The sequence below is a fragment of the Populus nigra genome, chromosome 1 (genome assembly GCF_951802175.1).
Source record: "Populus nigra chromosome 1, ddPopNigr1.1, whole genome shotgun sequence".
Taxonomy (NCBI): domain Eukaryota; kingdom Viridiplantae; phylum Streptophyta; class Magnoliopsida; order Malpighiales; family Salicaceae; genus Populus; species Populus nigra.
In genome coordinates this window covers 35,538,707-35,610,795 of record NC_084852.1, presented here as the reverse complement: position 1 = coordinate 35,610,795, position 72,089 = coordinate 35,538,707, and the positions used below count along the sequence as shown (strand labels likewise).

General features: G+C 30.9%; 6 protein-coding genes, 1 long non-coding RNA gene and 1 other non-coding gene across 8 annotated transcripts; 6 read left to right on the top strand and 2 right to left on the bottom strand.

Moving 5' to 3' along the window:
• Window positions 1-6,411: 6,411 nt before the first annotated feature.
• LOC133687982 (uncharacterized) lies at window positions 6,412-8,249 on the top strand. The gene is made up of 2 exons (XM_062107347.1): window positions 6,412-6,865; window positions 7,482-8,249. Exon 2 carries the CDS (start codon window positions 7,493-7,495, stop codon window positions 7,982-7,984), a length of 492 nt encoding a protein of 163 aa, XP_061963331.1. The 5' UTR covers window positions 6,412-6,865; window positions 7,482-7,492; the 3' UTR covers window positions 7,985-8,249.
• An 8,784-nt stretch (window positions 8,250-17,033) lies between these two features.
• LOC133697357 (uncharacterized) lies at window positions 17,034-17,972 on the top strand. The gene is made up of 3 exons (XR_009842853.1): window positions 17,034-17,114; window positions 17,440-17,631; window positions 17,716-17,972. It is a non-coding gene; the product is annotated as an uncharacterized LOC133697357 (long non-coding RNA).
• A 4,487-nt stretch (window positions 17,973-22,459) lies between these two features.
• On the bottom strand, window positions 22,460-28,671 carry LOC133677502 (aldehyde dehydrogenase family 7 member B4). Its single transcript, XM_062099588.1, has 15 exons — window positions 28,487-28,671; window positions 27,759-27,895; window positions 27,437-27,523; window positions 27,113-27,244; window positions 26,889-26,961; window positions 26,604-26,626; window positions 26,452-26,515; window positions 26,024-26,069; window positions 25,098-25,278; window positions 24,466-24,642; window positions 24,209-24,377; window positions 23,912-24,048; window positions 23,556-23,653; window positions 23,052-23,201; window positions 22,460-22,869 (listed from the first exon to the last, which is right to left on the bottom strand). The coding sequence occupies exons 2-15, from the start codon at window positions 27,891-27,893 to the stop codon at window positions 22,815-22,817; spliced, it is 1,527 nt and encodes a 508-aa protein (XP_061955572.1). The 5' UTR covers window positions 27,894-27,895; window positions 28,487-28,671; the 3' UTR covers window positions 22,460-22,814.
• A 2,738-nt stretch (window positions 28,672-31,409) lies between these two features.
• Window positions 31,410-33,990, top strand: LOC133676628 (cation/calcium exchanger 4). Its single transcript, XM_062098341.1, has one exon. The coding sequence runs from the start codon at window positions 31,843-31,845 to the stop codon at window positions 33,787-33,789; it is 1,947 nt and encodes a 648-aa protein (XP_061954325.1). The 5' UTR covers window positions 31,410-31,842; the 3' UTR covers window positions 33,790-33,990.
• Window positions 33,991-39,109: 5,119 nt separating this feature from the next.
• LOC133672749 (subtilisin-like protease SBT1.4) lies at window positions 39,110-41,758 on the top strand. The gene has a single exon (XM_062093269.1). The coding sequence runs from the start codon at window positions 39,247-39,249 to the stop codon at window positions 41,566-41,568; it is 2,322 nt and encodes a 773-aa protein (XP_061949253.1). The 5' UTR covers window positions 39,110-39,246; the 3' UTR covers window positions 41,569-41,758.
• Window positions 41,759-42,272: 514 nt separating this feature from the next.
• Window positions 42,273-42,354, top strand: TRNAS-GCU (transfer RNA serine (anticodon GCU)). Its single transcript has one exon. It is a non-coding gene; the product is annotated as a tRNA-Ser (tRNA).
• Window positions 42,355-42,822: 468 nt separating this feature from the next.
• On the bottom strand, window positions 42,823-45,246 carry LOC133672759 (RING-box protein 1a-like). Its single transcript, XM_062093279.1, has 5 exons — window positions 44,992-45,246; window positions 44,858-44,908; window positions 44,711-44,770; window positions 43,158-43,229; window positions 42,823-43,068 (listed from the first exon to the last, which is right to left on the bottom strand). Exons 1-5 carry the CDS (start codon window positions 45,101-45,103, stop codon window positions 43,031-43,033), a joined length of 333 nt encoding a protein of 110 aa, XP_061949263.1. The 5' UTR covers window positions 45,104-45,246; the 3' UTR covers window positions 42,823-43,030.
• Window positions 45,247-52,086: 6,840 nt separating this feature from the next.
• LOC133682930 (uncharacterized) lies at window positions 52,087-52,864 on the top strand. Its single transcript, XM_062106481.1, has one exon. It carries the CDS (start codon window positions 52,279-52,281, stop codon window positions 52,675-52,677), a length of 399 nt encoding a protein of 132 aa, XP_061962465.1. The 5' UTR covers window positions 52,087-52,278; the 3' UTR covers window positions 52,678-52,864.
• Window positions 52,865-72,089: the final 19,225 nt, after the last annotated feature.

The following is a 72,089-nucleotide window of genomic DNA, read 5'->3' as shown; positions in this document are numbered from 1 at the left end:
TATATGCCTGTCCACTATCATTCCAGGTCCATTTACAAGTTGTGGTGACTTTTATATATAGTTAGAATGTATAGTTTAATGTTTTAAAAATTATGAATTTAATTAATACTTTTTTAAAAAAATACGTTAATTCTCATTGTATTTAATTATGAATTGTGAAGCGTTAAATTTGATGAGTTATCATGTGTGTTGATTTTTTAATTATATTTATGAATTATGATGCATATGTTGGATTGATTTTTTATGGTAAGGAAATGAAAGTTAGAAAAAAAAAATTGTTCTGAGCAGTTTTCTCGGTGAGTCACAAGCCTTGCATGTGACTCCCAAGTCACAAATAAGGCTTGCAACTTCCTAATGTTTTTGCAAACATCAAATTCTATTATTTTTTAAAATATTTTTGGAAATATAACATTTTATCAATTCTATTTTAACTGCCTTAAATGTAAAAAAAAAAAAAAAACCTTTTCGTAGCAAAGCATCTTCAAAACATTCTGGAAGTCCAGCAAAAAAACCAATGTCATTAAAAGAAGGGGGAAACAGGTTGTAGGTCATCGTTCTCAATCCCTGCATAGTACTAGCCTTAAGCAAAGCTTCTTACAATTTTTGAAGCATGTCAGATCATATTTTTTAAAATTTTAATGTTTTGTTTTAAAGTAAAGTAATTAAAATTATTAAATAAATATTTGATACAAATTTTAATATTTTAATCGTTTAATTTTTAGAAGTAGAAAGTGAATCTACATAAAAACATATTAATTTTTATTTTTAAAAGCATGAAAATCGATGTATTTTGAGATATAATTAAGATTGTACATTTCATTTAAAATATAAAAATAATTTTAAAAATTCTTAATAAAAAATATTTATTGTAAATATATATATATATATATGTTTAATAAAATAATATATAATATATTAATTTTTTTTCTTTAATTTTATTCATATTATTTAATTTTTTTGGTGAATAAATAAAAGTATTTATTATGTAATATTCTTAGTTACATTTTACAGATTAACATTATTATTTTTTGTAATAAATAAAAGTATTTCTTATGTAATAAATCAACAAAAAATCTTATATATTTTAGAGATTAACGTCAATTTTTTTATAAAAAAATAGATAAAATATTTTATTTTTAAAGATTAATGTAAAGATTTTCATTAAGATTTCAAGATTGATGAAATTTCTTAAATAATTTTAGAGATTAACATCAAGTTTTTTTAAATAAAAAAATCTTTTATATTCTAGATTAATATGAAAATCTTATATTTTCGAGGATTAGCCTGAAAATTTTCTCTGAATTTTAAAATCGACAAAAGCTATTCCTCTACAAATCTAGATAATTAAACCGATGGATATATATATCAACCAAGGCATATGCCAAATCATGAGAGAATAAGTACTTTATGGCTAAATTAACAATGAACATGATTAGTGTTTGACACGTAAGTGCCACGTCACATTTTGTTTAAATAATCAGCAGGTCACTTGCATTTATGCAATAATGTCTCTATCGTTTTTAACATATTGCATACGTGGATGCGGTGCAAGTTGGCTTTGTTTGACCTTAAATAAATATTACGCCTAATTAATACATATTACGTGCCAAAAACTGCCAAAAAGATTGCATTCATTTCCTTTCTCGGACATTTTAGAATCACCCACTTTGCTTTTTTTTTAAAAAAAAAAAATATATGAGTAATTAAGAAAACTAGTTGGAAAGGCTAAATCACCATTGCATCCTCATTGGCTACGTGGATTCGCACAATTCTAATTTTATTTTATTTTTTTGCCTTTGAATTTTTTTTCTTCTTTTAATCTGATCTTACCAAATTAATTTGATTCACTAATGGCTTTTTAAGTTGATTGGTTTGTATGTTTGTTAATGCATGAATGACCAAATGTACTTATATTATTGATAAAGAATGAATAAATTGTGCTTATATTATATAGGCTAAGATGGGCTAAATTGATTGTTGAATAAATAAATGTGTGTGATTGGTTAAGTTGGGATTTGTAAGAGAAGCATATATGGTGTATGACCAAGATTAATAACTTAATTTATTAGGTAATGTTTTAAGATATAATTTATATTATTTTTTAATATTTTTTTTAAAAATAATTATATGAATATTACGTGGTCAAGGTAATTTATATGAATGTAATAATGGAAGGAGTTTGAATGTAATAATGAATCACATGTAATAGGATCAATAGCTTAACTTCTTAAGCGGGATTTAACAATTGAAAGGTTTGGATGTAATAATGAACCAAATGTAATGTAAAAAGCTAAGGAACGATTAAGAACATGAGATAGACATAAATAAAAGAAAACTCATTCCTTTATAGATCACAATTCCAACTTTTGAAAGAACCATGATATCTGCTAAAATCTCCTCTCTTTTGCTTCCAGTGCTGACCCTTGCAATCACCACCTATTCCATCCTCGCGACTTTGGACAAACATTGCTACGACAGGGCTTGGCTTGGCTTGGCTAGCTAGTAATGTAGAGACCAAGCGATCGTGGTTGTGGGATATATATACCTAAAGTAATTGGTATTAGTATTATAAGGATGAGATGGCCCTATAGTAGAGTAGTAATACGAAGATGGGCTTCGGTTTGTTGCTGAAAAGAATGGAGAATTTGGCAGATATTGGTGACAATAGTTTAGCAAAATTATGAGAAGGGTGCAAAAATAATATGCGGGTTAATTATGAGGAAACTGATATTGTTTTATTAGTGCATGCCTGCACCATTTCTTTTCACTTCATTTTATTTATCATTTATTTTGCATTTAGGTTTTACGAACGACAGGTTTTAGATTGCAAGGATTCAAATGAAGAAACTAATATTGTTGTTGACATCTCGAATCCATATCAACATAACTAGTAGTGAACTATTCTTCGATTGAGAAAGGACTTGACTAAATCAAATATTGGCCAACAGAAAGAAAGAAAGTAAAATCCAATCGTCTGTATATAGATGCGTTTCCCACCTTGTATGTTAAACCTTTTCCATAGATTGCCTTGTGATGCATGCTTCACATGCATGAACGTGATTTATTGGGTTTTTTGCAGTGTGGAAAGCACACATGCCCACAGTTCCAATTAAGGCACACAACCCTTATTTTTGTGATGGGAAAACTAACTTCGAATCATGGGAAAGATGGGAACAAGAAATTAATGGAGTGGGTTAATGTCGTTTATCTTCTTCTTTGCAAGACGTGCAAGTCTCTATCACAATTAATTGATACCAACGCTTATTTCATTTCATCACTCTTTTCTTTATTAGCTCTGCAGTGCTTGTATGGTAAACAAATACCAACTGACTATGACAATATGGTTGATATACAACTAGCTAGCTAGGATCGCTGAGCCTTGAGGAATCGCCAACAAGGTATATACCCGAGCTTGAAAAAACAATGGAGTGGGTGCCTCATCGGGTTGCTTGAGTCACACAGCTTCTTATTGAACTCAATAATTATAAGATTGCATGAGAATACCATTAGGCTTCCGCTCAACAAATTAGTCGCGGGTTATTTTATAATATTAGCTGCAGGTTTCCAAAAGGATATTAAAAACTAACTCGTGAGTCGTGCCTATCTAACTCTCTGCAGTTGGGTAGTTAGGGTATGAACTCATCAAAGCTTCTGATAGACTTCTAGATGTGAAAACAACACTAAATTAATTCAACGAGAAAGTTGTGCCTCGAAGTTTTATACGCAATGACATAGCCTTAGGGAAATCAATGGCAATTAATTAGTAAGTTGTGTGTATTTCAATTGTCCTGTATACGTACATAGGCAGTATAAAGTCATGCTTAATTTATTAAAATTTCTCTTTAATTTCTTTGAGGAATGCTGTCCTTACAAATTATACAAGATTTTCCTCCAAACTCGTGCAATAATTACTCTGTTCTTATTTATACTCTATACTCAGCTAATTATTTAAAATTTGTGAAATCCATAATACACCACTTATTATTTACCTCATACAATCAGTTTTAATTTGAATATCTGAAGAACTCAGAAGTCTAGTCTATACCGAAGACCACACATCTCACCAATCCAATCCTAAATTTTTCGCGAAATCAATTACCATATAATAGAATTTTACCAAGATTCCCGGACATCTCTATAATTACTCATAAATGCCCTAATAACACAACAAATAAATTGCATTCAATTCGCTCTTCAAGATCCCTGAAAGTTTGAAAAACTAGGGATCCCCACCCACTGGATTCGTCCACGGTGAGCAGAGTTACTGACACGACCAAAAGATTGATGTCTTCTTCCAAGTGCAGGAGTGTCGAAGTAATAAATAACCCGGCAAGACCGGGGTCGAACCACAGGGAGGTTAAATGTATAAATTATAGATAACAATAAAACAAAAGTAACAACAACAACAACAATAACAACAACAACAATAATAATAATGATGATGATAATAATAATAGTGAAGAAGAAGAGGAAGAAGTTGATGAGAACTTTTGAGATGGAAGATTAACGTAAGGATTAAACAATGATAACAACAAATGTCAAGGTTAGAGGATCCACTAATGGTACATCAAACAAGTATAGTATAAACTCTTATTATTCAATTGGAAACCACACACAAAGGAGGTTCCAATCGGATTATAAATTGTTAACATGATTACATTAGTTATCTTATTCGAATAATGCTAATACTTGTAAATGTTGTCAGGCATTCATGATTATAACTTATGTTAACAACAAATCAAGTTCCTTTCATAGCTCAGGTGTCGGTTATACCATACAGTATGGGCTATGAAAGTGCCAAGTATTTGTTGTACCAAATGTTATACAACATAAATCTAGATTAACCATTTAACAAGCAAAGTATTATAAGTGAACAAGATAGCAAATATAAAGCATGTTAGTATCCAACATTAAGGTCCATGTTAAGTTTATATTATACTTATTCTTACACCATTAGTGTACCCTTTTCACCTTGACATAATTAATTTAGCTAGACATAATGAAAGAAAGAAACATAAATAAACAAGGAAAGGAAATGAAAAGCATAAGCAAGAGATTAATATAAGCAAAACTTAAGCATTACAAAATATAAAGAGAGAAAGCAAGAGCATGATCTTGATCTCAACACCAAGATGCCTAAATACATGGCAAATGCCTCCTTTTATAGGCCAAAATTCGGAACTATTGATTTGTTGACTAATTGATGAGTGGGTGGCCACATCTTGACTTGGTGACAATTCTTATCTTCTTGTCTGCCAAAAACGTCATTGATGATGTCATAATTTGAACAAACTTGAATCATGAAAGTTCTAAGAAATTGTCTCATCTTTCCAGGGTAAAAATTTGAGATCATTTGGACTTCTAGAACTTGAGATATGAGCTGAACACTGAACAGTGTCTGGGCTGTAGGACAGATTCGGACTTCTTTGTTGTTGCTACAATTTGGACTTGAAAACGACCTTGTTAAATCTTGGGCTCCACATAAATGTTGTAGGCCTATGACTTATCTTTCCATCCATATAAAATGGACCTAAATCCAAGATCTACAGCTCCAGATATGACCCAATTACCGAACTGTGTTCCAGTTTGAACTGCACCAGCATCTCTTTGGCCATCTTTTTGTCCTTTCAATTTCAGTACTTCAACTCATCAATCAATTCTTTTATTTATATGATAGGCCTGCATTTAAGATTAACATTTACCATAAATTAAAGGTATCTTATGTAATTAGATATGTTATTATAAAACATGCTTTAGTTAAGGAGTTATTGATACTTCAAGTGCAAAATGATGATATAAAACCTTGATAAAAATGCACTTTTAAGTACTAATCAGTTACCATATACATGGGGTTGTCTGGTAAATGACACAAAAATGGTATAATATTGTGTTTCCTTTTATGATCCAATTTTCATATAGAAAATTGGTTTTGGAAACAAAAAAAAAAAAAGAAAAGGGCTGGTACGTACAGAACAGTCCAGCAAATGACACAATAATTGCTTGGGAATCACAAATGACAGAGAACACTAACCCTGCACTTCAAATTGATTAGTTGCAAACTCCCAAAATTAGCAATCTGAATGAATCAGCATCAACTCCAAGAACCCTATTATACACACACAAAATAACTACTTAAATGGCAACTTGGCTGTAAAGGAAATCTCCAAGGCAAGAACCGGTACCTTACACGTTTGTGTACTACACGTGGCATCTAATAATTGGATTGAGGGATGGCAGAATGAAGAGGCAAAATCCTCTAAAACAGCACACAATTGTCTAAGAATAGGCGTCTCTTCTAAAACATGATAAATGCTTAGCTGGCAATCAGCAAATCAACGGTCAGAATTCAATGACAGCATCTACTGTCGACGTGAGATTGTTACTCTTTTAAGGCTCCAATCATTGTTCTTTTTTCCTCACTTCTCCTTCTTGTTCTTCTCTCTCTTATAATATAAGTGCGACTTCTTCCTTCTTTTTGTTTCTGTGGAAGAGAAACAAAAAGCTGTCTCTTGGGTTTTTGTTCTTTTGAAGTTTTGGTTTGGGCTCTTTCTCGGCTAGTCATCAAGGAAAGGGAGGAAAAGAAAAGAAAAGGGGTTCTGCATCTTGATTCATACAAGTTTAAGATTTAGAGACAGGAAAAAATAGAAAAAGGAAGAAGATTTCCCTTTGAAATGAATTTGATTCATGAAATCTTCTTTGCTGGAGAAGAGAAGGTTGAAGGAGAGTGGGAAAAAGAGAGAGTGTTTACCAAAGCCAAGGTAGCCAGCAGAAGTAAAGAGACAGAGAGACATACATAACATTTATTAACAACACACCTACAAAAGAAAAAACCATTAAGGAGTTTTAGTTTGATCTGCTGCTTCTGGTAATAATTATTATTCTTCATCAGGATTTTGTTTTGATTTTACTCGCCTGTATATATTGCTTTTTCATGCAAAGCACTCAAGCATATGGTCTTGTTTTTGTTAGCCCTTTTGCTGTATGGTTTTGTTTTTTTATCTTTTTCTAGGAAAAATGTTTTTGTTTTAATTTTCTTTACTTGTTTTCATCTTTCTTGATCGTTTTAAATGTTTGTGTCTTTTCTTTCTCCTTGCTATGGATGTTTTAAGAGCTGTATTTGTATGATTGAAGGTGTTGCTGCTCTGTTTTCCTTGAACAGAGAATCGAAGGAAAACCAAACCTAAAGGCTTTCTTTTTTGTCTTTTTTATCCACAACTTTTCTAGACGCTGAGCTGTTTTCAAAACCCTTTTTTTGGATGTCCAGCTGGTTTCCTAATGCATTCTACGCGCAATAATCAAGCCTTTTTTCCCTCATGTTTTAGAAACAAAGAAATCAAATTTAGAAAACAGAGCATTTCACAACTCTATCTTTTATTACATCGATTAAGTTGCAAGTAGCTGGCATCCAAGTTGAAATGAAAACATAATATATATTGTGTAACCCTTTATTAATGGATTAACGTTGTTTGATGAATTTATAGGGTAATTGGCAATGTCTGCTACTATTATCAGTGACCCTATGGTGGTCTCGGCACCAGAAACACAAGCAACAGCAGCAGCAACGACAGTAACAAAACTCATCGCGCAGATTGAGGTCGAGTCTGCCAAATGTGAATGCTGTGGCCTAACCGAAGAGTGCACACCGGCATACATTGAAAGAGTTCGCGAAAGATATCATGGTAAATGGATTTGTGGGTTATGTGCAGAGGCTATAAAAGATGAAATTGTAAGGACTGAGAGGCTTATTAGTACTGAAGAAGCAATGGCAAAGCACATGAACTTCTGCAAGAAGTTTGTTTCCTCAGGGCCACCTCCTGATCCAACCATTCATTTGATAGCTGCCATGAGACAAATTCTTAGAAGAAGCTTGGATTCACCAAGAGGTTTAAGGTCAACTCCAAGTAGTCCTACCAAAACGAAGGGAGAAAGTCGTGCTGCTGCGCTTACTAGGTCCGAAAGCTGCTTCCCTACCTTGTCTGGTTGATGTATACTAATGAGGTTCTGTGGAATAAGCGGTGATCAATAAAATGACAGTGAAAATATTGGAAAAAAAGAAAATTACATTTCATTCTGATGCAAAACAAGAAAGATCAAAGGGGAAAAAAAATCGAAGATAGGTGCCTAATGTAGCGCTACTTGTTAGTTGTTACAGAACTTCTTGTCAGAAGCTTTTTCCTGAAACTTTTTGTTTCAGTTGTACCTGCATGTATAATCTATCTCTTATGAAACTCTGCTTCCTCTTTACCAAATTATATTTCTTAGTAATCTTGACATGTTTTTGGTGTGATTAGAATAACTCGTAGATTAGTTGTTTCCATGGTTTCAAACTCTCGATGACCATTCAGTATTGATGTCTAGCCGTTTTCACACCATAATTGAAACATAATAATTTGGTCCCCGCATGATATTTGTCATAATTCAACATTTGGTTGGAAGTTGGTGTGATATTATTAAAGAATCAAAGGAAATTGATCATAGAAATCGAGGATGCGAATAGATCCACAGAAGGCTTTGGTGAGCATGGAATTCTCTAATGGTGGGAGGCCTACTTTTCGGTTCTCTCGGTGCTCTAGGTTCCATTAATGGCATTTCTTTATTTGATTCTTCTAAAAAAAGGGAGATAGTGTCATGGGTGAAGTATTCCTGTGTTGTATATGACAAGAATGATTGCCCATGGCTAATGGCTTTGCATGAATCTATTGATCATATCTTCCCAACCTTCAAGATCATCGCTCTTTTGACAATGAACAGCTAGTAAGGTTGTACCAAAGACAAGACGCTTTTTTGGTTTTACTAATAATGAATTCAATGTACTCTTTACAAGTCCAAACGAAGATAGATAACATGCTTTACTGCTTCCTGTTTATTTGATTCTTCATTTGACTGTGGGTTAAATAATTTTTTGTAATATAACAACATTTTTTACATGTTTTTTAATATAAAAAAATCTTAATTATAAATTAAAAAATTTATATATGCATTTAATTAAATAAATTTAAAATTAGCAATGCAATCCAAAAAAAATAATGAAATGAGAGAACCAATCAAATATCAAGATAATTAGATAAAAATACTAAATCAAAACAAATTACATTGAATAAATAACAAGATATTAAACAGTTAAAATAAAAAAAATAAGCAAGAAAAAAGGTCAAATTATGATGGGTTAAATTTTGAAGAATAAAAGGGAAGGAAAAAGACCCAGGCACTTGGATCTGGTTGACCTAGAGCACATGAGTCTCGAGAAAAGACTCAGACGCGTGCAATCCAAATATCTAGGTCTTATTTATTTTTAATTTTTTTAATTGGCATTAAAATTTTAAAAAATAATAACGTAAATGATGTGTTGTTTGTTCTGTTCATATTCTAATAATTCCCGATCATTAGAAAATCAATCAAGGTGTCAAGTTTTAGATAAAAAAATTTATTTTTAATTATATTTTAATAAAAAAAAATATTTTAGATGCCTTGTAAAATATATTTATGATAACAAAGATAAAAAAAGATGTTTGAAAAATCAAAATCATGTGAACCCAAAATTATTTGCGGGCTTATATCTACTATATAAGGCTATTTCAAGAAAATAAAACACTAGTATTTTGTTTTGTCAGAGATCTTGTATGTGCTAATATATATGAATACGGTCTGTCCTTATTCATTATTGAATAGGGATTCATCAGTCTGATTTGATCTGCCTACTTAATGGTTTTTTCCCATCTTCCAAGGTGTATTATGTTACATGTGTTTTTTTATTATTTATGAATGTATACTTTATTAAATATGATACAGTACTGTGGTGTACATTAATATATTGTAGAGTTATATAAAATAAATTAATGGCTTGCTATAGAGAGGGAGTATTGTTGGTTTTTTTTCTTTTGTTAATGAAGGTATCAAGACTTGCTTGTGTGTACTTTGACTAATTCCACAAACCCTGAAATTAACAAATATGTAAGCCTCCAGCAGCTATTATATTAGCAACCACATGACTCGAACCTAAAATCATAGGAAAAACAAACATTTTAGTCACAAATTTTTACTACAAAACCATCTATTAGATGATTAGTATTGTTGGTTTTTAAAATTATGGATTCGAGTAGGCAATTAACATGAAAATTTAGGGTATTTACCCTTGACAAGGTAGGGAGAAGTGTGGACATCAATTAGGGAAGTGTCAATAGGGCTTTATTTTGCTTTATTTTCCTGATTAAAACCAAGTGGGCTGAACAATAATTATTAGACGAAACTCACTAAGCAAAAAATAGTCAGATGTAACATCTCCAACTCAGAGCAACATGGCAGCTTAATATTTGGAACTCTGGTCAAGAAGCTAGTGAAAAAAAAAGCTGCTAATATTCCTTTTCCATGAAAACAGATTATATTCCTTTTCCATGAAAACATATTGAGAAGGTTTATTAGGAGCTAACACCTATATATCAGATAATATTTAGGTATTTAATTTACAACGAACAAAATGTGGGCTGCATAATTGGAGTCTGTTGTCGTGCAATCTCTTGCTCACTTATTGGAGTTAGACTTCCAGGGTGCACCATTTTTTGACCATAGAAATTAATTAATCATGGTCATATCGCACATGTTTTTATGTTTCTTTCTCAATATTCTTGTATAAAGCAAGGATTTAACCAACAGTATCTTAATTACTACAACGCCAAGAGAGGGTAGAAGACAGACAAATGTGAAAAAATGCTAAAAGACAATTAAACAGATCTCCCGTGATCACTTCTAATCAAGAGTATAATTAATAGTATTCACAAAGTAAATAGTTGGAAGCCAGTATAATAATGGAAAAACAAATGTTATGTCTCACATCTTACATTGATGGTGTCGTCCTCATAACAGTACTACTACTAGTCTACTAGAGCAGGAGAGTCCTCTACATATGTAAGTATAAAAATCACTAATGTTCGTCGCTCAGTTTTCATGATTTTTTTATAGAACAAGTTACTCGTTTGAACATGTAACCTCTAATATTTGAATTAACAAATATAGAAGGAGTGTGAATGTAAAGAGAGAATGTGTGAGAAGAGAATGTGTGTATCAAGAGACATTTTTTTAATGTGTATGGAGTGCAAAACAACTCAGGACACGTCTACTTTTTGCTTGTGGCTGAATGTATTTTACACACTTAATCACTTAAACTTATTCCATGAAAAAGAAAAAAAATTTAAAAAGTTGAGTCACTAATTATTATATCTTCTTTATTATTGATGAAAATGTTGGTGATTTTTATCAGTGCTGGTGTTATTGATAGATGGTTGACATCTTAGCGATTCATCGATAGAAAAAAAGTAGGCATTGTAGTAAATGATTCAAGAGAGAAGATTAACGCATTGTATTTTAACTCGTCACTTTGCATTGTGAATCATGCCCTAACTAGGAATTCTTTAATGTTACCGGGTCGAGGGCCAAGTTATTTTTCAGGTTAAAATAGGAGAGAATGAAAGGGAGTTTGTTTAGGCTAGTGCAAATCAACTAAAAGCAACCCATTTAGGCCATGTCTCAAACAAGCTATTTAAAAATAAATTATGATTGACACATATTATACACATGCCAATATATGAGCATATCATTGCTTTAAGGTAGTGCATGTGACTCATCACCGATTTCAAAGATAGTATTTATAGATTCATCTTATTGAGATATATTTCAAATGATCCTAAAGATATTGTTATTGGAGTTTCGATGAGTCTTTAGTGTCTTATCATTCTTTTTTATTTTATTTTCTCTCTCTGTTTTATTTTGTGTAGTCCATTCTCTTCTCTTATTGGCTTATAAATCTAATATGATCTGATATGATTCTTCTTACCTTTATGAGTTGTTACTTACAGATTCTTAAGCTTTATATTAGGAGAAATATCAGTGACATAGCTAGAATTACTCTTATAATAAATGCAATCTGTGTATATATATATGTGATAGAATGTAATACAGTGCGATATGAAATAAACAACAATATTTCTCTTTTATTCCTTCTGATTGTTCTTTTCTTCATGATATCAGAGCAGGTTCATATTTACATGTCTCATATATTATTTGTTTAGATGGCTTCTCGTGGATTGGAGGATATGGAAAGTTCTATTGCTCCTTCATCATTAAACCAACATCTGTGTTCTGAATTGAATCTTCCTAATTTGAATTCAAATCAACATCTGTGTTCTGTTTAATTGAATAAGTTCAATTATCTCCCTTGATTAAGGGTTGTGTCATTAGCGTTTGATGGAAGGTTAAGAATTGAATTTATTAATAAAAGTAATGCTTCTCCTGATGTCAAATCTCCCCAATACAAATCATGGTTTGCTAACGATCAGATGGTTCGCTCATGGCTACTCAACATTATGGAACCACAGATTGTCGAAATCTTCAGCTATTCTGAATCTGATGTAGATTTATGGGATACAGTCAAAGAGATGTATGGAAATCAGAATAATGTTGCCCGTGTGTTTTAGCTCAAGAAAGATATTTCATGGTTGCACCAGGAAGGAAAAAGCATTTGTCCAATACCTTAGGAATATGAAAAACATGTGGAATGAATTGGCAATTTATCGACCTCACACCATAGATGCTGCAACCTTACTAAAACGAGCTGAAAAAGATAAAATCTTTCAACTTTTGGCCAATTCATCTCTTGATTATGAAGATTTTCGTAGCCGTATACTCATGAACTCTGACTTACCATCTTTTGCAAATGTTTGTGCGATTATTCAACGGGAGGAAACTCAAAAAAATGTTATGAACTAGAACATCAAATCTGATTTATCTGAAGCTCGAGCATTTATATCCTATCAGAGACGTTATGAAAAGAAAATGGTATAAAAGTAGAATACCCGATTTGAAATGTAACCATTGCAACAATCTTGGACACTCAATTGATCGATGTTGGGATCTTCATCCTGAACTAAAACCAAAGTTTTCAAAAGACAGCAAGGGAGGATATAAGCTTTTTCAACCATCAAGGTATAAATCCAATTCTGTGACCAACTAGTCTGCAAATGGATTATTAACATTTACTTCTAGTCCAGTCGACCTCATCAATGAATTTGCATCCTATCTTTACACAAAGCAGAGTGCAAAACAAAGTGCAAGTGATTTAAAGGAGAACAAAGATTCATCAGCATTGATTGGTCAGTTTGCAGGATTTCTAGCTGAAAATAAAAATATCTTGGCTCCGGATGGACTAGGTATTTTGAATGCCTTTTCTTCTGCTCTTATTGTAAGTAATATGCATGATTTTTGGATCATAGATTCAGGTGCCACTGATCACATAACCAACAAATATAATCAATTGCTTGACTTTAAAAAAATTTCTCAAACATCTCAAATATTTGTTGCCAATGGTAAATATGCACCAGTTTTTGGGGAAGGAAAGATTAAATTACTCTCTCAAACAATTGCATCTCCATTCTTGTATGTTTCTTCTTTTCTTTTTAAACTACTCTCTGTTGGAAGAATTTCAACATCACTAAATTGTCGTGTTGTTTTCTCTCCTTACAATGTTGTGTTTTAGGATCTAATCACCAAGAATACGATTGGTGAATGATTCCTCTTTTAAGGTCTTTATTACCTTTCTAAAGATTTTTGCATACCTAAGAGTTTTCAAGTCATTAGTTGTCTAGCTTCAGAGCAACAGTTATAGCATCAGCATTTGGCACATCCTTTAGAGTCTATTTTGGCAAAACTGTTTCCAAATTTGAAAAGCAAGTTAATAAATTGTGATTTTTGTCCTTTGTCAAAATCTACTCGCTTACCATTTCCTTCTTCCTCATCTTATTCAGTTAAACCTTTTGATTTAGTCCATTCCAATGTTTGGGGACCAGTCGTTGAGTCTTTTGATGGCTATAAATACTTTGTTACATGTGTTGATGATTTCTCTCGTTTTACTTGGCTATATTTGTTAAAAGCAAAAGGTGAAGTTGCCACTGTATTTCAAGATTTCCATAATTTGGTCCATACTCAATTCTCATCCAAAATCAAAATTCTACGATCAGATAATGGCTTTGAATATTTATCCAATATTATGATACAATACTTGAGCATGCATGACATTATTCACCAAACTAGTTGTGTCCATACTCCATAATAAAACAGAATAGTAGAGTGAAAGAACTGCAACTTACTAGAGAAAACGAGATCACTAATGTTTCAAATACATGTTCCTAAAATATTTTGGTCTCAAGGGGTACTCACATCTGCCTACCTTGTAAATCTATTGCCTAGTAAAAGTCTAACGCTTATTTCTCCAGCTGAGTTATTGATAAGGAATAAACCATTTTTATCACATCTTAAAGTCTTTGGTTGTTCTTGTTATGTGCACATTCCATCCTCTCAGCGTGACAAATTGGATCATAGAGCAGTCAAGTGCATTTTCTTGGGCTATTCTCCAACACAAAAGGGATATAAGTGTTATGATCACACCACTCATAAGCTTGTTATTACAAGGGAGTTTTGGTTTGATGAAAACACACCTTATTATTCCTCTTCCAGTGAGATCATTAGTCAGGGGGAGTTTTCATCATATTTATTTCCATTGCCAACTCCAGTAGTCAAGGCATATTGCCCAGACCAGTCTTACTGCAATACAGAAATGGACCTCCATACTGATCCTATTCAAGTCATAACAGAGGGTGCTGATCTGCAGATTGAACATCAAGGTGACATTAGTTCATCCCTCAGGCGTAATCCTATTCATAACCGTAGATAATCATTCAGGCTTCATGATTATGTGACGTATACAGTGAGGCATCCTGTAACCAATGCTCTAGCTTATCATTGATTGTCTTCATCTTATGAAGCCTATCTCAACACTATCACTAAAGTAACAAAACCACAAAGTTTTCATGAAGCTTGTCATCAAACTGTTTGGCAGAAGGCTATGCACGAGGAGTTTCAAGCTTTGGATGACAATCACACTTGGAGTATTGTATCACTTCCAAAGAATAAAAAGGTTGTTGGAAGTTGTTGGGTATACAAAATCAAATTCAAGTCATATGGTTCCATTGAAACACATAAAACAAGATTGGTCGCACAAGGCTTCACTCAAACATATGGCATAGACTACAAGGAAACTTTTGCACCAATTGTAAAAATGAACACCATTCGAACTCTACTCTCAGTTGCTATAAATCATGGCTGGTTTTTATCTCAAATGGACGTCAAATATGCCTTTTTCACGGTGATGTCCAAGAAGAAGTGTATATGAAGTTACCACCCGGCCATCCTCAGAGTAATGATCTAAAGTTGGTCTGCAAATTGCATAAATCTATCTATAGCTTGAAGCAATATCCTAGTGCTTGGTATGCTAAGTTGAGCATTGTACTTACTGAACTTGGGTTCACCAGAAGCAATGCTGACCACTCGTTATTTGTTTGTATCAAATCTGATGAAAAGTTGGTGGTTTTAATTTATGTTGATGATATTATTGTTACCAATAATAATCATGCAACTATGACTAATCTTAAGAGTATTCTTCATCAGCAATTTGCTATTAAGGACCTTGGAGTTCTTAAATATTTTCTTGGCATAGAAATGGCTACTTCTCACAAAGGGTTGTTTTTGAATCAACACAAATATGTACTGGATTTGTTGGGTGAAAGCTGATATGCTTGAATGCAAACCTGCAAAGACACCTCTGGATAGCAAACTTCAGCTGACTTTGGATGGGGAGTCTTTTGATCAACCTTAGCTTTATCGAAAACTGGTGGGAAAGCTTATATATCTTACAATCAAATGACCTGATCCGAGTCATTTGGTTAGTATTGTAAGTCAATTCATGCACTCACCTACTGCAACCCATATGATGATTGTCAAACGGATTCTTCGATATCTCAATGGTACTAATAGACGTGGAATCCTTATGCAAAACCATGGTCACACACAAATACTCAGTTACACTGACACGGATTGGGCAGGAAATAACCTTGATCGCAAATCTACCACGAGATATTATATCTTTGTTGGATGAAATCTAAATTCATGGAAAAGTAAAAACAATTAGTCGTTGCTCGTTCCAGTGCTGGAGATGAATATCGCATCATGGCCTCCACTACTTCTGAACTTATATGGCTGAAAGCATTGTTAGCTGATTTAGGTGTCTTTCACCCTCAACCTATGTCCCTTTGCTGCGATAATCAAGCCATAATGCATGTTGCTTCTAATCCAGTATTTCATGAATGAACCAAACACATCAAAGTTGATTGTCATTATGTTCGGGAACAAGTTCAGTCTCATATGATTGTTACTCAATATACTAGGAGTCAGGATCAACTCACATACTTATTTACCAAAGCCTTGTCCTCTGCTCGATTTCAATTGTTGTTTTACGAGCTTGGATTAATCAATTTTCGTAATCCAACTTGAGGAGGAGTATTGGCTGATAAATCTAATATGATTTGATATGATTCTTCTTACCTTTCTATCATGATTTTTCTTATCTTTATGAGTTGTTGCTTACATATTCTTAGGCTTTATCTTAGGATAAATATCAGTGACATAACTAGAATTACTCTTGTAATAAATGCAATCTATGTATATATATGTGATAGAATGTAATAAAGTGCAACATGAAATAAACGAAAATATTTCTCTTTTATTCCTTCTGATTCTTCTTTACTTCATCTCTCTTGTTTTTTTTTCATTGAATATTGCTTGTTATCTTCGTACAAATCTTGTTTACCAGGCAAAATGTTCAATATTATTTTGGAAGGGTTGTGCACATTTTGGGGGAGACAGCTACTGGTCATTATTTTTCGGCCGTCTCCGTTTTTGGTTTATTTTTCAGCCAAGCGGTAATTCAATTGTCACTTAATGAATTATCTGTTAACAACTAAGCATTCTTTTTTTTTGTTTTTTTTTTTTAACTATGAGTGGAAATTAATTTACATGCATTTCAACTAATCTTCTAAAATTCTAAAATTAATAATTATATAAACCTCTAATAACTTTAAAATTTATAATACACAAACTAATAATATCTAAGAAGCAAACCAACTAAGTATTCTTCTTCAATACTTTGGTGTCCAACACTCCCACGTTAATAACTGGGAAGGATGTCTCGCATGGCTCTCCTGGACGGGCGGCCTGCGGCATCTTTTGCTGCGGTAATTCAATTGCTAATTTTTCTAATTTTCTTTCATCATATGTTCAGCTCGTAGAATTAATTATTCGTGCTTCAAATTGTGTTCCATTATGTAAAAGCTTTACTTCTTCCATCTATATTTTCATGCTCCATACTTTTTGGCGGTAAGTTGCATGAATTGGCCATTATTTTCTCGCTATGGAGCTTCAGGTCGTACCCAATCACCAAGAGCTGAAATGATCGCCAATCTATTCAAGCCTGTGTCTAAAGAAATAATAAAAATTAACATTAACATAAAAAGATAGGAAGAAAGGGTTGGTTCTAATTTTGCCTGAACTTACCTGCAGGTACTGTCATTGACAACAAAATTTGTCATCCAAGAAATAATGACTTCTACATTTGTGCTCATGCTGGGATGATTGTGAGTTGCAAAATGTTGTTTTTATTCTTCCTGTTCAATCTGTTGAGCGAAATGATTGAATATTGTCACCTCCATTAAACCAGCTGTGTGGTGTACTGGTGTTCATTCCTCTCCGTAGGTATATAAATATATTTGCTTGGTTCTGCTCTCATGAAGAAAGTGGTCTTGCTAGATGCTAATGAATTTGGTTTGTTTAATGAAGGGGAGCAGCTCGGCCTACGTATTCCTGCAGATGATGAGCTTGGTTTTTCTGCAGATGATTTGCAATAACCTGTGCATTCCTTGTCATATGTGAAGTAAGATTTCATGGAAATAGGACATAATTAGCAAATCAATTCTGTAACAGTTCTTTATTGCAAGGATTTTTTCGTTTATCTTGTGCTGTAATCACTGGTTAGAACTGGAAATCAGCTACTCTCCAATTACATTCGCTCATGAAAGCAGTTCAATGCTCACAGTAATTTGGTCAGGCTATTATTTTTCAAACAAGAGTAAAAGTAATTTCTCCCTGCAAGTTTAGAGTGAAACTGGAAATCATTAATTACTTGCGTTTTGTTCCAGCAATCCAGTTATCTTCGTCCTCACATTATTATTATTCATTATTAATTATATCTATAGATAGTACAGAATCTTTTGAATTGTAACAGAGAGATACAATGAGATAAGAAGAGATAAGTTCAACTCCGAATAGAGATGAACATGATATTATCTGGTACTAACAGAACTGACAGAAAGTTTATCGCTAACAGTGCCCACATGGCAGCGACCCAGATCGACGATTTTATCAAGTTCGATGGAACGACATGCATATATTCGAGTCGTGGTGGGACATCCATTACTGTACATCAACTGCAAATGAGTTTGAAATATTTATTTAGATTTAAAAAATTTACTCGGATTTTTTGTTTTATTTTTTCTATTTTAAAATTGATATTTTTATAGTTTTATTGTTAGTTTTCAAATTTGTAGATATCATACTTTACAGCTAAGATTTTCTTAAAAGTGGAGTGGTAATGTGCTTCTGACTCCTTAAATCATCCACTTTTATAGCCACATATGTGTCGGTGGTTATTTTTATCTTCGAGGAGGACAGCACTCCAATACTTGTCATTGGCATCGGTTTGGAGTATGCGCTGGCATGTGGATAGAATAACTAAAGCAAGCAGGTTTTGTGTAGATGAGCCGTGGTGGTTTTTTTTTTATCTACCTTTTATACAATTTTTATTTTACCATTCTTTTTTGGTGGTTTCCCATATTATTTTTCTGTCCATATATTAGCTTTTTTTTCCAATTAAATCTTTCCAAATCATATTTTCTACAAAAAAAAATTAAAACATGCTACATCATAAAATTACAAATATTTTTTTAATTTCACACCCCTTTTATTTTTCTTAATCTTTCAAATTTGATCATCATTATTTTTATTACTATTTATTTTACTTGAAATCATTATATATATATATATATATAATTCATCCCTTGTAGATTTTTTTTCCTATCAAATATGATCATCATTTTTTTATTATTATCTCTTGGAGGTCTTTTTTCTATCAAATTTGATCATTGTTTTTTTTATTATTTTTTTTCTTTCCTTTCAAGTAATATATTTTTTTTTATAAGGTTATCTCAATCTTATATCTATAGACTCGAGCCCATCCAGATTAACATACTAAATATGTATGCAACTTGATCGTAACACTAGGATAACCTCGTTGAAAGAAAATTGAGAAAAATTATGAAACTCAATAACTAAACAATCCAATGTCAAGGGATGAAGCTTCAAAAAAAATTATTTTTTTCTAAAAAACAATGAAAAAAATTTGAATAAAAAAAAGTTAACCCGCTAACCTTGTGATCATGGGCATATGATTGAGATAAACTTATAAAAAAGAAAACGGGAAGAAATCTATAAAAACTAGTTCTCAATCAATCAAATGTTGAAGGATAAAATTGAAATAAAAATTTAATTTTAAAGAAATCAAATGTTGAAGGATCTTATCTAATAACAAGAAAAAATTAAATAAGAATGCTATAACCCAATAAAAAGTAAAATAAAAAAATTCAAAGCTCAATTTCTAGCAAACAAAATATTGAAGGACAAAGTTAAAGAAAAAAATATAATCTAAAAAAGGTCAAAAATACCCAACTCGGGTCCATCTGGGTTAGCATGCAAAATCAACGACTTAGTTGTGATACTAAGATATCATCGTCGAAAGAAATTGAATAAAATTATGAAGTTTAATTATCAAACAACTCAATATTGAAGGGCGAGATAATCTATATCATTCATAAAAGAAGTAAGAAATTTAAAAGAAAGTAAATAAAAAAAACATAACAATGCACAATCTTCAATTAAATAAATGTTAAATGATAAAACTGAAAAAACTTGTGCTTAAAAAAGGAGGAAAAAAACAAATAAACTCGGGCAAGTCTTCTAAACCTGGGTTAGTCTCTCAAATTCACAATCCATGAAATCTTAGACCTTGGCTTAATCAAGAAACTCAATTCCCAACCAATTTAATGTTGAAGGATGAAATCAGAAAAAAAAAATTTAAAAATTTTCAAGGTAAAAAAAATAATAATCAAAAGAATGAGGATTTAATTTGATAAGAAAAAAACAGATGATGAAATTGCAAAAAGAAATAATAAATTTAAAAAATTATCTAAAATAAAATTAATAGCAATAAAAAAAATAGGAACCAAATATGATTTATAAAAAATTAAAAGATGATGAAATTAAAAAATATATATAATTTTATAAATTATTTCATATAAAAACAAACAAGAATCAAAGAAAATAGACCACATCTAAAAGGAAAACAAATTAAATGGTTATTTTGATATTTTGAAGGGTGTCATAAGTGGAAATCAATGAGAGAGAGAAAAGGTCATCAACGCCTAATTGAAGGCCTTTTTAGCTATACATGTTGTATCATGGTAAGGTCACCGAAATAATTCAAACACCACTACAGAAAACAACATTTGATTATCAGACAAAATTACACTTGCCGACAAAAATACACAAGGTGAGCTCATATGCCTGATCTTTTTTGTTAATGATATTTATATTTATTAAATTATCAAACAACTCCTAAGTGAACTTAATTATAACAACAATATAAAAAAAATCATAATAAAAAGATGAAAACACTCTTGAATGATAACTTTATTTTATTTTATTTTTAAGGATAATTAAGTTGTTTTACTATGTTTAAAAAATTTTAAAGATAAAAAGGCTCAATTACACAAGTTTAATATTTTTTATCTTTGAAGAGTAATTAAGTAATTCTATTATGCCAAAAAAAAAAATTGATTTGTCCAAATACATTTGGAAATAACAATGAATCTTGTAAAAATCATCGTATTGCCTTAAATAACAAGGTTTTTTATTTTTAAAAAAATAATCATTTCATCATACCAATCCAAAATAAATTGTCTTGGTACACTGTTAATGGTCTATACCTTTTAGTTTTTTATTTTATTTTAATGTTAATGGAAGAACATAAGTGATTAAGAACTCTCCTGTTAATTCAAATTGAGATTTATATTTTTGAGATAAATGGATTATTTTTTTTATAATTGGTTGTATTATGAAAAAAAAAATTGAATATCCTTTCGGGATTTGGTCATATAATAAAAAAATAAGGTAGTACATAACATTTTTGGGTTATTAACATTTTTCTAAATAACACTTTTACACATTTTTATGGTGTTTGATGTATATTGAAATTATTATTTTTATGATATTTTATTTTTATAATATAATTTATATAATCTAATATGTATGATTATTGTGCAATATAGCATTAATACAACGTACTTTGTAGCACTATTATGTGGATTTAAGACTTTTTAATGATAAATTACATGCAATAATAACATTTTTTTCTCGAAAACTTTTTTGTCTTTCATTGAAAAGGGAATTCTATTGACCATATTTACAAAGTAAAAAAAAAAAAACGAAAGAAAGAAAGAAAAACATGATTTACTATACTTTATGTTCAAGTGATTATTAATTCGTAATTATTGAAAAATATTTTTTATAAAATAAATGTTGTTAACAACGTACCTCTTTATCAAAACTATTCATAATAATCAAATTTATGGTACAATTAGTTAAATGACGAAATGATAAGATAAAACTTTTATTATGGCTTTATAAGTAAATAAACTCGAAACAATTTGTATTGTTATGAATTAAATAATATTATTATCTTCTTTTTTTCAAGAAACTAGTGCTTATTCAATTCCAATTGAACTGCGTCTTTACTAGTAGCTAGACAATGAGGGAGTCATTAGTTAAAAATTTTCGCAACAAATAAATGTACAGTTCATAACTTTAAGGCATTAGCCATCAAGAAACATTAAAAATGCTGATATATACCATCGCCTTAGGGCGGTGGGGCTGGGGCTGAATATTGGCAGGGAGCCTAAACATTGGCTTCGCCGGTAGGGAATCGGGAGCATGGAGCTTTCGCAAAGGACAGGAGATCAAAGTTACATCCATATCCGGTTTTGGTAATTATATGTGGCATTCTTCTCTTGTTTGATCAGCACTTGAATGGCCTTTCATTGAGATTGATTATACGCTTCAGCATATCATTCTTCGACTCCATTTCCTCCCTAGTTCTGTATCTCTTTCGCTTTCTAGTTTCTAATGACCATCGGTATTCCTTCCTATCCGAGTCTTGTCTTTATATCGTGTTCTCCTAACCCTTTCTTGAGTGTTCTTTCTTTCTTTTACTTATGGTTGTAAATAAAGAAGGCCCTTGCCTGATCAAACAGGAGAAGAACGTCACCTGTAATGCAATTTTGAACTGATAATCTCCCATATCAAGGTTTACAGTTAGACAAGCAAGGTACTGTGTAATTATGCATGCTATCTACAAGTTAAATGGAATATTTTAGTCATATGCACAAGGAAACAGAAAAATATTGGAGAAATGTAAACCAAGTCCACAGAACATTAATTCAAGTTGTCCGTGAAATAATAAAATGTAAATCGTGTTTTACAGCTACAAGAACACCAAAGAATGACTATAATGAAACATCAATTTTCTTTGTTCTTTGGGAGACATCATTGTTATTATTTGTTGCAAGTAATTCTAATTAATCCAGGGAAAAGCTGGTTGTAAACAGGAAAGATCTTTGACCACAGCTCTGCTAGAACATTTCAGGCCAGCAAACCTGATAATAATACCCAAAGGGTGGCAGAACAGCTCTTGAACCTTCAGGAAATATAGAATCCTTCAGGAATTTTGCTTTGCTAGAAGAGTGGACATGCTGGACCTTGATGGGTGTCTACCCAAAATTGATTCCTTGTGCCAGTGGTAGCTCATTACCGTAATTGATTGTACTGTCAAATAATTAATAAAAAGGATCAGTGGCAATTTTATTGGAAGTTCTATTTATTTGCATTTTTTTTCTCTATCGAAAAAAAAGAAGGTTATATCTAATTTCCCAACGTGAAAAGGGCAAGAGTTCAATTCAAGCATCAAACAGAGAAATCCAAGAACTGTCAATGATTCTTAGATTTACCAAGTTGAGCGTCGCATATATTGCTTCCAAGAATCACTCCCTGCTTCACGGCCACCCCCTGTAGCCTTTTCGCCACCAAAAGCACCACCAATTTCGGCACCATTGGTTGGTATATTTACATTCACAATTCCACAATCACTTCCTAGTGGCCTGCATTAGGTAATCAAGTGAGGAATTTCTTTAGCTAAGCAACAAAAGAGGAATACTTATAAAACACACAAATCATTTCAAGGAACTCGGCTGTGTACAGGAATTAAAGAAATATCAACCAAAATGTCACTTCTTGTAAATATTTTCATGAAGATCATTAAGGTGAGTGAGAATCAAGAACAGCCTTCAGAAATTGCATGGGAGTGAAAAACTCCAAATTCAGGAGCAAAATATTTTTATTTAGATAAAAAATGGAACCTACAACCACATAATTCACATCCAAGGATTTTTTAGCATGTAGAGAGCATAGAATAACATAATTCACTCTACAGACATGACTATGGAAAAACTCACCCAATCCACTTGAAGATAATTTCAGGTTTGCGGGTGAAGATAGAACTACTTAATCCTTGGGGAACTGAATTGTTTATTTCAATTGCTTCTTGTAAAGTCTGCAGAGAGGGTTCAGCTTTCAGAATTTAGATTAAGTGAAACCCAACAAATGAAACACCAAATGCAAATTAATTATTCAGCAATCTCTACATGTATAAAATAACTGTAGGAAAAATAATAGAGATTAGTTATCAAAAGGGGAAAAAAAAGGGAAAGAAAGAAAGAAAGAAACTTTAGTCTTACAGTATATCTCACGAAAGAAAGAAAATCAGTTAAAAAAAAACTCACCAAAGGAAAGAGCTGGATGAAGAATGTACCTGAAATTTCATAACATAAAGAACAGGAGCAAATAATTCTTCTTTAACAACGTCAGCATTTGGAGAAATCTCAACTATTGTGGGCTGCACAAAATTCCCCTCGGATTCTATCACCGAACCACCTATTAAGATCTTACCTCCCTGCAAAATGAAAGTCAGTGATTTTTTTTGTTTTATTTTTTTGTATTTCCAGTCATTTTTCACCTAGAGAACTAGGAACATAAAGGACAAATGAAAGCTTATATTTAAAGTATTGGAATAGCTGGATAACCACAGTAGATAGGTGAAAAACAGAACATGCCTGGGACTTAATTATCTCTATTCCCCTTTCAAAGTTCTTCCTTGATTCAGAAGTATGCAATGGTCCAAGCAAGTTGCCCTTTTCCAATGGATTCCCTATTTTAACTTGCTTGTATACATCAAGTAGTTGATCAAGTACTCTCTGATATATGCTTTCATGTAGAAGCTTCAGCACAAGCAAGAAAAATATTAAGATTGATTTTGACTACCATTGACATGCATGAATGTCATGGAAAAGTCAGATTTTAGAGTACCAGCCTGCGGCATGTTGTGCAGCGCTGACCAGCTGTCCCAACAGCAGCAAACAGAACAGAATGAACAGCTAGCTGGATGTCAGCATCATCCATGATTATTATAGCATTATTACCACTTAACTCAAGCAAGCATTTACCAAATCTCTGATTAACTGTCTGTTGCAACATTAGGCCCACCTGTACAACATGTAGAATTTGCGTGTAAGAAATATGTACCAATTATAATTATCAAAATTTCCCCTTTTATAAGAGTAAATTTGTATGTACATGTTCTAAACTGTGACAAAATTCAAACATCTGGGCACAAATTAGAGAGAATATCCAGGAAACATTATCCAAGTAATAGTCATTGAAATTGCAATAAATCACATTACAAAACCACAAATTCAGTAATTTATTCTGCACAGGCAGAAAGAATATGAATCCAAATTCAGTGTTGAATACATGCAGCAGATGATTATAGCAATACTATAGGAATAAGACTAATATATTAGGAAACCTTAGAATATAATGAATGAAGAGAATGACCTATAGATCAAATAGGATAAATAATTTGACCAAGAACAGAAGTGTTTCTCGTACAGTAAAGATCATGAACGATAAACATTTTCTAACGAGAACAATTTAAACACCTTTGAACTGCCAGTGAAAGAAACCAGAGAAATGCGCGTATCTTTTGCAATTGCTTGGCCAATATCAGCACCACCACAAAGGGATGTAAAAATTGCAGGAGGTAAGTTATTCTTCTCTAACACCCCAGCTACCAGCCTTGTCATTGCAATGGTAATCAAAGGAGTTGTTGGTGCACCTTTCCTATAATTAAGAAGGAACAACTCAAAGTCAGGCACAAACAAAACTTTTGTAAGTTGTATTTGCAACAAAGGAAAGCAAAGTAGATGTAGGCGTTTATTCATATAATTTTATGCTGATAATCACAATAAGCAGCTATGAAATGAGGTCAAAGTGGGAACTAGTATGCCAATAAGGGAGCATAAAAAGCTTAGCGGACTAATGTCTCTTCTAAGGCAAAAGATGCCGATTAGACATTGAACCCACATAATCTATCTGATTATGGAGAAAAGGTGGATTATCCAAATTTCAATTATTGGTTAATTTGAAAGGATAGGCCTGTTAAATATGACACCATCCAGAAACCACAGCAAGGACAGGTTTTATGCTGCCTATTTTTAATCATTTGCATGCTAAGCAAGTCAACGTAAATATTCCCTAAAACAGTTCATAGATCTTTCTAGAATACAACCCAAGGAAAGAAATGGACAATGGGCTTGTGGTCCACCAATAAGATACTGAAACCCGAACCTTTCAGGATGGCATAATCACATAATGGAGAAAAAAGAAAAGAAAAACACTGAAAGTATTTGATTGAATAAGGACAAATTGACATGTAATTATGAGCTTCAAAAGCTGAAATTAGACATTTAATGAAAAGAAACTAGACTGCAGTGCGCACATTCAACCAGTAATGAAATGCACATTATGTCTATCTAAGAATGAAATAAAGCATGATGTCCCAGCCAAGACAGGTACAGTGACTTACCAGACAACACAATTGCCACATACTAGTGCAATGCAAGCATTCCATCCTGCAGAACAGCAGCACACATAAAAATCCATGTCATAACTGGAAGAAAGCCATTTGATGACTTCATTAAAACAAATTTGGTGAAAATATTTTGATGTTAGAGAGGAACAATATCAGTAAAAAGTTTGAATACCATTCAAGTTACACTACTTTATCAGTCAGGGTGCATCCAAAAGGACGCACTTCACCATCAAGAAAAGTACTACTGGCAGAAGAAATAACTATAATTGTGAAGACAAACACAGTGTTTTGGATACAGCAACCTCCCATGACACAGACATGGGATATATCTCCTATACTTGTTTATTGCAAAATGTAAATGTGTGTGTGTTTCTGGATTATTTCTAAGGCTAATATTTTTTAAAACAGGATATAACACTCACCAAGAACAGCACATGGAAAGTTGAAAGCTGTAATCACACCAACAATTCCAAGAGGATTCCACATCTATGCACAGAACAAATGTTGAAAATGTCAACAGTATTAAAGAACTAATGCAGTGATTTGAATTCAAAAGTAGAGGTGATCAACACACCTCCAGCATTGCATGATTTGGACCTGTTAACAGATGAAAATGAGTTATTCATTGACTAACATTTAGAAAACTGGGGAAGAAACCCAATTTCAAGAGTTGATTTTTTTAAACAAAATGACAGCTGTAGATAAATGCCTAAATTCCAGCATTATCCACAACATACTGCACCCAGTTGAACTATGGCACTTAAACATGTACTTGAAAACTATTTTCAAAAGGCAATGAAAGAAAAAAAAACTGCCACAAATTATACATAAAATGGTGAGAACTAATCAAGGAGCCTACGTTCAGAAGGTATTACTGATCCGTTCAGCTGTCGACTTAAGCCCACACAAAAATCACACATATCAATTATTTCCTGCAAAATATAGGTGCTTATGATGTTAGAAGAGCTCATTGAAGAACAAGATATATCACGAATAATAAATCACAAAGGTTTTACAGAAAGTGAAATGAAAATCCTATAAACAATTTCATATGAAATAGCAAATTAAAGCTAGGCAACATACTTGAACTTCCCCTATTCCTTCAGGAAGAATTTTTCCCATCTCAAGTGACACAAGACGACCAAGCTCCTGAAGTTTAGTTCTCAAAGCATCCCCAATCTGTCTGACAATCTCACCTCTCTTTGGAGAAGGAACCTGCAAAATAAGATGCAAGGCAATTGGGAGGTCTCAACAGTTGATCACAAACAGAATATATGCATAGGATAGAATAGTGCTTGTAAGCATATTAGAAGTTCACGTGCTAGAGAATTCTATAATGCATCAAACTCATGCATTTGTCCCCCAAAAAAATTTTAATAGGTTCTACAGCAAGGAAAAAAGACTTGCCTGCATCCATATCTTAGCAGCTTCACTGCAAGCTCGCATGCCTTCCTCATAATCTTCAACAGAACCCTCCACAACTTCAGCTATAGCCTAGATCAATACAAAAAAGAAAATGATTAAAGTCGATGAATGTTGTGAGGCAAGGAGTTAGTAAATTCCACGGCGCCTCAAATGGCCTCGTTTGTGATTCATAGCAACTTAGCACTGGAGCATAAAAGCTGTTTATACAAGCAAATACACAGAAGAATACAATAGATACACACACAGATACACATATATTATACAGAAACACATGTTATACATACGTAAAAGAATCAGTAGCAACCTGATTGTTTGCAGGATTCACACTGGTGACCACGGGGCCATTTGCTTTCCACGTGCCATCTACATAACACCCCAAATTGCGAGAGCTCAGCCCGATCTCACTCAAAAACTCATACTCTTTCCTAGCAAAACTCATCTCTGCATAAACAAATTAACAAAATAATTTATTATTTCACACATTAAAACTGAAATTCAAAATTATAACACCCCATGATTTTAGAATTGAAACGTATAATTACAATCGATCCTTTTCTTTTTTAGAATTGAAACACGTATGCAGGCGCTTCATTAATTATTACGGTTCAGAAGTGAGATTAAAAATTTCATGCCTTTAGATTTCTAAACTTTCTCAGTAACCAAACACCGAGCTGGAAAAAAAATCAGGGTTCCAAAAACGAGAAAATTATAAGCTTTGAGCAATAATTTCTTAGAAACCAAAAATATAATAGAAAATAAGAGCACATGTAGAAATAACAAGAAGTTCACATATTTTCATTCACTGTGAAATCAAAGTCTCTAAGAAGAATACAACCATGCCTAAAACACAAAAAAGGGAGAAGGGAAACAAAAATACTAATACAAATTAAAGAGAACCCAGTTTTTATTTCTATTCAATCTTCACTTGCGATCCTCTCATTTTATTGGCTTCCCGAACCAAAAAAAAAAACCCAGTAGGGGTGATGCATGTGTGTGTGAGAATGAAGGATCAAAACAAAAAAAAATACAAACTTTGATTTGTCGTCGTCGTTGTTTTCTGGAATGAGAAGAGAAACTCTGCAAAGTAAGGAGACTAGAAGAGAGAGCGTAACGTGCTAACGGGGTATGAAATGAGTTGATAGTTTTGATTGATTGGGTATTGAACGGAGACAGACGGAAGAGGAGCGTGGAGAGAGTGTCCGTGCCTCCATATATATATATATATATATATATATATATATATATATTACTTCAATAAAAAAACAAAAAAGGGAGAGAGAGAGACGTGAGGGTTTAGTGTGTTTGGATGAGGTTGATGATTTGTCCATTTATGATTATTGAAGGAAACAAACGATTATGGCATCCCGTCATCTGATGTGCCTCCTCCCTATCCCCTCTAATACACACACACATCAGATTTTGAAGAAGGGAAATCGGCGAGGTAATGTTGCTCGCTCGGCCAGCTGTGAGTGTGACTATCAATTTCTTTCTGTGGGGGATGATTTTTGGTGCTTAGCAGGATGCTCAAATCTAATTCCATTCTTTTCTTATGATCACTCTTCGTTAAATTTATGTTTCAATTTTTTTTTATTGATATAAATATTCGGATGAATTTGCGCGTATCCCAACTAATTTTATAAGTTTTGAAGTTAACGATTGTGTAAATATCTAGTGATCTTGAAATTTATCAGATTTAAACTGATAATCTTTAAGGTATAAATTTAAAATCTGATCAATTAAGTTCTATCTCTAATAATTCCATTAAATTTATACTTTGATTTGTCTCTTTTAAGCATAGCAACATTAGCATGAGCGGCCTATTGTTATGTTTTTGTTTTGTTCATATGTGATATATTTAAAAAAATTAAAATATTTATAAATTATTTAATGAAAGATAAAATAATATATATATATATATATATATATATATATATATATATTTCAAGTGTATGTATGTATTCGGATCCGTTTGAGAATATATATATTTGTTATTCTTAAGATAAGATAATTATCCAAAAAAATGTTTGATGGTAACAAGCACAGGTGAGTGATTTTAAAAAGGATAACTAGATGCTTGATATTTCAATTTTATGATCCTTAATTAAATTGATACGGGACCGTTTTTTATAAGATACAAATTTAATCGTCTACCATTATAAAAGACCACACATCCTCTAGTTTTAATTTAATTAAATCAACGGATTAGCCATGTAGAATGTTGACTAAAATAATACATTTTTTACTCAAGAATTTTTATCATCTGATTTCTTAGAAATGTTTTTTTTAATAACTATAAAATGAAATAAAAATAGATGTTAAAAGTATACAGCACATCGAAGCGTAAAAAATGATTATTTGGATAAAAAATTAAAGCAGTTAAATAAGTAATTATAAAAATTTAGATGGTTCAAATTCAGTATAAAAAAATTGTTTTTTTAGTTAAAGCTCTCTTTTCATTGTTGATTTATTCTCTTTTTATTTTGATAAAAGCATGTATTATTTATTAAAAAAAACATAGTTTTTCAAACAAAACAATTTTCAAAAAAAAATAATTAAAGTTTGTTTATTTTTATGTGACTATATGAAAAGATAAAAGAATAGTTAAACTGAGAAATTATATAAATAATTTATAAGAAAATTATTCTCATATTTGTTAGTAATATTTTTAAAAAGAAACTTGCACATTATTTTCACATATAATTATTAATATTAGTATAAAAACCTCTAAACTAATTTGAAAACATTTATAATAAAGATGATTTAACATATATTATTTTAAGAATTTTATTTAAAAAGGAATTTCATTGTAAAATTAAAAAAAAAACAATTAAATACAAATACACATAGAGCCTAAAAAGAAATCAAACGCTGAACATTTAACCTATTAAAAAAGTCTAGGTCCTAGATCTGTTCTATAGAGGTCACCAGTTTGAGTCCCACAAATCTTAAAACCACTGAAAACTTACATGATTGTTAATTTTAAAATTCATGAAATTAATCGAGATACGCACAAATTAACCCGAATATCTACATTAATAAAAAAAAAATCTAGACACATCTAGACATGGAAGGTCATGCCCATGCACCTTTTATATATATATATATATAAAGGTTAACAACGTGTATTAGCAACCTGAGCTGTTATTTTTAAACAAATAAGACGACACGTTATCCATTTAAATAGACAACATGTCGCTCTTTGTGATACATTTCAGTTATCTTCAATGTTTGAAAATTAGAATTTAAGCAATTTGAGTCTTAAAAACCTAAATTTCAACGGTTTTCATCTAAAAACATTGTAGAAGTAAAAAATAACTTATTTTCAATCCAAAAATATCTTTTAATTGGTTAAAAAAAAGTCAAAAGTCAAATCAAGAGAGTTTTGCATAAAACCATTCTACCCTTTTCAGTATAATTAAAATGAAAAACTATCTTCATTAAACTTCTTTCTTCAAAATGAACATATTAACATTAAAATTAATTTTTTTTATCAAAATATAATTATCCAAAACCTTTTTCAACAAGTTTCTCTCTCATATCTCAATATTTAAAGACTAGAATATAATAAAATAAAGTTTGTGATTCAAACATAAATATAAAAAATTATAGGGATCGAATATGTAAAAGACCATATTGTACAAATTGTAAAACTGAAGGACCACGAACCTAGAGCATTGCAGTTTTAATTTGCTTAGTTTTGACTTTTTGTAATTGTAATGTAATTGCAATGTAATTATCCTGTCCTTTTGGGCAAAGTTTGATATATTTGTTTTTTATTTTTTTTATTTTTAAAAAAATTAATTTTTTTTTTACTTTCTAATAGTTTTTAATTATTGTGATACGATATTATTAAAAAAAATTAAAAAATATATTATTTTAATATATTTTTAAATAAAAAAATATTTTAAATAACAATAATCTCAAATGTTACTAATTAGGCGAACTCCAAATTATTGTTGTCGAAAAATCAAAACAAAGTCCAAATTATTGTTCTTGGAAAATCAAAACAAAGGTAAACTAAAACGTGTGAAATATCCTCGTTTAGGTCTGTCTGAAACAAACAGACGACGAAAGATCAACCAAAAAAACCCAAACCCAAAATTTCTTATCATTTCGCTCCCTCTCCCTGCTTCCTTCAGCAACGCTACCATTCTTTAATCCTAATCTTTTGTTTTTTTGAACAACTTTTCCCACACCTTTTCAAATTCATTGGTAAGTCTTCAAAATTTCCCTTTAATTTCTATACAGGCTCTCTTTCTAGGCAAAGTTCTTAACTTTGCTTGAGAACTAGGGTTTCGTTTCCCAAAACATGACAATAAAACCCTAGGTCTGGATTCTCCATCTGGGTTTTTATTCTTTTGTTTATTTCATTGTTTTTTAGGATTAAAATGATAGGTTTTAATAGCTTTTATAGTTCAAAAAACCCCAAATTGAAAGGGGTTTTCAATGGATTCTGTACCGTGATCCTATTGTTTTTGTTTTACAACCGGGTAGATATACTTACAAATCCTTATATTGGTCAAAATTCTATTCAAAGAGGTGATTTTGGTGATGGGTCGAGGGGTAATGCGATAATTCATAGACAAATCATTGAGATCAATGCTAATTCATCGAGTTTGGTTAATGTGACTGGTGATCAAAATGATTTGAGCTTAAAGAACCCGGCTTTATGTAATGGCTTGATTGATCATAATGGTTATGCTAATGAGTGCGAGTACTTGAAAGCTAACCCGGTGTGTTCATCGGGTGGGTTCTTTGATTACATCAAGTTTTTGTATTGTGATTGTGGTGATTTTAGAGTGTTGGGTTATGTGGTGTTGGGTATTTGGCTTGCTGCTTTGTTTTATTTGTTGGGGAATACAGCTGCTGATTACTTTTGTTGTTCATTGGAAAAGTTATCGAATCTTTTGAAGTTGCCTCCTACTGTTGCTGGTGTAGCACTCCTTCCACTTGGGAATGGAGCTCCAGATGTGTTTGCAAGTATTGCTGCCTTCGTTGGAAAGGATGCAGGTGATGTGGGTCTTAATAGCGTGTTGGGTGGTGCAGTGTTTGTTACTTGCATTGTTGCTGGGGCTGTATCATTATGTGTTGCGGATAGGGAAGTTAAGATTGACAGGAGATGCTTCATTAGAGATATCTGTTTCTTCCTTTTTACACTCATGGCATTGTTGATAATTTTGATGGTTGGTGAGGTGAGTGTCGGGGCAGCAATTGGTTTTGTCTTGATTTATGTGGTTTATGCATTTTCCGTGGTTGCTAATGAGATGTTGAGGAAACATGCAGGGAGGTTGAAATTGGATGCTGTTACACCATTGATTCCCGTGCGAGGAAGTATATTTTCCCAAACAAGCAGTGAAGAGGATGCAAACATTTATAGTTCTCTGCTTGACCTTGAGACTGACAGTGATGTGCCCCATCTACCTTCTTCCCTGCCATCGTGGATGTGGGCTTCAAATGTGGCCATATATTCCAATCATTCGTCAAAAATCAGTTTGCTGGATCAAGAAAGGCCTCCATGGGGCTGGACTGATGAGGGCAGGGGAATCAGTAGCTCTTCATTCTCATGTTCAAGTTTGTTGTCACTGATGGAGTTGCCATTGACAGTTCCCAGACGGTTAACAATCCCATTAGTTGATGATGAAACATGGTCAAAGCCATATGCTGTAGCCAGTGCTGCCTTGGCTCCTCTTTTACTGGCATTTTTGTGGAATAGCCAAGATGATGTGGGTCCTCAAAGCAGAATTCTAGTTTATTTTATAGGCACTGTGGTTGGTTGCACGCTTGGTGTTCTTGCATATCAGCATGCAAACTCCAATCATCCACCTCAGAGGTTCTTGCTTGCCTGGGTTCTTGGGGGATTTTTTATGAGCATCGTGTGGTTCTACATAATAGCTAATGAGCTTGTTGCTTTGTTAGTTGCATTTGGGATAGTCCTCGGAATTAATCCATCAATCCTCGGATTAACTGTGTTAGCATGGGGCAACTCGATGGGTGATTTAGTGTCAAATGTTGCATTGGCGATGAATGGTGGTGACAGTGCACAGATTGCAATGTCCGGATGCTATGCAGGTCCTATGTTCAATACTCTTGTTGGCTTAGGTATCTCAATGCTGCTTGGAGCCTGGTCACAGAGCACTGGTATATACATTGTTCCTCAAGACAGTAGCTTGTTTTACACAATGGGATTTCTCATATCTGGATTACTATGGGCACTTGTTGTTTTACCTAGGAACGACATGCGTCCTAGCAAGATGTTAGGGGTGGGCCTTATAACCCTCTATGTAATTTTTCTCTCAGCAAGGGTGACCGCTGCCATGGTATACGCAGCTAGTTGACCAGCTGCTATCTTTCAGAAATGCTAGAGTCAGACTTTTATTGTCATGACATTCTACTTGTAAAATGCAATTTGACAACTCTATCATAGCGCCTGTATATTCTAGTAACACTTGCTGTCAAATTTTGAATGACCTCCCTTTCAGGGGGCTCAAACTTTCACATGGTAAAAGAACTATTGTCATGCCAAGAGGTTACCTTCATGTGGTGTTTATGCTCAAGTGCTTTCACTGCTGTATTGGTCAAGTAATTTTTTTTTTCTAGGTGTTGTTTCCTGTTCTAGGCTTCTGGGCGAGAATGAGCAAATGTAGAGAAGTAAATCGCAATGCCAGGAGCCAGGATTGATGTATGATATTTTCTTATGAATCACAGGACTGTTATCATAGACAGTTCAATGATGTCTTCTCTTATGTAGAGTTCCAAGAGTATTTTGGCTTTGAATCGCTTCTGATGCTTAGCATATTTTGCCTTCCTTCTCGACAAATGACGCAGCTTCCGAGGATGAAATGATTTTATTGCGCATGGGGCATAGGTTCGTTTGAAGATATGATGGTCTTGGATGAGATAAAAGATACGGGATTGGTTGGGGCTGCATGGGCAAAGATTCTAGTTGCTGCCTAGTGAGTTTGGATAAGAATAGGTGACTCTTTGCGCTACGATCAAAATATTTTTAAATGTAAAAAAAAAAAATGGTTTTTTTAAAACATTAAAACTAGAGGTTAATATATGATTTTAAAAAAAAATTAATATGGATTTAAGAGTTGTCTATAGTTTAGTTTTTATAGTTTCTTGGAACTATTTAATTATTAGTTGTATTATAAAAATTAATTAAATGATACTTTAATCGGTTTTTTACTTGTACATTTCACGTGGTGATTACTATATTCTAACATTATTTTTGAAAAAATAATTATATTTTAACAATTTAAATATATCTTTAATTATTAATTTGGTTGCACATATATATTAGGTTGTGTATTTTGTTATAGAATTTTTTTTTAGAAAAACAAAAAATATTTCTTAATTAGCAATTAAAATATCTAATGAAATAATTTATTTTTTTTTAATAAACTTCTTCATCCTTATATATTCAAATTTTCATTCTTTTTTTAATGAAAATGCCTTTCGAATAACCAAAAGTAAATTTTTTTTTAAAGAAATAAAATATAAAATTAAAAACTTGAAAACCATATAAAAAATTAAAAAAAAATCAATATAAAAAAAAAACAGACACGAGCATGCGAGCCTAACCTGATTGGCCTAGTGTATCTGACCATTAAAAAAAAGCCTAGGGGTACACATTGGGGTCATTTCAATTTTATTTTTATTTTTCTAAAGAAATAGATGACATGTCATTTTTCTTAAAGAAAAAAACAAAGGATGCATCACTTACTGAAGCTAAGATTGTGACCACCGGTGGTAGTTGAAAAATCAAGAAAATGATTTTTTTGGGTTAATAATTCATTTTTTTAAGCTATTTTCACCTTTAAAACATCATAAAAGCCTCTCTAAACGACTTCAAAATACCTAAAAATAAAAATCAATAATAAAAAAAAACTTGACCTCTTTTTTCATGTATGTTGAGAAACAAAAATCACCATCATCAAATTCTTTTCGTTGAATAAAACTCATTAACAGTAATAACGACAAGTTTATGTTTTACTCACTCCTTTCTATTTTCAGTTAACTTTCTTTTTTCTCTATCTAACGCGTTGAGTGAAATGCAAGAAAATAAAATTTTAAACTAAAATTAAAATTATAAAAAATAAAGGGATTATAGAGAGGAAAAAAAGAGTGAGGACTAAAAATTTCAAGAATTTTAGATTGACCATGCATTCTCTCCATGTTATACACTTTTATCCCTTGTGTTTTAATAGTTTATCCTTAACAATTTATCATAAATTCGTCATTACTCTAGCCCCTAAAAAATTGCAATTAAAAAAGAAATTGAGGATTAAAAAATTAAAAAAAAAATAGAGGATGTTAAAAAAATTTACCGTAAAATGCCTATGCGTCTTAGCATGTTTAGTAATTTTGGCTAGTTGATTGGATTTTTTGTAGGATCCTTCCAAAGGATACATATTATATGGGAAGGCTCCTCTTCTTGTCCCCTTGATGGCTTCCACGTACTAATCAGGTCTATGTTCTTATGTGTTCATTTAATTAGTATACAAATTGTCTTCAAACTTTGATTCTTTGATCCTTTTCATGGTATCCAAACGGAAGGTAAACTTGTTAGTAAGGCTGATTAAAATTTAGCTATAATGTTGATATCCCCAAATATTGAATGGATCATCTTGATTGTTTTACTCATATCTAATATGATGTAACCAACATTCATTAACCAAAATACTAAAATAACTAGGTTTTTTTCTATTATTATTATTATTTACGGTGCTTAACTATTCATATTAACAATGAATTTTTTTTAAAATTTTATTCTCATACTTTTAATTATTTTTAATTTGATCCTTTTTGCACCCTAATTTCACCTGGAAGAGTTTCAAATTGTAGTAAAAAACAAAGTTAAAAAGGAGACTATCACAATTTAAAATATAGAGAAAATTCATGATCAATCCTGAATTATTGATGATTTTTGTTTTTATCTAAATGTTTTTTTTTTTCATTTTTCTAGTCTTGAAGTTTGAGAGAGAAGAAAAGATTTGTCAAAAAAAATAAAAGAGAGAAAGTTTTTGATTAATTACTTTCAGACCTCCAAAATAAAACATTTTTGTATCAAGGGTCCTTTTCTTTAGAGCAATTCAATGAATGTGCTTTTAGAGGCCTTCAACTTGCTAGAAAACATAAATAGGAGGTGAAAAAGATCTTTTTATCCAATTTGGTTATGTATTATTAGACTAATTTCTAGCTGTTAAAAGTTGATAAATTGTTTTATGAATATTACAAGGGTGTTTATTACATGTCTTTAGATGAAATATGTTGGAAATTTATTTTTTTGTTCCAAAAAACCTTAACCTAATTTTAAGTACTCTCTCCCGTGGCTATAAACTAGGTAAGTAAACAACGCATTATTAACATTAATTTTTTTAAAATAAAAAAGAGTGGATGAGAGAAGTTCTTTTAATCAAATAAAAAAAATAAAAAGAACCTCAACACACGGTCCTAGCTTTGAAAGCTTGGGTGCGTGGTTCTAGATTTGCAGGCCTACACACGAGGTTTTTTTTTTATTAATGGATCAGACATTGACCATTTAAACCCAACTTCTTGATTTTTTTTTTTAGTCAATTTTTTTTTCTTTTAAGGATTTGAAATTAAAAAATATTATATTTAAAAATTATGATTTTTAATATTAATATGATAGTTTCTTAATAACATTATCGACCATTTTTTTTGCTTTTCTAGTAATTGTTTTTATTGTTGACATAATTACATTGAAAACATACTCCAAACAAAAATTCGATGTATTATTCTTACAATTTTTTAATGCATCGACGAGATAATAATGAAAACATCCCTTTTTTTTTATGATTCTGCTTCAACAAATAAATAATACCCTAGCCTTTAATTTTCTTAATTTTACAGGGAACTGTTTTAATTAGTATTTATTTTTTTAATTATTTTTTAATTTAATAATCTTTCAAAGAGATTCTTTTAATTTATCTATAATTTTTCCTTTTATATTTTATATAAATAAATTATATTTTCATTATGTATTTATATATAAAAATAAAATTTTATTTGTTCTTGGTAAAAAAATTAGCCTCCAAGATAATATAAATAAAAACATCAAAATTGAAAGAAAGAAAAAAGCATTTTTGAATATTTTTAGTTAAAAAATCATGATAATTGAAAAAATATCCACAACATTAACACATTCTTTTATTATATTTGAAATTAACTTAAAATTCTATCAGTAGAGAGAGTAATAAAATTAGTATTTACTAATTGATATTCTAAACTTACCCCTTATTTACACAAAATCTTATACTCAAATACCACATAACATAAATGCTTTCCCCATTTTGTCCAAAAAGATATAACCTTTAAATATTATATTTGTTTATATGTTATTAAACTAGTAAAATATTTAAATCTTTTCAAGTTATGGTGGGTTTCCAACTCATCCATATTGAGTTGACAAGCTATAACTAGTGTTGAAAATTTTTTAATTTTTTTTTTAGAATTGTTTTTCAAGAAACAATAGTGGAATAGGCAATCTCTATCCAAATTCTATAAAATTTTTGTTTTGCATTGGGAAATTTTAATACATGTTATCATCTAAGGTTTGGATTTAAAAAAGAAGAAGTAGTAAAACAAATTATCTTTTTTTATGAAATATATTATTTTGGATACATAGATTGTTTGGCTTCCATTGTGCTATATTGTAATTATTGTTTTGTGCTTTGAGTGTTGTGTTGAAAGTAAAATCTTTCAATTGCTTCATAATGAAATGATGTGATGTATTGTTTGAAATGAAATTACTATTAATGACATAATAACTTCAAGACTTTCATTAAGAAACTAAATAAGTTAGATGAAAACTTAGAGATACTTTCAAAGTTAAAATCAAAAGTTAGGAGTGATTATTTTAGATTTGGTTTAGTTTTTATAAAAAATAAGTAACCAAACTGGTTTTTAAAAAATCAAAATTAGTTCAAATCAACCGGTTTCAGTTCGGTTCGGTTTTTTAGGACAAAAACCAGTTCCAATCGATTTTGCTTGTTTTTTCGATTTGACTCGGTTTTTCTGGTTTGGCTCAGTTTTTTCGGTCTGAGTTCGGTTTAATTTTTTCAGTTTCAGGCTTATAAAACCAAAACCGAACCGAACCGGTCTGTTTTTTTAAAATTTTATTCGGTTTTTTTTCACGGTTTGTTTTTTTTTCTGTTGTTTTTTTTCTAATTTTTTCAATTTAATTAGTTTTTTGATTTTTTTTCTCACTCCATTCAAAATATTAGAAATATAAGTAGGGAAAAAAAGAGTTGAAGTTTCAAATTCTTCTTCTATTATATTGATTTATGGCAGTATGTCCATGTACTATGATTTTGATTTAGTATGTTTCTAAACTATATTAGTGTAAACCTCAGTTAGTGTAGTCATGTGATTATTTGTAATTTTTTATTTTTAACATCAACATATTAAAATAATATAAAAATATATAAAAATAAATTTAAAGCAAATAAATAAATTTTAAATTTTTTAAAAAACACTGTTAAACCAGAAGAAGAAAACATAAATCCTATACATCTTTGTCATTACCATTACAAAAGAAAAATAATTTGTATTTGAATTTTGAACATAGCCGCGAATGCAATAATGATTCAGATAAAACATTTCTATAATAAAAATATCAACTAAACTTTGCCATTGGCTGGATGGAACACATGTGGTCCCAATTGAAGTCTCTTTGGCTCGCTATGCTCCTTTTCCCAATAAAGAGACCATAATCTCCAACCACCTCCGACGACGACGACGATTTCCCAGGGATCAGAAAAAACTTCATGGCCATTTCCCCCGTCTCCTTCCTTCACTTCCTCCTCCTCTTCCTCTTGAACCAACCATCATCATCATCATCATCGGACCATCCACAAACCTTCATCATCCACGTCTCGAAATCCCACAAGCCCTCCCTTTTCTCTTCTCACCATGATTGGTACACCTCTATCATTCAATCCCTCCCTCCTTCACCTCAACCTGCCAAGATCCTCTACAACTACAACCATGCCATCCACGGCTTCTCAGCCCACCTCACACCCACCCAACTGGCAAAGCTCCGCCTTGTGCCGGGCATTCTTTCAGTCATTCCTGATCAAATTCGCCAGCTTCACACCACGCACACCCCTTCTTTCTTAGGCCTATCAGAAAGTTCTCGCCTTTGGCAAAATTCTGGTTATGGTGATGGTGTGATTATTGGAGTTCTTGACACTGGAATATGGCCTGAACATAAGAGTTTATCGGATTCCGGTCTGTCTGATGTTCCTGCCAATTGGAAAGGGATCTGCGAGACAGGACCTGACTTTCCAGCCTCTTCTTGCAACAAGAAACTTATTGGCGCCAGAGCTTTTCATCAAGGCTATATAACTCAGAAAGGGAGCCCTATTGATGAATCAAAAGAATCTGCATCTCCAAGAGATACTGAAGGTCATGGCACCCACACAGCAACAACTGCAGCTGGATCTTTAGCTCATAACGCGAGCCTTTTCCAGTATGCAACAGGAGAAGCTCGTGGTATGGCCTCAAAAGCCAGAATTGCTGCTTACAAGATTTGTTGGAGTTCAGGTTGTTATGACTCTGATATTCTTGCTGCGATGGATCAGGCTATCTATGATGGAGTCCATGTGATTTCTTTATCTGTTGGTGCTACTGGTCATGCTCCTCAATATGATCATGATTCGATTGCGATTGGGGCTTTCGGTGCATCACAGCATGGAATTGTTGTGTCTTGCTCTGCTGGGAATGCAGGACCAGGTCCATACACTGCTGTTAATATTGCTCCATGGATTCTTACTGTTGGTGCTTCAACAATTGATAGAGAGTTTCCGGCCGATGTAGTCCTGGGCAATGGATGGGTTTTTAGTGGGGTCTCACTCTACTCTGGTGACCCACTTGTTGATTACAAGCTTCCTTTGGTGTATGCTGGTGACGTTGGGAGCAGGTATTGCTATATGGGGAGTGTAAGTCCATCAAAAGTTCAAGGGAAGATTGTGGTATGCGATCGCGGAGGGAATGCAAGAGTGGAGAAAGGAGCTGCAGTGAAGCTTGCTGGTGGGCTTGGAATGATCTTGGCAAACACAGCAGATAGTGGTGAGGAGCTGATTGCTGATTCTCATCTTCTGCCGGCTACTGAGGTTGGTGAAATTGCTGCCAATAAGATTAGACAATATATCAAATCGGACCAGTCTCCTACTGCAACAATTCTGTTCCGTGGAACAATAATTGGGACTTCACCTGCAGCTCCTAAGGTTGCTGCCTTTTCAAGTCGTGGTCCAAATTATTTGACACCGGAGATTCTGAAGCCAGATGTTATTGCTCCTGGTGTTAACATCTTGGCTGGTTGGACTGGATTCGTTGGACCAACAGATTTGGAACTTGATCCTAGAAGGGTCGAGTTCAACATAATATCAGGTACCTCAATGTCTTGTCCTCATGTTAGTGGAATTGCTGCTTTGCTTCGAAAAGCATACCCAGAATGGTCCCCAGCTGCTATAAAATCTGCTTTAGTGACCACTGCTTATAATTTAGACAATTCTGGCAAGAATATCAAGGATCTTGCTAGTGGTGAAGAATCAACACCCTTCATTCATGGAGCTGGACATGTTGATCCCAATAGTGCTCTTGATCCCGGACTGGTGTATGATATGGACACAAGTGACTATATTTCATTCCTTTGTGCAATCGGGTATGATTCTAATCGAATTGCCGTGTTCGTCAGAGAGCCTCCTAGTTCGGACATATGCAGTGGAAAAGTGGGCAGTCCAGGCAATCTCAACTATCCATCATTCTCTGTTGTTTTCCAGTCTACTAGTGATGTGGTTACTTACAAGAGAGTGGTGAAAAATGTTGGGAGTTCTCTTGATGCAGTTTATGAGGTTAAAGTGAATTCTCCGGCAAATGTTGACATCAAGGTATCACCAAGTAAGCTTGTGTTCAGTGCAGAGAATAAGACCTTGTCCTATGAGATTACCTTCTCCAGTGTTAGCTTGGATTGGCCTACCATTATCCCATCAACATTTGGATCAATCGAGTGGAGCGATGGAATTCATGGAGTAAGAGGTCCAATTGCTGTCAAGTGGCGTCAAGGATCATCCCGGGATTCCATTTAAGAACTGGACACGGGAGAAGTTATTTGGAATAGATTCAAACTTGGGGCATCGTCTGCCTCATGTACAAATTATGTGATCATGATTTAAGTTTTCATTTTACCAAGATTTCAATCTGGAGATTTTGTGGAATGTAACGTAACGATACTTTCCACAGTGAATTAGATCAAATAATGCTTAATTAATTCTGCAATTGTAATGATCAAGAGTTTTAACCCAGAAAAGAGAGTGAATGAGGAGCAACTTGTGCCTGTTTTAAGCTGTTGAAGATTGTCAACCATTCATACACGCAGGCATCTCCATCTCCATGATTTTGTGGGAAAATGCCTGCATCCAAAGTCACCAGGTGATGACAAACACACACGCAAACACATAGCCACTGGCTTGACTTTATTTATTTGTTTATTTTGATGGATGACAAGCTAAGATCTATAGCTTTGATACAGGCTGATCATTCAAATGCACCTCCATGGTCTGTCTACACCCTACGGGGAAAATTACGCACATCAAAATGCACAAGGAACCAGTCGAGCCTTTTTTTCTCAAAAATTGTTGAATGAGCAGCTAGCCAATTCAAGTGGGGATATAGAGCATTAGCAGTACCATACGATTTACGATATGGAAACGAGAAGGCTAGTGGATTTGACTCGACTCTTAGTGAATGAGAAAGTAATAATAAACGTAAACTAGAAGTGGATAGCATCAACGACGCTTTGGCCGAGTGGTTAAGGCGTGTGCCTGCTAAGTACATGGGGTTTCCCCGCGAGAGTTCGAATCTCTCAGGCGTCGTCTCATTTTTACCTTTTTTTTCCCCATGTCTAGCTGATACGTCTGCCTTAATACTGCATTTTATGAACACCTCATGTTTACTACAGTTGGAATTTGGTAATTGTTTATGAGCACCTCATCTTCACAACTCCGCTTGCACTCAGCAGGTAAAATACAAGCCATAGAAACCAGACTACTAATTTGTGACCATTTGATCTGCCTTAAATGCTTCTCTAGGTGATTCACATATTGATCACTTCGAACCTGCTTCGACGCCATAGAAACTAACAATTAACCAGGTCAATTGTTTGTTTTTTTGCTACTCGCAAGGCTATGAACAAGGAGCTGTCAGACAGGACCTCTATATAAAACCAGTCTGCAGTCAAAACAATTTGACTTTGGGTTTTGGCATTTGGAGAAAACAAATCTCCACTCCGAGACTGCACAACTACAAATCTGATCGTCACATGAATTTGAGCACACAAACAGTAGAGCAAACTGCACAACATCTCATAACATAAACTGGGTCTAACTGGAAAAACTTCAGAATACAAATATTAATACTGTTCCGATATGCTACTTATAATAATCTAACATAATGTCAAGTCATTAAAGACATCTCTGTCTACAGGTTCTTTTACTTCCAAGTGCTGGCCTCAAAGAAGCCCATCCAGCTGTTCTGCTCGCTCCATCAATTTTAGTGGCCATACTTCTGGAACTCCCACTCGCTATTATCTGCAAGCGTTAAATGGCCAAATAAGTGCTGCTGAGGAGTTTGATAGATGAAATTAAAAAAAAAAAATTATGCATTCACTACAGCATACCAAGAGGGCACACTTGGCGGGTTTTGAGCCATCGGCTGATACAGTGGAAGTGGAAGGCATGATTGCACACACCTGTGGTAGCACAAACCAAGTCTCTTAGCACGTCTAAGGAAATTGACAGCAAATAAAACACAAACCTACAGGACAAACTAAAGCAGTACATCCAAATTGATCACATAAGCAAGACTATTGAACCTTCACATCCACCAACAGAAACATGAATAAACCAATACAGATAGAAATTTGTTACGGTTAGCAATCAATACAAATAGCCCTAGATCAAGTGTCATGCTTGTATGCATGTAACAAATCTAGATGTGATAAGAAATTACCAAAGGAACCATGGTTTAAATTCAGCAAGATTAATGGGCAGAATCAATAGATCATATATATATATATAATAAAGAGAAAGAGGGGTTGGCTGGAGAACCAGCATCTAAACCTACCATTTCTAACCCATATCTTTGAGAGCTAAAATTAAACAAAATCAAGATCTCCCTTTTGACCCCCACCATTCTTGTGGATTTCCAAAAACTATACCATGAATTTTGCAAATTCATACATGCTATAATTGGTGTCAGCCACAAAAAAAGAAAGAAAGAAAAAGAAGCAGAATATAAGGCCAAGAGATTTCTCTTTTCTCCTAAAGTGCCATGTAAGAAATTGAAGGCAGTGACCTCAATCAGGTTAATATCAAATAGCAAGAGCATGCCAGACATGGCACACATTCCCACAAAAGGAATTGCTTATGAATGTACCAAAAACAAAATTCGGCCACAGGGGCATAATTGTTGTAATAGTTGGCATATCAGGTACTACTAATACTATATAATTACCTTATTTAACACCCCTAAAATATAAATGGTTATATTTTAGTTAGATATAAACCAAAATGGTTACAGTTTGAGGTGCTCAAATTAACAACCTATTCCCAAGAGCAGACTACCAATCAATGCATGCTATATCCAGGGAGAATCTAAAAATAATGAAAGGCCTAAGACAACTGCCGCAACCGGGATAATTAGCATAAGAGAATGTTCTAAGTCGGTAGCTTGATATTCAGGGTGAAAATATCTTGTAACTGAAGTCTAGTAGTTAAGAGAATGAATTCTCCAAACATCAAACTCACAAAAAGACCAACTCCTTGAAACAGACATAATGGTAGTCATCAACACCTATCGGCAGACATCCTTAGGTTTGGGACTTTCAGGTAACTATCCAAGCACACAACCATAGCAAACTCCTAGTAGGTATTGGACATATTCGCCCTTTGATTTCTAAATCTCTTCAAAGAAGATACAAAGAGAACCACATAAATAATTAAAACCATACCAAGCACGAAAAAGTCTGCCACACTAATCTAACAAACACTGTCACCAACAATTATAAAGCCCCCGTCACATTAAATCCGTGTTCGATGCAAATAATTAAGTCACAAAAAGGTACACCAAGCTCAGTACATGCAGCCATGAAACCAAGCTCAAAACAAAGAAGGAGAATACAAATTACCAATCCATGAGAAAACCCTAAATTCAAGAAAGAAGAACACATACCCCAGGCAACAGTGCACTCCTCGCTTGTAGCACTCGCTTGATTTGCTTGACACTCAATGCCTACACAAAAATACATACATAGATAAATAAATAAGTGGAAAAACGAAAACCCTGGAAATCTTGAAAGAGAGAAAGCAAGGGACATACAAAGATCCATGATATGATTCCTACAAATAGCGCAGTTATCCACAACAATATCTGCAAACCCATCAAATAATTAACACAAAAACATGAAGAAAATAATTAAAATAAAGAAAGGAGGTATAATCAAAGAGACAGACCCCAAGCCCAAAGAGCGACAGCATTCCACTTCTTGATTTCGAATCGCTTCGGTTTCCTTGAGCAAGACGAACTTGCCTCGCCTGCCGTAACCATCGTCACGTCCGTGTCCATCTGGGCTTGGGTTCTAGAGAGCAAGAGAGAGAGTTTTTGGTTTGTTCTTTTCTTTTCAAAAGAGAGAAATTGGGGAAGGAACGAAGAAAATCAAAAAGGAGCGTGAGAAGGTGGATTAATCATTGGGTTTTCTTTTCTTACTAGCGTGGTACTGATTATTTATCCAAGTTGGAGGTAGTTTTTCAAATTTATTTTTATTTAGTTTTTTTTACCGTCAAAATAATTATTTATGAACTGTCATATGATTTTACTAGAGAAATTGGAGGTAGTTTTTCAAATTTATTTTTATTTAGTTTTTTTACCGTCAAAATAAATATTTATAAAAAGACAGAGAAAAGTATATATTTTACTAGAAGAATTATTTTTCTTTTATTCATGCATTTTGTTTTTTCTTTTTACTAAAACATGAGTTTCTATTAATAGCATGTTTTTTAATAAAAAGCATAGGCAATTGAAATAAATTCTTGTAAGAATATTAATAATTTGAAATAAGTAAAAAATATATCTCTTTAATCCAGATTTTTTTTTATATTAGTGAATTTTTTTTGTTTTAAGGCAAATTTGTTTTTATTAGAAATGTTATTTTTTAAATAAAAAACTTATTATGATCTTAAATATAAGCTTTAATAAAAAAATAGTAAAGATCATTTCTCTAACATTTTGTATGAAATTAAGAGGGAAAATAATAAATATAAAATTATGTAAAATTTTCATTGAATATTTATAATCACATTTGAAAACAAAATCTATTAGATTCATATATAATAATTAACAAAATAATTGTTAATATAACAATAAAGAGCTTAATCCTATTTGAAATCCATGACATAATATAATATAATGATACTTAATTGAAAATTATTATTTTATTTATAGTGTATTGTAATAATAATTAAGAAAAAAAACAAAGGTAAATATAAAAAGAGACAAACCACTTCTACCTAGAAGGATGGGTAACACGTTTGACCCAATAGAATCAAGTTCTAGCACTAGGCTTACATGCTTGGTTTTTTTTTTTTTTAATATGGATATTTGGGTTAACTTGTGTGTATCTTGACTAATTTTACAAGTTCTAAAATTAATTACCATGTAAATCTTCAATGACCTTGAGGCTTGTAAAACTCGATCTAATAATTTTTAGGAAACAAACTTAGAACCTGACTAGTTAAGCTTCATCCTTTAAAATTAGTTTTTTTTCCTTTCCTATTTAGTGAATAAACAACACAACATTGATCCTATTTAAAAAAAAAAAATAGTTGACATTTCATTAAAGTTAAGATCCTGAATTAAAAGCATTCATAAATCAGAAAAAAAAACTAAAAATTAAACCGGATAAAAAAAAATTAAGTCTACATCTACTTTTCTAAGCAAGAAGAAATTTTCAAAACTCTTCGATGGTAACCCTCTCGAAAAAATAAACTAATCGATACAAAAATTGACTACAAGCAACTCCATTCTATACCATCAAATTCTTTTTTGTTGATTTTCCTTTTCCTCTCGGATGAAACGTTTTAAAAAATATAGTTTAGAATCTAAATTTAAAAGCTTAAAATTAAAGAGATAAAAAATGCATAAACAAAGATTTTTTTGGATAAAAATGAAGTTATTTTCTCGAACTATATCTATATCATCAAGTTCTTTTACAATTAATATAATTTATATTTAAGAGATACTATTTTCATACCTATTTCAAATTATTTAAGTTTTTTAGAACATTTTTTTTAGCTGTCGTTATCTTTATTAAAAAATTATGTTGTTAATAATTTTTGTTTTGTTTTATTCCAATAAAAAATACATAAAAAAGAGAATAATTTGTATAATAAAATATATTTTTTCATCTATAATTTAAATTGTTTTTCATGAGAAATATATATATATATATATATATATATATATATATATTTGTGTGTGTGTGTGTGTGTATTTGTATCATAAACAACAATAAATAATAAGCTAGTTAGAATAATATATTTCTCTACAGTTTTAAAAACTATAGAGAAATTGAATAATAATTTGAATATTATTTTAATTATAATGGATTTTAATAAAAAAAAAGTTAGAGGAAAACAAAAAATATTGAAAAAAAAAGACTTAAAGGTTATAAAAATAAACTAGGCGTGCTTAGCTAATAAAAAAGGACCACACGCATAGGCCTGTGAGGTTAGACGCAGAGCACCCACCTTATTGGTTTTTGAAAATAAAAATAAATGGATGACATGTCGTATGTAATGTATATTTTGAGTATCTCTAATAATTGAAAAGTTAGTTTAAAAGATTTTAGACTCTTAAAATCTATTAAATATTTTTTTTATTTAAAAATATCTAATAAACATTATAGACACTACATTAAACCCATCCTAATATAAAAAAAATCCTTAAACTTGTGGTAAAAAAACCCCTAAAATTAAATTGAATGAAAAATCTTCCTAAATTCTGATATATCTTTTCTAGAAAAATAAAAGTTATAGAAAACCTTAATGACATTATTATTGATATCAAAATTAGTTTTTTTTTATAGTCAGAAAATGGTAAATTGTTTTCTATCTCTCTTTTTTTTCCTAGCAATTTGCTATCTCTTTAAAACTCAGAAACTCAAAGTTAAACAAATAAAATTGAGTATCTATACATGCGTTATAGAAACTATAATGACCAAAAATTAATAAACTTGAATGAAGTTTTTCATGCAAAATCTAAAAGTGTCATATTTTTTTGAAATTTAGTTTGATTATTATTTTTTATATATATAGTTTTAAATTATAAATTAAAATACTATTTCAATACATTTATCTCTAATTCATTTTTTAAAATTTTCAAAATACTTTAAATTCAAAAACAAAATTGTAAAGAAAGAAAATCTCAACACATAAAATGTTTCATCAGAATGGCAGCCATAAAAAGGCAGTGCTAGATTTTACATCAGGGAACAAGCAAGATTGTAAAATCAGCTGTGGCTCCAACCTTCAGCGTTTGCAGGCACGCACTTGAAGAATGGCCAAAACAAACCAGATGATGACCATTTTCGAACATTTTGATTGCTTCTTGTGCCAACGAAAATGGACTTTGAGAATCATCCAAATCCAGGTCAGCTTCTCCTAATTTAACTCTCTTTCCCTTATGCTGCTTCAGCTGCTCCTGGGGACCTAGCTCGTTTCTTTGTTTAGTAAAACACCAGTTTCAACATCTGGGTCTCCTTCGCTCTTTAAAATTGTCTTCTAATGCATTCATGATTGGATACATCTTAAGTTTATACGGTAGATCTGTGGGTATTTAAGAGTATGGTAGTAAATATTTTTAAAGTATTTTTTTAAAAAGTTATTTTTGATATTAGAACATCAAAACAATCTAAAAAATATATATAAAAAAGTAATGTTTTATGAAACGTTATTTATACTAAAGAATCATTTCAACTTAAAAGTTTAAGTTGTTAAGTGAAGTTAGTAGATATGATTTATATTATTTTTTAACACATTCTTTCAAGTAAACGTTTTTTAGAATTAAAACTTGCATACTTTCATACTATATTGAACTCGTAAACTTTCATACTATATGAAACTTGCATACTTTCATACTTTCAAGTGAAAGTTTATACGGTAGATTTGTGAGATTTGAACTCGTAATCACTTAGTCATTAAGGCTCTGATATCATGCTAAAAAATAAGCTTAATCTAAAAATTTAAACGATTAAATAAATTTTTAAAATATAATTTATATTATTTTCTAACAATTTATATTATGTTAACATTATTTATTTTGTCCCCAAGGGGCGTAGCGTGGTGGTAAAGGGTTGAGATCTACACAGCAGGTCTCGAGTTCGAGTCAGGGCGTGCACCTCTTGTAAGAGCCTGGGACAACCGGGGTTTTACTCATTTACCTGGACCCACAAAATACGCTTTCTGAGAAGTAGAGTTTCCTCGAATTGGAAAAAAAAAAAAAAAGGGTTTAAATTGCTAAACTGCACCATAGAAAACCAAGTTCAAAGTTGGTTCGCGATTTGGTAGATGTTGGTAACTAACGAATGACAATGGACACTTGTATTTACCAACACTGAACGTATATTGGTCGAGCTACTGCCATGAAAGAATGAACATGAAAGTTTACAATCTCAAACATTTATTTAAACTCCAAGCCCATCAAAATCTCTGATTTCCAATGCAGTCTGTATTGAAGAAACTGTTAGATAAACTTTTCTTTATGTATTTTTATTTTATTTTACAGTGAATATATTATCAAACCAGATTGTACGTAAATCACTTTTTTTTTCCCAGATGATTTAAAAAATACGTACTTATTTAATCCTTAAATTATTCAGATCCAAGATTAGAAGGGTTTGTACACGAGCTTAAGGACAAGGAGGCAAAGCTTAAATAAAATTTTATACGATTGATGTCATCATGTGAATAATTGAATAAGCTTTCTCTTTTATCATCCAACCAATTCATATTAATAAAGTTTTAATTAAGTATTACCGATCAACCTAACCAACCCACCCAGAAAATTATATCACATGAAAATTACTGATCACCAAAGTTTTTGGACTCCTCTAGTAGTTAATTGCAGGACCAGTCTGCAGAAACGGGGACCGATGAAAATTGGAAGCATTTATTTGAATGGTCACAATACTAGCATCCTAGGAGATCGGCTTGCTATATATCCATCATAGTCTGCGTTCAAAATGCATATTCGATAGCTAATAGGAAATTTGTATACATGATCTGGTTTCTCAATCAAAATAAAATTTGAGCTTTCTTATAGGTTCAATGCTCGAAATTGAAAAATATAAATAGATACACCTATGAAATATTTCTGTTGATAAATTACGGTGAATTTTTTCGACTAAATATGTCATCGCAGTTACCACCAATAAATATTGAAGAAAATATTTTTTTTTGGCATATATCAAGGGATACAGTGTGAAAAAAAAATGAAAAAAAGCCAAGAAGTAAATGTATTTTTACAAATAGAATTACCGATGAAAAATCTATCTATAATATTTAATTTATGACTTGACGAGCGACCCCTCCAATCTCCAACTACAAATTCGACCACCTCAATACTCAGTTTGTCAGCATATATGTTCTGATTCAAATTTTATTGAGGATTCTCCACTTTAAGTAAGCAATACTACTCATTTTTTATTTGAACTCAATTTTAAAATGTTAATTTTTATTGCATATTTTTTTAGTATATGTATTTTGTTTGAGTGATTACTTGTTTTATAGCTTTTTTTTCATAGAAATTTATTGTATGAATGTATGATTTGTACATGTTAGAGTTTGTTTGAGATTTTGTAAAATTGTATTCATATTTCACTAACACTATTAATTAAAATTTATCCCTGTTAGGCTTTTTTCTATAGATATTTGTCTTCGTCTGTTAATTGATGAGTTGAAAAAATTATAGTCATCTAGGGCTTTGACATATGATGTATCAAGGATATAAAATTTTCAACTTATAAATGTTGTATTTGAACATAGATTAATTGTATTTAACTTATAAATGTTTAAATTTGTAATAAATATTTGAGTTTTATATTTATTTAATTTTTAATTATTTTCTAATTTTGTTTAATAGATTTTTTTAAAAAATATATTTTAAAATTATTATTGATGGGGTTACTGAAGAACTTATTATGTCAGTATATTCTAGAGAGTTGGAAAGAGTTATTATAAATATCATTGCTACTGTTTACTCACTGATAAAATAACAGACGGATTGTATGATGATTATATGTCAAATTCCCCGAAGAAAATACCGTTGGACAAAAAAAATCACTGATTGAATGACATACAGTTTTTTTATCGGTGATATGTTATATTTAACAATGAAAATACCGATTGAATGAAGCGAATAATGTTTTTTGGCGTGCTTTGTCCATAAGTACATTCATCGATAAAATTATTACCAACGGACCACAAATCACATATAAGAATTTTTTTGATGGATTAGTTTTGTTCGTGAGTCTGTTGGTAAGCTTCGTGCTAGCAAACTGTAAGTATAAAAACTGATAAAAAATTTCATCTATGAATCTAAAAATTGTGATAGTGGTTAACCTTGTTTGTTTGTTGGGATGTTAGTTAAAAAATAAGAATAAGAAAAGGAATGATAATCAAGAAATAGAAGAAGAGAAGGAGGCTGTCATGATCAGAGTGACATAACGAAAAATGCACTTTCAGCAAGATAAGGATGATTTGGATGTCAAATAGCTAATTTAAGAGACATTAATATTTTGAAGTAACAGTTGATATGGACATTTTCTTTGTCTCGGGACATTGTGGTCGAGAAGAAGATGCCGCTCACTCTGCTCATTTGTATGGAGTTTAGGACAACAATATCACAGTTACAATTACAATAGTTACAAACAAAACTACAAGATCCTAAGCTTAATTTCTTTTTATTGTGAATGAAGAGAGAAAAACTCATAAAAAAATAAACGAGAGAAAATAACTTTGGTTGATTACATTTTAACTTCGAAAAAATTAATATGGAGATAATTTGATCCTTTAATAATGTAAAAAAAATATATATTAAGGCTTAAAAAATTATTTTTTTGATTCAGTTTGACTTTAGTTTTTAACCCATTAGAGGGTTCTTTGGCGTCGAAATGGATCTGTATAGGTCTTTATAGGGTAAAAATAGTTAAAATTTAGATTTTTAGGATCTAAATTACATAAACTCCAATTTTGTAGCCGCTGGAGGTGGTCAGACTTTGTTATAGTAGAAGACATTTTTTACCCAGATAGATAATGTGTCATCCCAATTGTAAAAAAAATAAAATTATAGCTTAAGTGGTCTTTCAACCCAACAACAACTGGCTGTTAAATCGTTTCGTTTGATTGTCGATCTTTGATGGTCTATTATCATCATCAAAAGAAAATCAAACATAATATGAAGGAAAAAAGAGATTTTTTTTTTTAAAAAAAGTTCCATTAATGTACATTGATCATGTGGAGATGGGAAATGCAATTAATTAATGTTTATACTTGTAACCACTGTACTGTACTCGTCTCAACTGCATGTGTTAAGCCTCAACTCTCAAGTCAGGCCATGCGCTCCCTTATCATATCCTTCAATTCCCCTCTCAAGTCAGACCAACCACATCTAATAATATCCTGACCTCTCCCTTCAAATAAGTTCTCTCCCACATCTCGTTCCTTTCCTGCTAGATCACTGATCACATGGCTCAAGATCATCACCCAATCCCTCCCAGGAACACCGATCTCACCACCACTTCCCGGTGGCCGCTTCGACGGAGGCTTTCCCTACGTAGGCGTAAACTGCCCATAATACGTCTAGGAGGAGAGAAGCCTCGACGACGAGGGATGCTTTTGTTGAGGATGTTAAGAGGAACGCGGTTGAGGTGGCTAAAATTGCGATACCTATGCATGTTAAAGAAGCTTAAGGAATGTTATCGTAATTTTATTAACGATCTGTCGGTATCTGGAGCGACTATAGAGGCTTATCAACAAAGGCTTTTAATGGAGACCTCTTTTGCTGTTCCTGGCATGGGTATTACTTTCTCCAACTTTCTTTCCGTTCAGGCTGGATCCAATCCCTCTCGATCGTTCATGACGTAAAATGTGTTTTTTTTTAAGAAAAATAATTAAGTTTAATTTCAATGATGTTAGATTAATTGTGAATCTTTTCTTTCTTTCTTTCTTTGCTTCTTAATATTTTCGTTTTCTTTTATATTAATTAATTGTAGTATTGGGTTCTGTCTCGTTTATGATTGCATTTATATAAAGGATTATGTTTTATTGATCATTTGATGGAAAAGAAAATAATAATATTTATGGTAGAAAATCTAAGATCATAGAATGGCTGGTGTTCTAATACCTTTCGTTTTCTATTATTCTATACAATTTCTTCGAATTATAAGTTTTTTTTTTTGTTTTTTGGCTGTAGAATTAAAAAAGATTAGTTAGCATGTTTATAGGGTCTATTTGGAAAAATTGAGGGTTTTAATTAAAATATGATGCTCGTGAACTTTGAAAAACTATAAATTATTGTACTTTATGAAGATAACACATGGAAATGCTTGATATATTAGCTTTTAAAGTATTACCAAACATTTCAAGCATATATAAAGCCACATCCAAAGTAGTGATTCTCAATCGAGCACTTATTGTGCTAGCTATTATAAAGGCAAATATAAATGCACTATTCATGGATTGCTATAGTTCATATTATAACTAATTATTTATAAGGCGTATAAAAATACAATTTAGTTCTTAAATGTTTTTTTATCTTTATATATTTGGTTAATGTAGTTTTAGATATTTATATTTTGGTTTTAAATTTCATTTTTATTGTATTCTAATCAATGTTATGAGATAAAAGGGAAAATCACATGAAAAAAAAGGAGAGAAAAGGCATTTAGCTAGCTACATTTTGGAAATAAAAAGGATGATTTTGTTGTTAATCAATGTGTTCACCTTAACATATTTTATCTCACTCAGAATCTCATCATATTTCAAAAATCAATTATGTCTAAATTTTGATCAGATTGTTCTGATTCTGTTCTGACCATATTTTTTTAGCCAAATAGTGTTTTTTTATTTTGATTTTTTTAAAATAATATTCAGTTTTATGGTATCAATTATATCTCTTAATCTGATTGTTAGATCAGATTAAAAATTTACGAGGAGTTTCCTTACATATTGTTATATCTCAAGTTAAAATTTTATGGCAATTAGAATTTAGAAAGGCCTTACGAGACTGTCAAAGATATTTTTATAATTTTATTGAAGTTCATAATTTTGTTCAAAATAGTCATTTTACTGTGTCCTTTTTTTAGATTCATTTTTTTTTCAATTTCATCATTCAATATTAAGTTTATTGGTAATTGAGTTTCACAATTTGTTTTGATTTACATTATTTGTAGTTATCATGATCTTATGACTCGGGTTATAAATTTGAAAGGTTAACCCAAGTTGATTTGGATCGATCTAATATGTTGTCGTTTCAATATTTTTTTTTTTTAAAAAAGTGTCATTTTGAATTTTTTTTAGTTAAATAATATTTTTACTAGTTGTCTAAATTATTTTTGGACCTGTCGAATCTATTGGGTCATATCAGTTCAACTCTTATTTTTTTAATTATATTTGAAATTTGAATTGCATAATTTTAAGTTAATTTATTTTTAAATTTAAATTTAAATTATATTAATATGTATATACACACACAATACAATTTCAAGACAACACGTAAAAATACTTAAAACTAAAACATAATATGTTCCAATTGAAAAAAACCAAATACTAAATAAAACAGAATTGACAATATTAACGGGGACGTATCCACAACCAATAATGGAACAAACTTAATAACAAAAGCATGATATACTATGATAAAGTTAGATGAACATGTCACGTTATGCGGAATGGATCATAAGTAGAGGGGTTTGTCCCATCTCGAGCTCCATGTTTGTAATATAAATTCTGACAACTCAATGACATAGGCTGACCATATGGATACACTATATTATGTTATCTATTATTATTATTATTTGTAAAGCTATATGGCATGGTGTTTTTACCATGGCCATATCATTCTTCACCTTTTTATTATGAATCACAAAAGTGGAATTTTTGAGAATTTTTTATTTGATTCTCAAACATTTTTTTTTACACAATTAAGCCCTATTTAGAATCTAATTTCATTTTTTTTTGGACGAGAATTGAATTACAAGACATGTGACTAAAAAACAATATATAAGTAACATAAGTGATGCGTTCAAATTTTTTGGTGAAGTACCATTTTTCCTCCATATTTTGCATTTTTAAATATTCATTTCAATACTTAACTTCAATTTCATCATTTTTTAGTTCTTATTGGATGAGATGAGAGAGAGGCAATCATCGAAATTCAAGAAAGGTGTCATTTCAACAATTCTAACCACCAAAATATTAGATTTTTGTTCTAAATGGTTTTGAGAAGAGTTTAAATTAGGTATTTTATTACCTTAAAAATGCCTAAAACACACACTTGAGTTAGGGAAAACATTGGATTCTGAATTGATATTTGGTTTTGAATTGGATTTTTGCATTTTTAAAGGTTAAGGATGGGTTAAAAAAGGTTATGAAGGTGTCTTTTAAGTGTTTGAGGTTGAAAATTGGTATTTAGAGGACAAAACCCAGGCATTCCAATTTTCAAATTGTGTTGAATTTGGATATGTTTGACAACACGTTATTTTTTTCTTTAAACTTGGGTCGAATTGGGATATGCCAAATGACGCATCATCTTTCTTTTTCAAATTGAATTAGGGTGGACAACATACCACCTGACCCATTATCTTACAAAAATAGGCCAATGTGACTAGGCCTAACGATCCGTTAGTCATGGGCCGGACACTAGGCCTGACTTTATTCTTTACTCTTTTTTTAGTTTCCTCTTTTTAGATTTTTTTAAAAAAATTACTTTTAAATTTCTATTTTACTTCTCTGTAATTTTTTATGATTATTTATCCTCTTTTAAATAGTGATTAATGTTTAATTATATTGGATTTGTTTATTTTTTGTAAGAGATTGTATTATTCAGTTGTAGTTTTTTTAATAGTTTATATATATTAAATTTATTTTTAGAAATGAAAAATGTTTAATATATTATGATATTTTTAATATGTGCAGCTTTACATAGTAATTTTTTCTTTTTATTTTATCAAATAAATCTTATTTATTTTTCAATTTCAATTTTAAATTGATTTGAATAAAGAAATTCAATAAATATAACTAGGTAAATTACCCATATTATTATATTAAATATATTGATCTATATTTTTCTGTTTTTCTCTTTAAAAAAAAATTTTACTAACCCAAAATGATTTTGTTGAGGTGTCTTATCTCACTCTTACTCTTAGTCTCACTAAACTTGACTCTCTCTTTTTTCATCTATTTTTTCTCATACTCTGAAAAATAGTTTCATAGAAAAGGTTTAACAAGTTTTTTTTTTCTTTTTTTCATTACCAGTTTCAGTATCTCAGTATTAGGTTGCTGTTTGATTTTGCGATCGTCTATTTTTGCTATTATGTAGTTAAATAAAAAAATACTTTTTCAAAATACATATTATAATCCCACTTGAGTCAATAACTCAATTCACAGGTTTGACATGTTAGCTCAAGTTACCTGGTTTATAGGTTTGACGAGTTCACCCACTGCCCGAGAATGCTTTCTTTGTTATTGGTCCTTTAATGTTTTTTAATAGTTTTTTTCTCGATTTTATCCTTAATTATTGGATTGATTGAGAAATAAAACACAAATGTAATTTAAAAAAAATAAAAAAAAATTATTAAACTCAATGGAATCCATTACACAAGTTGCCTGGGGATTAAGATCGAGTCAATATGTCATTGTTTTAATAATTTTTTAAAACATATATATCATCTTGGATTTTTTTAAAAAGTTAAGTTACGTTTTTACCAATCATCAAGATTGTATTTGAACCCATGAAATCAATCAATTTAATTCGGGTCAGATCCCGCCTGATTTATTTGAAAACTCGAGTTAGATAAACAGTTAGATTGCAAGGTTTCAAGAAAATCAGTCTTATCCATGATGGAGTGCAAGCCAATTAACTAATTAATTAATTAGAGGATGAGGTTTTATCGTGTCCCTCCTCATAAAGCACTATGCATTGGAATAATGATTTGTTTTTTTTTTTTTTAATTTCATCATTTAATATTAGATTTGTTTTTTATTGAGTTACCATACTTTCATGATATGGATAATGAGTTTGGTGGGTTAACCAAGTTGAGTCATGTTTTTTTTCTTAATTAACTTTTTTTTTATAATTTTATTTTTTAATATTAGGTTGATTAAGAATAAGACTTCATGATTTTTTTATTTTTTTTTACTTTCTATTACATTATTTTGGTGTCTCAGAAATAATGCTTAAAGTTTAACCAGAATTGACTCAGGTTGTTTTTTGTATCTTTTTTTTAATTTTTTTTTAATTTCATCGTTTAACACTTGATCGATTGAGAATTAAGCTTCATAATCTGTTATGATTTACTTTCTAAGGAGATATCTTAGTGTAACAATCAAGGTCATGGATTTTGATATATTTAACCTTGGTTAAATCATGTTATTTTTTTATTATCTTTCTAAGAGATTATCTTGATCTCATGATCCGAGTTATGAAGTTATGAATTCTTCAACATTGGATTTGTTTTTTATGGGTTATTTCTATCTCATGACTCGAGTTACGAGTTTGGTTGGTTAACCTAATTGACTCAGTTTTTTTTATTTGCTTTTTTTTTCCAACTTTATCATTTGATATTATGTTTGATTGAGAATTAGGCTTCATGATTTGTTTTGCTTTGCTTTTTATTAGGTTATCTCAGTCTCATGACTTGATAATAATGCTTAACGGGATAACTTGGGTTGATTTGACTCATTTTTTATGTAATTGTTTTACTTAAAATTTTTACAAATTTCGTCATTCAACATTGGGTCCAATAGGGACGATTGAGATTTGAGCTTCATAATTTGTTTTGATTTGCTATCTATAAGGTTATCTCAATCTCATGATTAAAGTCATGGATTTGGCAGGTTAATCCAGGTTAAATCAGGTCATTTTTTCTATAAGGTTATCTCAGTCTAATGACATGGGTTATGGGTTCAGTGTATTGACTCAAATTGTTTTTTATTATTTTTTTATTCAATTTCATCCTTCAACATTGAATTTTTTGAGAATTGAGTTAAATAATTTTATTATATTTGCTTTCTATAGGGTTATCAGGGTCTCATGATTTAGTTAGCAGATTTGGCAAGTTCACCTGAGTTGATCCGAGTTGATTTAATATGTTGTCGTTTCAATACTTTAAAAAACAATGTTGTTTTGATTTTTGTTTAGTTAAACTACATTTTTATCGGTCATCTGAGTTGTCTTTGTACATGCCAACTTGACTAGATCACATTAAGTCTATTTTTATATAGTTTTAATTTTTTTATACTAAAAATACATTAGCAACACCTGGATATTTTTTTATGTTAAAAAAATTTAATTCGACCACAGTGTAGCACATAAATTATCTAGTTATTTAGCTAATTGACATTGGAAAAAAATTTATTTTTATAGAAAGATAATTATTATTTATTAGAATAGTGTAATGATGATTTTTTTCTTTGCGCTAAAAAATAACAAAAGTTAATTGTCATTCGAAAAAAATTGTTTATAAAGAGACGAAACAGTTTAATGAAGGTTTTGTCTTTCTCATAAAAAATCATTGAACTGACTGTTAAGAATAGTATAGTTTTTTCATAAGGTTTATTAGTCATTATCAGACTGATCAAAGACAACCTATTCTTTTCAAATCGATAAAGCACAATAAAATGATTAAATTACTATTTGAAGCAAAATTTGTAAAAATGGCATCCAAGGTTTTTTTTAATATTTTCAACCTGATTTTTTTAGTTATAATCAAGTTGAACGAGGGGTAATTTGATATTGTAATAAATATAAATATCATTAAAAAAGCAAATACACGCCAATGTGTGGGAGGAGCTCGTGGTCTTCTAGCAGCTTGTGTGGCATCTCATTATGGCCATAATTTCTCTTTCGTTGTGTTGTTGAAATCGTTGCAACACCTTTTTTCTATTGGGGATGCACATTGTTGTGGTGATGGGGAGATTTATTTCTAGATGTGATTTTTTTTCTTTTTTTGCCTATCTTTTCTTTCTCTTTTCCTCGAAATTCACATTGGTTATTCAAAATTTAAAAGTTGTCTTCTTATTTATTGAGATTTCAACTTTGTTCCTTATTCTTTTGATTTATAGTTTTTGTTCCTAGCCCTTTATAAAATCTTAATTTGTTTTCCATTTCATCCTTCAATCCAATTTGTGAAATGTTATTGTTTTTCAATTTGGTCCTTATTCTTTTGATTTTTGTAGGTCCTTTTGTTAAATTGATTTTTCTTTTCAATTTCACCCTTATATAAAAAATTTATAGGTGTCCTTTAATTAATTTTTTGTATTTTAATTTTGATTATCATTATGCTGTTTTTTTATTTTGGATCTTTTTTATAATTGTTTTTTTTTCAAATTCATCATTCAACATTTAACATTTGATTAGTTTCGAATTGGGTTTTGTGGTTTTTTCAGATAGCGTGCTTCTGGTCTAATGACCTCATTCACGGGTTTGAAAATTTAACGCGGGTTGATATTATTATTATTAATTTTTTTTCTGATTTCATTATTCAAAAGTTTTTTTTTTTAAAAAAATAGACTTTGTAATTTTCTTTTCTATCGGGTTATCCCGACCTCGTGAGTTGGATCACACATTTTACTGGTTAACCCTGGATGTCTCGACCCTTATTACCACTGCTACAGGTCTATCATACTAACTTAGATTTACTTTTGTTGTTTTTTAATCTAATTTTATCATTTCGTATTTAATTGTTTGGGAATTGAGATACATCATTTTTTTTATTTTAGATAAAGTTTTGTTTTAGGTTGTTGTGATCACTTTTATTTTTTATTTGGCTTATTTTTTATTGCTTTCTATTTTTTTTATTTAATTAAAATAAAAACCAACTTATTTAATTCGAACAAGTTTATAATCCAAGTCATGAATTTTTCAACTTATAGATATTATTTTATATATAAAACAAATCAGGCCCTACAGTATAGGGTCGCCCTCCAACTATAATAAATCAAATTGAGGCATCCATGATCAAGCTTAAAGGCTTAGTTACAACTATAATTGGATTTTATTATATCGGGAATTTGGATTTTAAGCAAAAAATATGAGAATTTTTTTCATGCATCAGTCCTGACATTGATGTGTTATAAGGTAAAACTTCATTAATTCCAAATATATCATTAATTGTGCGGAGAAAATTTATGATACCCAAGAAAAATAAATAATAATATTATATTAGTTATTTTTTAGATACAAGAAAAAAATTATAATTCATCAAAATTGATAAAAATATCCCAACTTAATTTTTTTTTCTTATATATATCTTAGAGAGTAATTAATGAGATCCTATTCATGAAATAACTAATAGGATCTCATTAATTACTCTCACTAATAGGATCTCATTAATTTTTTTATATAATTAATGAGATCCTTTCTCGAAAATAAATATTTATAGCTTTACCCTGTCGAAATCCATCAAAATGAATTAATCAATTACGCCATGTGTAGCCGCTTACAAGTTTTGGGCCATGCAATAACATTTTGCCCCACGACGGCATGTGCGAACTTAAGAATGTTGAAGCCATTGGCTCTTGGGCCTTTCTTGCAGGCTTGCCTTGCATCCCATGCTTGATTTTTGTTTTCTCGCAAACAAAAGATGCCTCCACTTCGACCGGTGGCCGGCGGTGGATACAAAAGTGTATTCTGTCTAGAGGTCGATTGACCTATACATGTTTTTTCTTTTTCCAAGCTCGAGTTTAAAAACCACAAACTTATTTCTAGGATGCGTCTTGAAAATACACGCTATAAAATATAAATTGAGAAAGTTAGGATGAAAATGGTTCTACGAATTTAAGATATAGAATGCATAATATATGTTATATTGTGTATAAGACCACATGTATTTTAGACTTTCAGTCTAAAAAGTAGATATCATTCTCATCGAGAGAAAAATCATTAAAAAATAGTTAATAATATTTGAAGTATTTGAGAAGAATTAAAAATATCTTCTTTTTTATATATATAAAAGATGAACTAATAGTTTATGATTATTTGAATACTAGTTTTCAATTAGATATTTAAAAATAAAAAATCTACTTTGATTATATTTTACTCTAAATAATAATGTTTGGTGTTGAAAGAGTTGCAAATAAAAAACCATAGTAGAATTTAAAATTAAAACTGAGTACACATTTGCATTTTAGGAGACAAAAAAAGTTATTTAGATCAAGAAATTCATCACTAAATAAAGCGTGATTCCTAGCATTGTTGATCCAGTAGTTTTGTACCGTGATAACAATGGAGTCATTGCATAAGCAAAGAAACCAAGATTTCATCAATTATCCAAAAATATACTTAAATAATTTCATTTTATTAAAGAGTAATATAAAGAAAAGATATAAAGATAGAGCGAGTATCCACTAAAAAGAATCTTGTAAATTCTCTTACTAAACTATTGTCCCAACAAAAGCATTATAATCAAGTGGAGTGGTATGGTATTTGATACACGAGTGATTGACTGACTTTAGTGCAAGTAGAAGACTGCTGGTGTATATGCCTTATAACCAATCAGTTGGTTACACGTGGCATTAACTTTGTTCATGTAAACATATTCAATTTTTCATAAAAGCTTTATTTAACTTTAATATTCATTAAATATTTGATTAATGAATCTAGTGTAAGGATAATATCCATGGAAAAAAAATATTTTGCAAAAGAAATTATAAAATTAGTATAACTATGAGATTTTTATTGTAACAATCCAAAATAACCAAGACAAAGAAACTCACAATCAAGCTTATTAAATTGCATAATCTTTTTTTATAATCTATCAAAATTTTAGCAGTTTTCCTTGTAATAGAAGGTCCTACGTTATCAACAATGACCTTTTACACTTCTAATTCACATTTTCCATCCATGATCCAATCATATTGGATCTTAACCACATCAATTCTACTAATTATTTCACTTAAATCCATAAGAATATACTCACAAATAATTATGCATATTAAAGGAATATAGAAATCAAAACATACACATAAAATTCATGAAAACATCTTAATAATAGAATTTGTCTATATTCATGCATCAAAAGTAGAGGTTTAACATAGTTATTACATCATTAAGTACATTATAATTGGTCCTAAAATGATACATATTACTTCTAGTCTATGATAACGAAAGCATAATAAGATGGGAATACTCCTAATATGAATGAGATGACCCTGAAAAGTGCAACATAAACATTACAATAATGAAGCAACCGTAACAATAATAAATACATTAAAACAATATCGCTATATTCATTCTTGTGATTTCAACACAATACTAAAACATTAGTATATAATAATGATTTTTTTTTATTTTATGCATTTCTCCCTAACTTCCCATATCATCCTTGATCCTCTAGAATTAAAATAATATTTGTGACTTCATTATCAATCATTAATAGGTAACATTTTCCTTCTTTGTAGAAGGTTTTATCAAGAATGTGCTAATAATAAGTCACTAGTATCAATTTGTTACCACTGATTAGAAATTTACTCCAAGTCTTAGAAATCCACCAATATCAAGGTATCCTCTGATAATATTAGCTTCCTTAAATTCTTGGAAATAGTAAATCAAGTTCCTTTCCATTCTCTCAGAACCCGTTTGGTAACGAGATTGTGTCTGCGTTTTGTTTAAAACGTATATGCAACCGTTTGGTAAAAAAAACACATTTTACTATGTATGGGTCCCACGTTTTTTCGCATTCGAGATGCAGGAAAAGAAGAAGCAGCATTTTGCTGCTTTGTGCACACTGTTCATGTTAATTTTAATTAGCATGAACAATGTAGCATACACTGTTCAGTGAATAGTGTAAGAGATTTGCATTGTTCACTTGCATTGTTCACACACTTTTTTTTCTTTTTTTTTTAGCGTTAGTTTTATTAATATATATTTTTTTTAAAAACTAGTTTAGAGTAAATTAAATTCATTCGTATTGTGATGTGAATAATATTTTTTTTCCTGAAAAACTATTATATAGTGAATTAAAATCACTCACACTATAATATCAATTTTATACCTGATAATATTTTATCTAATTTTATTACACGTTCAAAATATTATGAAAACTGTAGTTCTTATCGGATAAATTTTGTACGTAATGGAATTATAAATAGTTTAATAGAATAATAAAAAATATTTTATATAAAGTATTATTTATTTCATGATGTAATAGGAGTAATTAATTCTACAATATTTAAATTTAAAACCATCAATATTAATATATATATTTTAAAATTATTTTATAACCTTAATTTCAAAAGCATTCTTAAGCAAACACATTAAACTACTTTTTCTTCAACCTCAATTTCAACCACAGTTTTAACCAAACACCTATTTTTTCAAACCAACCTCAACTAAAAGTACTTTTTATAAAAACAACTTTTTTCAAACCACAACCACAACAGCTACCGCAATACCAAACACACTCTCAATCCTTAGGGTTATGTCGATGCTAATAAATATATTAGTATCATTAGCCTTCCTTACCTAGTATTGACTGATCAAGGTTAAAAATAATGTTGATATCAATGTGATTCATCAATATCATTAATTACCCAATTTCAGAGTAAGTAATCAAACTCTTATAGGTACCTTGATTCGTCATTTAAGAATGCTAATGTTAAGAAACCCCTTGATATTATTAGCCTCCATTCAGGAACAATTAATCAAGTTCCATAAAAATACAGACATCAATGCAACACATTGATATTATTAGCCATCTCAAACTCGGGATAGCTAATCAAACTTCATTTTAATGATGATATCAATGCAACCAATTGATATTATTAGTTATCCAAACCCGAAATAGCGAATTAAATTCTTTTTAATACTTTAATTTGTCCTTAGTTAATACCAATATCAAGAGTCTATTGACTTAATTAGCCTCCATTTAGGAGTAATTAATCAAGTTTTTCACCCATGTCCTTTCTTTTCTTCCATTATTCATTTGTTTACTTACTTTACACAACAATATTGAAGATGAAGAAATAAATTCTAATAACATTAACAATGCCCTAATTTAATAATTTTATAGGTGTTAGGTACTTACTTGTTATGTTCTAAGTCCCTGTTCTGGCTCGAGCAAGTGGTCTAGCTGTCAAAATATCCCCTTCGAATCAATTTACCTATTGATTAATACCATTATTTATTAGTAAACTGAAAATACACGTTCAATATAATAACTTTTCCTCCATAACATATTTTATATCATCCATTTTCAATGTTTCATTTTAATTTCCAAACACATCTTCATTCAAGTATGTCATGCATCTAACATAATCAAATCTTATCTTTCATCCAACAATTTTCTCCAATTGAATTAAATTCTCAAGTCCTTAAAAATTCATTGTCATTATCTAAAAATAATGTCAATCATCTATAATTATTATTCACATTATCAATAACACAATTTATAAGAGATATCATAAATGCATCACTATCGAATAACTCTATCAATGGTCGACCATCTAGGGATTCCCTAGCCCACAAAAATTTCTTCATTATTCCTTCATAAACTCACTCATTCATCAACCCATAATGATCCTAAGAGTTTAATTTCAAGGAAATTTAACTTTCCCCTAAATTTTATATTAGAACCCCAATCAATTTTTGCTATTATTTTGATAAAAATATAGTTCTTGTTTAAATTGACATAGATGGGTTCTAGACACCTTACCTGGTTACAATTTGAGTTTCAAACAACTACCGGTTAAAATCTTCCCAAGCCTCCTCCTTTTTCCTCTTTTTTCTTCATTTTCTCTCTCTAAGATAGTCTTCTCTCTCTTTGAACTTTCTTAATTTCTACTGTGGATGTGTTCTTCTCTCTCACAACACTCTTTCTTTACTCTTAAACATCATTCTTTAGCCCTTCAAGGTGAAAGGAAAGAAGCAAAAATGAAAATACCTTTTTTTTCTTTTGATTGTACACCATTAGTTTTAAGAAATCAAATAGCCAAAACAGTGTAGCCGTTTTGAAAAATGGTTTGACTATTTTATTAAATCGGTTTAGCCATTTCTCAAAGTGGTTAGACCATTTATGGTCCTAGAACAATTTACATACTCTGTCATATACCTTTCTCCTTTTCTCTTTTTAACTTTTCTTTTTTTTTCGTCTTTATTTTTCCTATTTCATTTTATTATACCTTAAATTCTACTATATTATTTTTAATTTATCTCAGGGTTTACACCTATTGTATAAAAGTATTGTTCCTAAATTTTTCTTGTCAATGCTCTATTAAAATTGAACATTAGTTAAAGTCATTGCGACTAGTACATATATTATGTTCTTTTCTTTATGAAAGGAAGTAATTGTTCTTCTAAAATGATGTACGAGGGATACCTAGAACTAATATATAGGTGCTTATTAGATTACATGCAAATTGAATTGACCCACACAAAAATTCTATATGGAGAGATCAATTATGTCTATGAAAAGACTAATATGAAAATTATGTAAGTAATCCTTAAACTTGATATCACTAAATTATATTATATAGAGTATGTTATGTTTTGATTCTACTACACGTTGTCCTAATAAAAGTTAACAAACAAGAAAATAGATATTGGGTACTATATAAAGGTATTTTAGTAATCAAGAAAGAATTCGTCATCCTAAGTGAATTAGAAGAAAATGTTTCATATATCCTTAAAAATATTGATTGTAAATTCTTGTGCAAGGTGAAATGAGATTTGAAAAGAGTTTTAAATCTTATTTAAAAAAATCAATGACTATGGTGTTAAGAACAAACATGATTTGACATAATAGATACACACCACGCTATAATATTTAAATTAGAACATTATTAATAAAGGGAGAATAATTACATTAAGAAATTGGTCATTGAAAGGTTAATTCAAATCACTTATGCCTTTTCTAATATTTGGGAATCATGACACGTTGCTAGACATTGTACTTGATCTGCAAATATAAATTTATCAATTGTTGAAATGATAATATATTAATTTATTTAATCTTATTTTATTTAGGATTATGGTTTATAGTGAGTCAGTTTATTTGGGAACCTAAGGGGCCACATATATAAAAACCATTAGTTATAAATTAAACTAGGATGATTAATCAAGTGTGACTTGATTATAAATAAATTTTAGAAATTAAGGGCTAAAATACAGTCAATATAGGCTATTACAATTCTAGATCGAGAAAAAAAATCAAGTAGCAACTTGATTGAATAATTTTCTAAAATAATATATGTGATATTATTTAATGGGCAAATTGATATTTTTCTATTTATACGGTTTTTAGGTTTTCTTATAAATAAAATATTATGCCTTTTATTTTCTATAGAGAGAAGAAAACTAAACAAGTTATAGAAAACTTAAAAAACACAAAAGAAAAGAGTTAGCACTCAAAAGCATAGCAATCCCTCTCTCCTAAAAGGATTTAGAAGATTTCTCACTAGTGGTTTGTGTGAATTACCGTTAAAGGTCGGACATTTGAATGACTTGGTGTTTACGACAACCCAACTTTGAAATAATTATTAAAAGCCTAAAAAACATTTTATCTTCAGGTAATCTTCGATAAATTGTAAACAATTCTATATCAGTATAGCAATATCCTTATAACTCTTGAAAAATAGTAAATTTACCATTCATGTTGCATATATATGTTTTGGGAAACCCAACACTTATAACCTTTGATTATTTATACAATCTTTGATTATTTTGATCATATGGATTTGCTTACAAATGAATAAGGTTGCAAGCTTATTGTGAAATCTACTTGTAGGAGAAACCTTGGAGAACAATACCTTTATTGAACATCTACATAACTCATCAATAAAATGAATTGTTTAATTGCACGATAATGTATGACCCACATGGATATCTTTTATGACTATATTGCTAACAAATAATACAAGTTGTATATGTGATAACTTATGAAATAATGTATTTCATAAGCTTCACACTTATAACTTCTAAAATAGGTAATTTAGTTGTGTTAAGCGGCACAATAAAAACAAAGAATGTTGTGGCAATATGAGCATAAATATTATTTAACATGATAACCTTTTCTTCTTTTCTTTTCTTTTTCTACCTAGTTGGGTGTTTGACATAAGAGTTTTGGTTGGTTAGGTTATTGGGCCTAACAAATTGCCCAACAAGTTTGTCATTGTTTGGTTGGGCAGTAATCCAAGTGACCAATCTATCTAGCATTGAGCTAGGCCTAAAGTTGTCTGGTCTTTTGTTTTTTATTGTATTGTCAACTATTGTAGGAAAAAAAACAAATTGCAATCTATCACACACTTAAATCAAATCATTGTTCAAATTCAGTCCAAACAATTTGTCAATGTCTTCGTTCATCTGCAATCTTACACCTTTTTAAAGGTAACGCTGAATAATTATCTGCGTTACGCTGCGAATCAGATTAAAATTTTTTTGGATATAAAAAATTATTTAGGTGTTGTTAATGTGTTTTTTAGTAGAAAAAAATAAAACTATATAGGAATTGACTTGATGTGACCTGGTTAACTTGTCAAGTTCAAAGACAAATCAGATAACCGAGAAAAATATAGTTTAACTAAAAAAAATCAAGATGATATTTTTTTAAGTATTTAAACAATAACATATTAAATTGATTTGGATCAACTCGAGTTAACCTACAAAATCTATTACCTGAGTCATGAGACCTTGATAACTTTATAAAAAAATAAATTAAAAAATTATTAAACTCAACTTTCAATTAACTCAATGATAAAGAATGAAATTGAAAACTAAATTCAATTAAAAAAATAAGTCGAGTACCCAAGTTAACCTTTCAAACCTGAGTCATGACACCATGATAACCTTATAAAAAAGTACATTGAAATAAATTATGAAACTTAATTCACAATCAATTCCATGTTGAAGGATGAAATTATATATAAAAAAAAGGACAAAAAACACCACCAAGTCAACAAAACAAACTCGTGACCTGGGTGATGAGATCAAAAAAACCTCATACAACGCAAACTAAAAAAATTATTAAGCCTCATTTTCAGTCAACCTAATATTAAATAATGATATTGAAAAACAAATCAAGAAAAAAAAATCCAAGTTAACCGGCTTAACCCACAACATAGGTTATAATATTGTGATAATCTCATGGAAAATAAATAAAAAAACAAATTATAAAGTTGAATCCTCATTCAACCCAATGTTGAAGGATTAAATTAGAAATAAAATCAAATAAAAAAATATAAAAACAATGACCCAAGTTAATCCAGCTTAACATGGCAAACCTCGGTGAGGAGACCAGAATAACTATATAAAAAACAAATTACGAAGTATAATACCCATTAAACCTAATATTGGAGGATGAAATTGAAAAAATAAATTGAACACTGCTACATTGAAATTCCAAGAGGTTTTAGTATAATACTACATAAGTTTCTTGTCTAAACTAAAGGTCAAAGGTTTTTTAAAAAATTGACATAAAAAATATATAGATGTTGTTATGTGTTTTTTAGTATGAAAAAATGAAAATTATATAGGGATTGACTTGATGTGACTTAGTCGACCTAGTAGGTTCATAAACAACCTGGATGACCAAGAAAAATATGGTTTAATTAAAAAAATCAAGGCGATAACTTTTTTTAAGTATAGAAATGCTAAAATATTAGATCAACTCGGGTTAATTTGTCAAATCTATTATTCAGGTCATAAGACCCTAATAACCCTGTAGAAAGCAAATTAAAAAAAAAATATTAAGCTCAATTCTCAATCAATCCAATGTTGAAGAATGAAATTAAAGACTAAATTCAATTAAAAAAAATAAACAGAGACAACCCAAGTTAACCTTTTAAACTTGAGTCATGAGACTGTTATAACCCTGTAAAAAACACATCAAAATAAATTATGAAGTTTAATTCATAATCAACTAAGTGTTGAAGGATTAGATTATAAAAATGAGAAATAAGACATAATAAATCACCAATGTCAACAAAACAAACTCGTGACTCGGATGATAAGACCAGAAACACCTCATAAAACACAAACTGAAACAAATTATAAAGTTTAATTCTCAGTCAACCTAATATTAAAGGATACGAATAAAAAATAAATCAACTAAAAAAAGAGAAAAAAACCCAATTCAACTGGCTTAACCCACAACTCCGGTTATAAGATTGTGATAACCCTATAAAAAACAAATAAAAAATAAATTATGAAACTCAATTCTCATTAAATCTAATATTGAATGATTAAATTGAAAATAAAATCAAATAAAAAAAGGACAAAAAACTGACTGAGTTAACCCGGCTTAACTTATCAAACCCATGTGAGGAGACTAGGATAACTACATGAAAAGTAAATTGAAATAAATTATGGAGTCTAATACCCAGTAAACCTAATATTGAATGATGAAATTGAAAAAAAAAAGGTTGAGCACTAAAAAAACAAAAACAGTTCTTAAATTGTTTTTTTATTTTTGAGAACTAAAGTGTACAATGCCTTGCAATTTTATTGTTCATTACTACAATGAAATACCAAGGGGTTTTAGTATATTACTAGGCTTTGAGCCTGCGCTTCGCTGCGAGTTGCAATAAAAACATATAATTGCATTAAAAAATATAAATAATGTTATTTTTGCCTTTATGCAATGAAATATTTGAAACAATGATTAAAAATTATACTAGTGTATCCGAATAAATTAATTGACCACCATAAACGTCAATAAATGAAAAGGAAAAGGTTGGAGTGACTTGTTCAACCAAGCGAGCAAACAATAAACTAGTTGCCTAACTCAAATGGTGATTTTGTAAAAAAAAAAAACATATATCATTATGGTCTTATCTAACTCTAGCTTCAAAGTGAAAACAAAGAGGATTAAACAACCATAAAACTTAACCCGATTTGATAATTTATCTTTCTTTTTCCTTCCCTTCCTGGTTAGACCTTCATTGGGTCTTAATTGACTATAAATCAGATTAAATATAGAAGAAAATAAAAGAGTTACAAATAAATTTAAGTTAAAACTTTAAAAAGGTTTCATACTATATTGATCACAGTCAACTTTAATCAACAAACAAAATTTAGAACCCAAGTCAAAATATGATCCCAATCAGACATGATTGTTTTAAGCTAAGCGATAAAAAATAATAAAATTTATTTTTTTATTTATTTAAAGTTAAATTTTAAAAAAATCTATGATAAAAAAAAGGCTAAATTATTTTTTTTAATTTAGAGGGAAAATGTATTAAAAAAGCCCTACATGATGTGTACCTATCGAATCAGTGATTTGTATCAAGGGCTAAACAAGGTCTAATAATTTTATTCAATAAATTTATGTTGCGTCTAAATAAAAACTAAAAAGAATTGAAAAAAAACCCATAAAAAATCTCAAGTGCACGAGCCTAGCAACCCAACACGTCTAGGCATATGAATAAATGAGGCAGGCCCACATGCCTATGGCCTATACTTTTTTAATTTTTGAAGGGGCGAACTTCTTGTTATCCTACCCTTTTATTAAGAAAAAAGATAAGGAGACACGCCGCATGTTAAAGCAGACGACGTGTTGCCTGCTTATTCAAAATCCAACCACTACTGTGATGGCCGGAAAATTAAGGTAAAGGTGTTTTTGCTAAAAAAAATTCATTTTTTTCAACATGTTTTAACCCAGAAACACCTCATAAACTCCCTCACAACACCTAGTAATCAATTTAGCAACCTAAAAAACTTCAAAAACAACCCCAAAACATGAAACCAAACCTCTTCAACCTTGATCTATTTTTTTAAGTAATATTGAGGTTTGAAACAACCATCATTCAACTCCTTTCATTAAATAAAACCCATGGACACCAACATCAACCAATTTGATGGATAAAATATGCAAAATAACGATTTTCTTTCTATATGCTGGATTCCAACGAAAGTTTTTCTTTCTTTAAAAAATAAAGTATTTAAAAATAACTTAAATGAATTTGGTTATCAAAATTGAATTTAGAAAAACATAAAGGATAAAATTCAAAAACAAGATTGAAATGAAGTTCTTGACATGAAGATGCAGAGGGGGAGTTTCTTAGAAAGATAGAAGAGCATGTGCCTGGAGCAATGGGGTCAAGTAGTAGCCTGGCTTTGAGATTTGGGCAGACCTGTTTCTCTTGTGCTTCACTTCTCTTTAAGTGTTTGGATGTTGAATTTTACAGCTATACTACTTTCTGGTACTTTTACTGGCCTTTTTTTTTTTATGAATTTCAATACCCTGCATCTTTTGTGTTATTACTGCAATTTTATTGCATACAATTTTGTTTTGTCGACTGTACTTCTTGTCTATTAATTTCATCTCTTTCTTCTCTCTATTTTTTGTTGAAATTTCATTTCTTTTTACTTGTAATAATTAGGTAATTCTTGTTTAAGATTGTAAAAGGGAAGCACAGTTGTGATCATATGGCGTAATGAGTGAACGGTGAAAGAGGAAGATACTTGGTTTTCTGAGGCAATAAAGTTGTTGATTCCTATCATATTCTTACTGTTACTGTGAGGTTTACTGGAAGAATTTCATTTTCGCAGAGTCAAGATTGGTTTGATAAACTAGGGAGCAAAAAGTTCTCTGGGGGTAAGTGTAGGAGCAAAAAGTACTAAATGTGATGATCATGTCTTGCTGTCCAGATCTGATCAGATCGATACCTTGAGTTTCGGCAGTGCATTTTACACGAGGAAATAATTCTTCGGTGCAGGGAAGGATTTGTGGCCATGTGGTGGATGTTGCTTCCCTGTTCTCTTATATTTTGCCTTTTCTTCTTCTTCTGGTATCATGTTGCTTTCCCTCTCTTGGTTGTGGTCGTGCCTCTCGTACGTCTTCATTAAAGCGCTTTCGATCATATTACAGAAAAGTCTGTTTGTGCATGAAACATGCTCTGTGAGCAACCATATACATTTTCAACGGCTTAATTGGTTGTCTGATTGATATTCTTTTACTTTTATCTTGTGGATCCAGTATTCTTATAATTAAAACTTTAATTAATAATATGTGGGGAATTTTTCAACAAAAAAACAGCTCTTTTTTTTTTTTTGGAATACAGCACACTTGAAAGAAAAAAATAAGAAGAAATTATAGAAAGTCATCGAATATCAATGAAGGTATCAATGATTAATGAAGTGATCACACGAGCTAACAAAAAATAATAAGACTCACTTGTTTTTTAATAACTTGTATGATCTACTTTGGTTATTTTTATTAACCTTTGTATTGTTGTTATATTCTTCTTGTCAAAATATTTTTAATGATATCATTAAGGTCATCATAAAAAAAAAATTTAGACGCGCACATGCTAGAAGATAGGGCCCATGTGCCTAGCTGTCATTG

Excerpts from the sequence above, each read along its gene's own strand:
- LOC133672749 (XM_062093269.1), top strand. The coding sequence starts at position 39,247 with ATGGCCATTTCCCCCGTCTCCTTCCTTCACTTCCTCCTCCTCTTCCTC.
- LOC133676628 (XM_062098341.1), top strand. The coding sequence starts at position 31,843 with ATGATAGGTTTTAATAGCTTTTATAGTTCAAAAAACCCCAAATTGAAA.
- LOC133687982 (XM_062107347.1), top strand. The coding sequence starts at position 7,493 with ATGTCTGCTACTATTATCAGTGACCCTATGGTGGTCTCGGCACCAGAA.
- LOC133672759 (XM_062093279.1), bottom strand. The coding sequence starts at position 45,103 with ATGGACACGGACGTGACGATGGTTACGGCAGGCGAGGCAAGTTCGTCT. Across the intron at positions 44,771-44,857 it reads GAATCATATCATGGATCTTT|GCATTGAGTGTCAAGCAAAT; the intron begins GTATGTCCCTTG and ends ATTTTTGTGTAG. Across the intron at positions 43,230-44,710 it reads GGAGTGCACTGTTGCCTGGG|GTGTGTGCAATCATGCCTTC; the intron begins GTATGTGTTCTT and ends GTGCTACCACAG.
- LOC133682930 (XM_062106481.1), top strand. The coding sequence starts at position 52,279 with ATGGCTCAAGATCATCACCCAATCCCTCCCAGGAACACCGATCTCACC.
- LOC133677502 (XM_062099588.1), bottom strand. The coding sequence starts at position 27,893 with ATGAGTTTTGCTAGGAAAGAGTATGAGTTTTTGAGTGAGATCGGGCTG. Across the intron at positions 27,524-27,758 it reads TGAATCCTGCAAACAATCAG|GCTATAGCTGAAGTTGTGGA; the intron begins GTTGCTACTGAT and ends GTATTGATCTAG. Across the intron at positions 26,516-26,603 it reads CAAATCATGCAATGCTGGAG|ATGTGGAATCCTCTTGGAAT; the intron begins GTGTGTTGATCA and ends TTCTGTGCATAG.